Source organism: Hibiscus syriacus, unplaced genomic scaffold, assembly GCF_006381635.1.
Source record: "Hibiscus syriacus cultivar Baekdansim isolate YM2019G1 unplaced genomic scaffold, ASM638163v2 tig00111276_pilon, whole genome shotgun sequence".
Lineage (NCBI taxonomy): Eukaryota > Viridiplantae > Streptophyta > Magnoliopsida > Malvales > Malvaceae > Hibiscus > Hibiscus syriacus.
Genome location: NW_024063043.1, coordinates 1,317,658 through 1,389,746, shown reverse-complemented (window position 1 = coordinate 1,389,746; position 72,089 = coordinate 1,317,658). Strand labels below are relative to the sequence as shown.

The following is a 72,089-nucleotide window of genomic DNA, read 5'->3' as shown; positions in this document are numbered from 1 at the left end:
AATACATCTGATCTGCACTGGGTTGGTCTGGACCTTGGTCTATCTATTGCTTCCCAACTGCTTGATCTATTAACCTGCCCACGGAAACATCCGAAGGATGAGCTAACTAGCTCAACGTCACACTAACGGCTAAAACATACTACTTGTAATTCACTGAAAGACTTAAACATTCAAGTCTATTGCTTTTCTATATGTTCTACTGATCTATTTTGTATTGCTTTAGTGAGTATATTTGTATACTCACTCTCTACTCTATAGTAGACATCATGGTGCAACTAAGGGTTTTGCATCTCAGAGCTCACACAACCCTATAGTTTATCGAGAATGTGGCCCTCAGAATCTCTACATTGAACGCCACACTCTCGACTAGCCACTCCTTGAGTGTCGGACCTTATGCCCAAACTAGTCAGCTTTAAGTGCCTTGCACACTACCTAAGCATATTCGGATTGATTCTATACTTATTCTCTATTATCTTTTCTAAAGAAACTCAAGTGTCCTGGTCATTTCCCGAGCATTCAAACAAGGCTATTATTATTTGATCTTACTCTATACTTGTTTTTACATTTGAATTAAATTTTATTATCGTTCTCACTTGTAGTCTTATTTGATGATATAATGAAGTGTTGGGGTACCTCGAGTCTAATTCCCTAAAAAACTGACATTTTTACCTAAAACAGACTGAAAGTATCGATACTAGCCCAAGAGTATCGATACTCCTGCAAAACTTTCGATACTTTATATAAGTACCAATACTTTTAAACATTATGTTCAAAGAGTCGATACGTTTTCCCAGAAACTCACGAATTTTCCCAAAACGAAGAATAAGTATCGATACTCTACCTACAGAAGTCATAAAACAAGTACGAAATAGCTCTATTTCTCAATCCCAAAGACCTTAGTGAAGTCCTTAAACATGCTTAAAGTTTTATTTGATCAAAATGGGTCATAATAGAGGCTTATTAGCATGCTTATAACATCAAACGAACAATCTACCATGGAAATTGCTAAACATGCTTTAAACTTAACTTTCTGTGATCTATACTTGGTATAAGAAAGCTATAAGTGTGTTACCTGGCCTCCTTGGTCGCTAAAACTCCTCTCAACTCAACTAAGAGCCACCATACCTTCAACAAAAAACCCATTTTGAAAACTAATTCTAAAGCTCACAAAATGGAGCTTAAAACAAAGCTTAAAGGATGGAGGGGAACATTATCACCTTATCTTAGCAACCCCACACTTAGAACTCTTAATATCTCAACTTGGAAAGAATGAAAAATAAATGAATTAGGGAAGAAATAAGAGAAGTATTTGGTGAGGAGGGGTGGTTCACATATAAGATATAATAAGGAATAGTTTTCACCTTTTAGTGTTAAACTATGGACAAACTACATTATTAGTCCCCAACTTCTAAATCATAAAACTCCTATCACTTATCCACAATTCCCTTGGGCCTCAACACAAGCCCACTAACACTAAACTTGGTCCAACTAATTTATAAAGTCTTTTGGGCTCAACTTTGGGTCTTGGGATAACCCGAACTACTGACCCAGGATTTGGGGTGTTAAATGATTAATATGTATGTAACAAGTTAAACATGACTAATATCTATAATCCAATTGTGATGAACCAATCAACTTCGGTGGTAAATGAATTGTTGTTATTCTTTGAGGACTCAAATTTGAGCACTAAGAATGACAAGAGTGTGAGCGTTCAATGTCAAATGGTTAAGAGTTATCTTTAAACATATAATGCCTTGTACTTACCACAACTTAATAAAAAAAATAAATATTTACATTCCAACTAAGAGTATCACATTTGTAGATTAGATCTTAAGATTAATATATATATATATATATATATATATATTGTATTTAATATAGGATATTACACAATTAATGTGGGATGTTATTTTTTTAAAGAGGAAATTCATTAAATTCCAATAGCGTCAAGGAGAATAATAGGCTTAATACAATCAGGTTCGTCATAATAAAACCAGAACAAATTGGGTATCGACAAAGTCCATTGAGCATGAGTGTACGCCACATGGTTTGCCTCGCGGTTGACATAGAAGACTTTGAGATTAAATTTCTTAACTAGCAACGTACGAGCTTCGTTGAGCAGCAATTCGATGGTTGAAACATATTCTGTTTGATTAGAAAACATGTTAATAATGGATATCAAATCTCCTTCAATAACCGCGTTTGACCATCCGTTTTCAATGGCGAACTTTATCCCTTGGGTGAAGGCCACTACTTCTAGATTCTACCGAGAATGTAGGGTCAATCTGACGGTACATACCCCCCAGAACCATCACATTGTAATCTCTAGCAACTACTACAATTGCAATAGTGTTTTCTGAAAGCTTATAGGCCCCATCTACATTGATATTGACATAGTCAGGATTTGGACGACTTCATTTGTGACACTTAAAAGATCTTTGTTGGGGAAAAAACAGTCCAAGCGGTTGGCTTCGAAAATTCAGCACATAACCCTCAAGCGGCCAACACCTCTTCTCTATCCTCTTGCATCTCCTCATCATGCACCCATTTGTTCCTTCGAATTCATACATTCCACAATAGCATGATGAGTCTAGAAAGCCCTTCTAGGTCCAACAAAAAGGAAATCCATTCAAGCCACTTCTTAAATGAACTTCCTTGTCAACCAATGATGGATGAGTCAAAGCCCATAGATTTGTGGGATTGAACGAGTTTTGGGGCAGTCCTTAAATACGTGCAATTGAGTCTCAATTTCATTACCACATATAGGGTAGATCCTCTCAACTAGTCTAGCTTTCCTCATTTTCCCCTGTCGGGATTGCCTCATGACACAATCTTCATATGAAGATTCTAATTTTTTGGTAAGGTTGAACATTTGCTGAGAGCTTTCCAGATTTTCCCTATTAAGCTAGGGTGCCTTTCTTTAAGAGAAACCAGTTATACCCTGACTTTGCTAAGTAACATCTAGTGTTATGGTGGCTCCAAATTAGTTTGTTCTCTTGTGTGGGGGTGATAAGTGTTTAGAGGACTTTATTATCATCTTCGTGTGTGAGAACCTGTTGTATCTTATTTTCATCCAATTTCGTAGAATTAGGGAGCATAAAGTTAACATATTTGAAGGGGGTCCATGTTAACTTGGTAAGGGCAAGACCATTCAATTGGTGAAACATCTCCCCATTTATCAATGAACATTCTTGTTTCTCCTTCATAGCCAATTCTCTAGAAGAAACCATCTTTTAGTGTCTCCTCTGCTTTGTAGATACTAGTACATGCATACGAAGCCCTATCTCCTATTTTGGCATAAAAAAAGAAAGAGGATGAGAGCTACTTCACTTTAAAAACCTTGAAAGCCAAAGAATTCTGATCCTGAAGAAATCTCCAGATTTGTTTCTCGATCAGTGTAATATTAAAAATCTTGAGATCTCAGAACTCAAGACCTTTGAGCCGCTTTGATCTGCAGACCTTCTCCCTGGTAACCATTGCCCAACTCCTCGCGTTGTGATTTATTTACCACTAAAAGTACCTAATATGGGAGGTGATATCATTGATGATGTCCTATGGGAGGAGGTAACAAGATATTGCATAAGTGGGGAGGGCTTGAGCCACCGATTTCAGTAAGATCTCTCTACCCCAAAAGATAGAAGGATCTTAGTCCAACCTTGGATTCTTTTGGCTGTTTTGTCCTTGAAAATGCTAAATATGGGGATTTTTCCTTTTCCAACAATGAGTGGGAGACCGAAAGAGGAAAGTGAGAAAAGAAAAGCTAAAAAGTTATAGCTGAAGAGTAAAACCTAGAAAGCTCTAGACTCGATGAAGAATAAATGGGAATAAATAGGAGAAGGTGGCAACAATAACTAGGATTCTTTAAGGTTTCTTTTAGGTGCTGGAATCATGGCAACAAGATTAGAAAGAGATCAAAAAAGACAAAGAAAATGAAAATAAAGTAAGATAGTAAAGAAATCAAAAGATATCCCTTATGAAGGTGAACAGTAAAGATGATTGATGGTGCGAATGGATTTGTGGAAAATAGATAAATAAGTATCCTATCGAACTCTCCTAGTCGCAATGAAAAGGCAAACTCAATAATATGACTCTAACCAACCCTCCTAGTTGTGATGAAAAGGAAAATTGGAGTGTGAAGATTAATCTCTCTCACAAGAACTTGAAAGAACTCCAGGAGAAAAAGTTTCGAAGACACAAGACATTCAACACTTGCAAAAACGAACTCTCGTTGTATTATTAATCAAATAAATTTATTTTACAAAGTTGAATGATGCCTCTTTTATATAGGGGATGAGCTCTAAAGGTTCTAAATAACTAATGAATAAAATAATAACAAACTAAACATGTCTTAACTTTAATTATTAATAAAATAATAATAAACTAAGAATAATTTTTAACCCAACATTAATTCCTAATTAAATAATAAATCTAATCCTAAAAAATAATGCATAATTATATATTATATTATATTACAAATAATCAATAAAAATATTGAAAATTCATAATATTTACAAAATCCTGTATTAATCCCGTTTAAGATTTTCTGCATGTACTGTCTTCTCTAAAATGGTCATATCTTAAGTTCCTGATATCAGATTGATACAATTCAAGAACCGTTGGAAAGATTAAAGACAACTCATTGTATATCCAGAACACATGTTGACCAAATAAGATCAGGATATCATTCAAAAAGTTATCGCAAGTCTATTGCTTTTCTGGTATTCTTTTCCAAGGCTTGGACGAGTGAGTCATTTGGAAGAGTTATTATTTATTCCTTTGATGTGATCCTTATGATGCATGTATCAATTGTTAAATGATCTAGAATCTTTAGAACAAATAATAATTTATAATCATATCAATTTAATAAAAAGATTAAACTAGTTGTGATGCTACTGATAAAGAAATGTCACATGTCAACAATGATGCATATGCAACAAAATTCGAGTTTGATTGTACTGTATATAGTATCCTTTTTTCAAGTTGAGGATAGGTGAAGCAATATATGGTGAAAATTAAATTTATAAATGCTAATGACACAATGATATCAACTGTTATGATTTGGACAGTGTTAATGATGACGAGTCGAAAGAGTTTACTATTTTTCGATTAGTTCAGAGACAATGATATTACATCGATAAATGATTTTATCTATATCGATGAATAGGATTGACTCGTTGTTCATCGAAAGCAGCCATATAATGACTTTAAAAATTTGGTGGTCAAGGATACAATCATGAGAATTTCCCCAAAAATACCCTTTCTCACTTTATTTCCTGATCTAACACCCTTTGCAGGAAGGTACGACACATTCACCGCGTCTTATGCCACGTGTTAAAAGGCACGACTCATGCATCGCGCCTTGCTAAACGTGTAAAAATCGAGTATTAATTCGTAAATATTTTTAAATCGGTGTCAAATATGTAATTAATTTCTATTATGGTGATATTTGTGTAAAAAACGTCAAATTTATTCATTTATTTTTTGTTTGTGCATAAAAAAACTTTCTGCATTAAAATCTTTAAATATTCTTTTATAAATTATTTTATAACTCGACAAATTTTTATTTTTGTATGAAATTACACAATACATATAATCTAATGTAGGAAAACTTTGAGTGTAACTAATTTAAAATATGAATAATTTTATAAAAATTTTATAACTAGTATTTCTTTTACAAAATGATGATGATGATAAGAAATATTTTATAATTTAAAAAATTATAAATTTCATATATTTTTGAAAAAATTATTTACTTTTAAAAATTAATTGTTTAAAAATAAAAAATATTAAAATAAACTTTTAATTATAATTGAGGGATCAAATGAATTATTATTCATTAATTATTATTTTCTAACAATAATTAATAATATTTATTCATTTTTAATTATAATTGAGGAAGCAAAGAAGCTTGAAAATAAAATCATGTATATAGAAAATATAAATTACTACCACAGATCGCTACGAGTTGGTAAATGAGCAATAACGTATGAGGTTTGTGTAACCTGTTGAACTTAGTAAATTTTAGTGGAATTTAATTTGAACAACTTATTCTTTAACATTTGTTTTCTTATCTTCATCATTGCATCTTAATCATTTTGTGTATTTTAATATATCAGTTATAAAAATTTTATGAAATTATTTATATTTTAAATTACTTACATTAAAAGTTTCGAGTTATATGTATTGTGTATTTTCATGCAAAAATATAAAAAATTCGAGTTATAAAATAATTTGAAAAAGAATTTTTAAAGATTTTAATGTATAAAATTTTTTTCACACACAAAAATAAATAAATAAAGTTAACGTTTTTATACAAATATCACCCTAATAAAAATTAATTACATATTTAAACCAATTTAAAAATATTTACGAAAATAACACTCAATTTTTTACACGTTTAACAAAAAGCAGTGTATGATCTCGTCTTCCTATAAATGGTGTTAGATGAGAAAATAAAAATGAAAAGATATCTGACAGGAAAATAAAGTGAGAAAGGGTGATTTTTGAGGAAATTGCCTACAACCATAGCATTGACTCTACATCCCTAAGCACTTGACTTCCTTCCTTCCTTGATCAACATTTGTCATTTTTCGTCCGTCAATTTTAGACAGTTTGCCCAAGTCAATAGTTGATCTAAAAATAAAATTTGAAATATACAACAGCATTGTAATCACCAAATTATATATATATATATATATATATATATATATATATTAATTAACTAAATTACTTCATTTAAAATCGTTGATAACTTTTGTAATTTTCTTTTCAAGTTTTAATATGTTAAAAGTTTCTGTATTATTTAAAAAATTTAAAATTTTATCTTTGTACTTTAATTTAGTCCTTTTGTTTTATTTTTAGTCGTTTGAATATGTTAGATGTAGAAGATTAAAAGGTTATTTTGTCTTTTTTAATAAAATATATGTCAATAATTAACTGTAAAATCGATTAAAAGTTAGATGATAAATCAAACTTTTCAAATAAAAACAATACAGGGACCCAATGTCGCACAAATGAAGTATAAGATTAATATTTTAATTTTGAAATAATTCAAGGACTCATGACATATTTAATTATAATTTATAATAAAATAAAAGGTAAACTACAAAAATAGTCCCCAAACTTTTAGGATTCTTACATTTTGGTCACCTAACTTTTGAAACTTGTAATACAATCATCAAACTTTTAATTCGTTTTCATTTTGATCCGTACCGTTACCTCCCGTTAATTTTTTCTGATGTGGCACTTAACACCGTTAAATTTTCTGACGTGGCAGCTTCTTCTTCCTCGCCCTCTTATGCTTTTTCTTCTTCTTCTCCTTCCTTCTTTCTTCTTTTCTTCAAAGCAATCATCCTCGAGACCGTCGTGTTCGTCTCTGGCATTGGGTCCATCAACTGCATCGTGGCTTCTGCCCCGGGGCTTGTCGAAGAGCTTCTCAAAACTCACGAGCTCACCTTCTCCGCCCGCAAGCACAACGCTGCTATCCACCACCTTACTTACGAGTTACGACTCCTCCTTTGCTTTCGCACCCTACGGACCTTACGGGAAATTCATCAAAAAGTTCAGCACTACTGAGCTGCTAGGGCATCGAACCTTGGGCCAGTTCCACCCTGTTCGAACCAAGGAACTGTATCATTTCATAAGCTTCCTCCTCGACAAGTCTAAAGCATGTGAAACAGGAGAACAGGTTGATGCTGTTGAAACTAACCAACAACGTTATATCTCAAATGATGCTCGGCATTAGGTGCTCGGAAACAGGAGAACATGTTGATGGGGTTCGAACCCTAGTTCGACAAGTGTCTCAGATCATCAGGGAATTGAATGTCTCGGATATTATATGGTTCTGCAAACACTTGGATTGAGGATATTCATACAAGGTATGAAAAATTGTTGGAAAAGATAATAAGTGACAGAGAGCACGTAAGAAAAAGCAAAAAGCGAAATGATGGTGATGAAGTCAAGGATTTTCTGGATATGTTGCTTGACATCTTTGATGATGCTTATTCAGAGGTTCAATTAACCAGAAATCATATCAAAGCCTTAATCTTGGTTAGTAAATGTTATTTCAGTATTTTAATTTTGTCCACATTGACAAATGCAAGAGATTTATGTAGGATTTTCTAACAGCCGGTACAGATACAAGTGCGAGTGCGATTGAATGGGCATTAGCGAAACTCATCAACAGCCCAGAGGTGCTAAGGAAAGCACAGAAAGGGATTGATGTTGTGAGTGGTTGGTTCAAGAATCCGTCACTTGTCTCTCATACCTTGAAGCCATAATTAAAGAATCATTTCGGCTTCACCCTCCAATCCCAATGATCAGCAGAAAAGCCATTGAGGAATGCAATATCAAAGGATATACAATCCCAGCTCAGTCCTTGATGTTTGTAAGCATGTGGAGTATAGCCAGGGATCCTAAGCTCTGGGAGGATCCGTTAAAGTTTCAGCCCGAGAGGTTGTTGAAATCTAACGACGCTGATAATAATTCAAGGACTGTAGATGTTAAAGGCCACCATTATCAGCTGTTGCCTTTTGGTACAGGGAGGAGGAGCTGTGTTGGTATGTCTTTAGCCATGCAGGAGCTGCCTGTTAATCTGGCAGCCATGATTCAGTGCTTTGACTGGAAGTAACGGAGACGCCGAATACTGGTGGTGTCGACGGCCCGGACTTGTAGTACCGAGGGCTAAAGATCTCAAGTGTTTCTGGGTTCCAAGGAGGTAGTTCAGCAAGCTCGTCGATGGCGGACTTGTAGTGCCCTGTTGGGTCCATTTTGGAATTGGATTTTGAAGCTGAAGATGACTGTTTTGAAGAAGAAGAAGAAGAAAGAAGGGAGAAGAAGAAAAAGCAGAAGAGGAGGAGAAGAAGAAGCTGCCATGTCAGAGAAGTCAACGGCGTTAAGTGCAGCAAAACTAACTGGATTTAACGGTAGGTACGAAAATGAAACGAACTAAAAATTTGATGACTATATTACAAGTTTTAAAAGTTAAATGACAAAATATAGACTATTTTTATAGTTTACCCTAAAATAAAAACTCCAAACCCCCCCCCCAAAACCCTAAATGTGATCGAGCAGGGCGACCCCAGTTGAAAGTGAGTGTCGAAGGACTACGTTTCGAAACAGATATTTTTGTTTATAGAAAAGTAAATACGAGGAGAAGGAAAGAACAAAAAGGAAGAAGTCAGACAACGACCCTTCGTTTGTCTTAAAAAAGGTTTTAAGCCAGCAGTCAGCGTCACCTTCGTTATAGTTTTTTAAAGTTTCTTTTTTTTTTCAAGGTAGCCTTCCCAAACGCTCCTTAACTTCAGTTTCGTCCATCTTTCATCTGATTTCTTTAAGCACTGATTATCTCGTAAGCTTCACTGGTCGATTTGCTTCCTTTTCTAAATTGACTTTGCTTGCATTTGTTGCTTATTTATATATAATTTTTAATAATTTTTTGTTCGTTTCTATCCGGATGAATATGCTACAACCAGTCCAATAGATTTTGAATTGATTTGATCTGTTTGAACTGGAAGCGAGGAAAATCTAAATCAAATATGCATTTGGATTTAATTCTTATTTTTGTAAGCTTTACATTTTACAAGATGTTTCGATTTTTCCTGAGAACTTTGTGCACCCTTTGACATTATTGCTTCAATTTTAAAAAGTATCGAATTTACTTATTTTTTATTGGCGTGTTTGCATTCAGACATTGATTTTGATCATTTGTATTCATCTGGGCTAACTTTATTTGGTTTGATGATTTTTATGTGTTTTCTTGCATTTGAACTATCAGAATTCTAGCTTTGATGAGATCTGGATTAAGAATATTAGAGAAAATAAATGCTTACATTGTACAATTTTATTCATTTGGGCTATCGGTGTATAAAAAACTCAACATTTAGATATATTGTTTAATATTCTGTACTTTTTTAAGTAGGTTTCGTAGTAGATAAAGAAAACTTGGAGGCTCATTACATTTTTTAGAATCGGTTTGACTCTGGTATTGTTGATTGTAGATATGGGGTGGTTTAGAGCTGGTTCAAGGGTGGCTAAGCTTGCGATTAGGAGGACTTTGTCTCAGGGTGGATCGTATGCTACAAGATCACGTGTTGTTCCTTCACGGAGTCTATTTTCATACCACCGTCTTTAAGTATAAGGCACAGGCTGCACTGGTTCCTCGGCCTGTGCCGCATTCTAAGCTAACTGACAGTTTCTTAGATGGAACTAGCAGTGTGTACTTAGAGGAGCTTCAGAGGGCTTGGGAAGCTGACCCTGACAGTGTTGATGAATCATGGAACAATTTCTTCAGGAATTTTGTGGGTCAGGCTGCCACATCCCCTGGAATTTCGGGTCAGACCATCCAGGAGAGTATGCAGTTGTTATTGCTTGTGAGGGCTTACCAGGTTAATGGTCACATGAAAGCAAAGTTGGATCCCTTGGGTTTAGAGGAAAGAGAATCCCTGATGATTTGGATCCAGCTCTTTATGGTTTTACTGAAGCTGATCTTGACAGAGAATTCTTTTTAGGTGTGTGGAGGATGTCTGGGTTTTTATCAGAAAACCGACCAGTGCAAACACTTAGATCAATTTTGACTCGGCTTGAACGGGCTTACTGTGGAAGCATTGGGTTCGAGTACATGCACATTGCTGACCGGGAGAAGTGCAATTGGTTGAGGGAAAAGATCGAAACCCCGACACCTATGCAGTACAATCGACAGCGACGTGAAGTCATTCTTGATAGGCTTATATGGAGTACACAGTTTGAAAATTTCTTGGCCACTAAGTGGACAACTACTAAGAGGTTTGGTCTAGAGGGTGGTGAGACTTTAATTCCTGGAATGAAAGAAATGTTTGACAGGGCTGCTGACCTTGGAGTTGAGAGCATAGTTATTGGAATGCCTCATAGAGGAAGACTCAATGTACTAGGTAATGTTGTCCGAAAGCCACTTCGTCAGATATTTAGTGAGTTCAGTGGTGGTACAAAGCCTGTGGATGAGGTTGGGCTTTACACTGGAACTGGTGATGTCAAATATCACTTGGGAACTTCTTATGATCGGCCAACGAGAGGTGGAAAGAGAATCCATTGTCTTTAGTTGCAAACCCAAGTCACTTGGAAGCTGTGGACCCGCTTGTTGTTGGGAAAACTAGAGCGAAGCAGTATTACTCCAATGATGTGGATAGGACCAAGAACATGGCTGTTTTGATTCATGGGGATGGTAGCTTTGCTGGACAGGGTGTAGTCTATGAAACTCTTCATCTTAGTGCACTTCCAAACTACGCTACTGGTGGCACTATACATATTGTTGTCAACAACCAAGTGGCATTTACAACTGATCCAAGGGAAGGCAGATCTTCACAATATTGTACTGATGTTGCTAAAGCCTTGAGTGCTCCAATTTTCCATGTAAATGGAGATGATGTTGAGGCAGTTGTCCATGCATGTGAACTTGCAGCAGAGTGGCGTCAAACCTTCCATTCAGATGTGGTGGTTGATTTGGTATGCTATCGTAGATTTGGGCATAATGAGATTGATGAACCATCATTCACACAGCCAAAAATGTATAAGGTCTGCTGCTAGTCTTTTTGGCTTTGTTTTATTCCCCCTTGTACAGTTGTTCCTGCCCCCTTTTTTGTGGTTCTATTTGCTCTTGAGGAATGTTTCAACTCTACATATTTATGTTCTTTTTTCTTCTAACAGATCATTCGGAATCATCCCTCAGCTCTTCAGATATACCAGAACAAATTGTTAGAGACCGGGCAGGTGACAGAGGAAGACATTGGTAGCATAAGTCTGAAGGTTGGTTCAATTCTTAATGAAGAATTTTTGGCCAGCAAAGATTACCTTCCCAAAAGAAGGGACTGGCTTTCAGCTTATTGGACAGGATTCAAGTCACCTGAACAGCTTTCTCGTGTCCGAAACACCGGGTTTGTTGGTTTTTTATTGAATTTCAACTTTTTTTTGGGTAACCCTTATCTGTACTCACTGATGAAACTTTCATGTTTTGCAGGGTTAAACCTGAGATATTGAAGAATGTTGGCAAAGCAATCACAACCCTTCCAGATAACTTTAAGCCTCATAGAGCAGTAGAGAAGGTTTACGAACAACGTGCACAGATGATTGAGAAAGGGGAGGGCCTTGACTGGGCTATGGGTGAAGCACTTGCTTTCGCTACCTTGGTGGTGGAGGGTAACCATGTTAGACTGAGTGGTCAGGATGTTGAAAGGGGTACATTTAGTCATCGGCATTCTGTCATTCATGACCAGGAAACCGGGGAACAGTACTGTCCACTGGATCATGTTATCATCAACCAAAATGAGGAGATGTTTACTGTCAGCAATAGGTAACCTATTTGTGCTTCTTGTGTAATAGCTAAAGTTTTAGCCCAATACTGTACATTCTTGTGCTGAAGTTTTCTTTCATCCATGTTAACAATATGGTTAAATTTTAATCAGGTTCTGTATCAAGGCATAACTTGTATGACTAGAGCGGTTCCACTTGATTGAATTGTAGTTGGAACATGCTTTCCATGCCATACATGACATGGAATAACTTGTACAATTTTACCCCATCATTTCACTTGTGAATTCATGCATTTTTTCCATTAGGTGAAATATCCTTGCTTCCTGTTTGTTATGTTCCCACTTGAGAATTGTTAGATTGTGCATGATAATTTTGTGCATTTTTTGCCCTTCTATTATTTTTGTTAATATTTAGATTCTATTTTGTGCAACATGTGATCTTGAGCGCAGTTCACTTTCTGAGTTTGGTGTGCTTGGATTTGAATTGGGTTACTCGATGGAAAACCCAAATTCCTTAGTTATGTGGGAAGCTCAGTTTGGTGACTTTTCTAATGGTGCTCAAGTGATCTTTGATCAATTTGTGAGTAGTGGAGAGGCAAAGTGGCTGCGTCAATCCGGTCTGGTTGTGCTGCTTCCTCATGGTTATGACGGACAGGGTCCTGAACATTCGAGTGCACGTCTAGAGCGTTTTCTACAGGTATTCCCCATGAAACAACATGCATTATTGTAGCTGAGTGAAACCTGTATTCACATTCATGTTACACTTCCAAGCATGTCGTAAATGTATACATGAAAAGCAAGGGAGAAAAAGACTATTTTGCATTGATAACTAGATTGTTATAATATTTTTGTAGATGAGTGTTGACCATCCTTTTGTGATACCTGAGATGGATGCAACTCTTCGTAAGCAAATTCAGGAGTGCAACTGGCAGGTGGTTAATGTTACAACCCCTGCTAATTACTTCCATGTTTTGCGGCGACAGGTGAGGGCAACTAATATTTCTTAACGATGATTCAACATTGAAGAAAGTCTTGCCATTTTCCTTTTCTTAGCGTTTCTTCTCTTCTCTCTCTCTCTCTCACAGATACACAGGGAATTCCGTAAACCACTTATTGTCATGTCCCCCAAAAACTTGCTTCGTCACAAGGACTGCAAATCAAATCTTTCTGAATTTGATGATGTTCAAGGCCATCCTGGTTTTGATAAGCAAGGGACCCGATTTAAGCGCCTCATTAAGGATCAGAATATGCACTCTGACCTTGAGGAGGGCATCAGACGCTTGGTACTGTGTTCTGGAAAGGTTTGTTATGCCCTTGGTTTCTTCTTGTTTTCCTCTTCTATGAGCAGTTTACTTCTGGAATTTTCTCTGGTAGAGTGGATCAGACATCAAGTAGTTTGTGAACTTTGTTATCTTGTTGGGCCTCTAACTTAGTTTTTCGACCCGACCAATGATAATATGTGCTGCATCTTCCATGTAGGTTTTGATTATTTCTGCGTTGTTTTTTTTATACAGTAATCAGTTCTATTTGCTTTCAGGTTTACTATGAGCTTGACGATGAACGGAAGAGGAACAATGCTTCAGACGTTGCTATATGCCGTGTGGAGCAGCTTTGCCCTTTCCCTTATAACCTCGTCCAGCGAGAGCTTAAAAGATATCCAAGTATGTACTCGGAACTTAAACTCGGACTTGATCTGTAGTACTTATATTTGTTTTCAAACCCCCATTTGTCAAACTGGATGCACTAGCTAGGGCGAGTTTTGTGCCGTTAGGTTTGGTAATTCATTGTGTATTATAAGCCTCTATTCCTTTTTGATATCGAGACATCTTTTTGGATTTTTACCTTCTGGGATTCCCTCAGACGCAGAGATTGTATGGTGCCAAGAAGAACCAATGAACATGGGTGCATTTAGTTACATCGCACCTAGGCTTGCAACTGCAATGACATCTCTGGGTAGAGGAACTTTTGAGGATATCAGTTATGTCGGTCGTGCTCCGTCTGCTTCAACTGCTACTGGTTTCTATTCTGTTCACGTGAAGGAACAAACCAAGCTTGTGCAAAAGGCAATTCAACCTGAACCGATCAAGTGCAATGCCATTATCTGAAGTGTCCTTTTCCCCTGAAGAACCAAACTTGCAATAGTATTATCCAATTTTCTCAAATGAAATCTTGTGTGGAGCTTCGAACACTTTCGTTAAGAGTTTTTGTTGTTACTCTGATGCTCTTTTTTCTTTCACCCGCCTTTCGGCCAACGCCATATGTTAACATACTAAAGGTTAACTCTTCATCAAATATTTGATTTGATGCATAATTTAATTGTAATATCACATGTTTTGTTTATTGGAAATAAGAGAAAATGAGCGGAAAATTATTGAATATAATTTTATTGTAATATTATATGTTTTGTTCATCAAACATTTGATTTGATGCATAACTTATAGTTTCACAGTGCAAACCTGGGATCATAAGAGTTCCATCAGAAACAATGTCTAAAGCTGGGAATATTAAAGTGCTGGGCAAGTTATAGCATTTAGGATCAATCTGCAAGTTTAACAAGGAAATACTTACTAAGATATTTCAAGTGTAATTGAGCATTAATCATTGTGTTAGGATCTTCCTACAAAACAAGTATCCGACACTTATTCAATTCTGCTATTTATACCAATAAATATGCGTAGTAACATCGAGAAAACGGAACGACTTACCGTCACAAAGAGTCTTTCCAAGCAAGGACCACTCTTCAGAAAGCAAAGTCGCGCATTGATATACTCTCTTTCCGTTCAACGATCAATTCACCAAAGCTCTCTTAGAATGCCCAAACAATATTTGAGGGTTTCTACTTGAAAAGGGTAACGTTTTGCACATCCATATCTGAACAATTCAGAACAAAATGGATCAAAGATTGAGTTGTGAAAGGTCAGTAGATGAACTAATGAACATATAGAAAACGTATCCGATTCTTGTACACTAGTTCAAACATTACTGAGAGTCGGTATATGAACTGACGAACTTACCTCGTAAAACCATCTGCATATTGTTAGACATTTAACGACTTTAATGCTTCTAAAAAAATGAGCTGAAGCATTTATACTTGTTGCAGCTGCAATGTTGGTCAACCTTAATGTTGCATGTCCATTGTGTTAGAGGACCTCGTCACACGAGAATCAAAGCATTAAATTCTCAGGAGAATCTAAACCAAAAGGAAACTAATTTGCCTCTATATCTTAAAGATATTTGACTGTAACCTTTGAAACAGGGAGATTATATATTGGGGCAATCGAGGATGACTCTAAAGATTGCAAGCCATTGCATTTGGCGATCGTCAAGCTTTTGAGAAATGGCAAATTTGGCACCAAAGAAGCAACTGCCATATTAGAAAGGTGGCTCACTGATATGAGATTCAAAGATTTTGCTTTCATCGTGTTTAAAGGTGGTTGTCGGGTTTGCAAGTAATCCCTCAAGCCACCACTAATCAAAATCATTTCGATACGATGTATAAACTAGCTGATGCAAGATTTAGCCCCAAAAACAAATCAAATGGCCTTGGGAATTCTTGTTGACCAGCTGAGAAATCAAGTTGAAGTGCACCATTGTAGGAAATGCTAGCAAGTAAGATGGCTCTTCCATGGCTGAAACATGAAACCCCAGTTATTTCTTGGTCAATGGCGGGCATCAAAACCATCAAGAAAGCTTTGTGTGGCTTTAATGGCAGCTTCCAAGGTTACATCATGGACTGAATCCAACAAAGTCTCCAGAGTTGTTTCCAGTGAGTTGAAAGAAAACAAGTTCAGAATGCAGATTCAAAGGGGAGTACTGAAATGATGTGGCGAAGTACATCGTCCAGTAAACTACTGATGAAATCATTAGGGGCCATATTATAACTTTTCCAAATAAAAACAAAAAAATTATCAAAACTTGTTTGATCATAACAATAACAAAACCCCAAAGTAAAAATGTAAACAAATTCTTAGCTTAGTCTTCTTACCTGAGTCTTTCTTCTCTTGATCATGCTTCTTCCATTTGTAGATGAATGAGGGAACAATTTGGGGTAAATTTAAACTACCGATATCCAAATGCCTGAGATCAAATACAAACAAGATTGATATCTAACATACTGAAAGAATATTACAAGAAACATAGTAATTACGGTTGTTACCTTAAACATGAAGTGTTTGTAGGGTTATAGTCATCAACTGGATCATGGCTCTAATTCTCTTCCTTTTTTTTATAGGAATATTAGGCCTCATTAAAAAACCCCTTCATGATTAATGGAACTCTGAAAAAATTCCTTAATCAGCGGAAGGAGGAAAAGAGTGCCTTGGATTTTATTAATAATAAAACTTAATACAATAGATTACAAAAACCTAGAACTCCTTGAAGGAGATCGACAACCGAAATAGTTACAACCTTAAAAAAACATAAATATCAACCAATTCCAGCCTTAGCTAGAACGTCTGCCTCTAGATTAGCTACCCTATTAACCCATCTAATAACACCTTCACACAGTCTAAGTTTTCAATAATATCTTTAATAATGTAAGCATAAACAACAGGACATGAAACGAAATCCCTAACCAGTTAACTGCCACCTGCACTCACTCTCAATGATCAACCGATCCTTGAATCTATGTCGTATAGTGTGAAAGAAAGATAAACCCTTAAGGATAGATTTTAATTCCATCAAAGTAGGAGGACCAGGTCCTGCGGATTCCTTGTAAGTGTCTATGATTGTCCCGTTATCATCTCTCAAAACACCACTATCCCACTTCTCTTCCAATCAGTAGTAGTAGCAGCATCGACATTAATTTGATGAAGCCCTTTGGGAGGGGACCAATTAATCACAGTTGCAATCAGTTTGGAGTTAGGAGAACAAGAATCTCCTAAGGAAGGATCTAAAATAAGCAAATCCTTAGAGATCGAAACATGTTTGTACTTAGCTAAGTACCATGAAGCTAGCCTGAACCTAGCTAAAAAGAAGAGTTCTTCTTGATCTACCTTCCCTCCTTCAAATACAATATAATTTCTGAATTTCCAAATTGTCCATAGGACAACCCCTGGAATAAATGACCATATGGTCGAATTAATCCTCAAATCAGCCCATGCTAGGAGAAATATTTTTGCATCAACATGAAAGACAAATTGAATGTTCCAGAACCTAATAAATTTATTCCAAATGCTCCAAACCACCGAACAAGTAAAAAATAAATGGGAGGGTGTCTCATCAAACTGCTTGCAAAAGGACACAAGTCATCTATACCCAGCATACCTCTTTTAACAAGAGCTGACTTCACTGCTAGCTTCTGTAGAATGACTTGCCATACAAATGTCTCCACTCTTGGAGGCAGTAATCCACTCCAAACAACATTTTTCCAGAAATTAATCTCTGATGAACTTGAGGTCCCTGAATAGCACTGACTAACACAAGATTTCACAGTAAATACCCCATCCAGTGCCTTTCCAGACCAGTACATCAGATGAATCAACTGAAATAATTGTCATCAAATTAGACCACTACTCATATTCCCAATCATTCAATTCCCTTCTTAAATGTATATCCCAAAATCAGCTGCCTGAGTTAAAATCACCAAACTCAGATAATTTTCCAGTTTTGTTTAAGGAAATGGAAAACAATCTCGGAAAATGATCTTAATGGTTGATCCATTGCCCAAACATCTTGCCAAAATCGAATGCTACGCCCATCGCCAACTTGAAAAGAATAGTTGCTTCTAATTTTACAGCCAGTAGGGTCTATTTTGTAATGATGTTCACCACGGATCTCCAAATCCATGAAAATTTGGGTATAACCTTATTGTCAAATAGCAGTAAAGACGAGTCTAAATTGTATTTAGAACAAATCAATTTCCTCCATTCCGCATTTCTTTCATTAGCAAACCTCCAAGACCATTTTTCTAATAAAGCTCTGTTTACCTTGTCGATGTTTGGAACCCCCAATCCACCTTTGAATTTCGGTTTGCACACATTGGGCCAACCCACCCAATGAATCTTGTTTTGACCATTTTCTCCGCCCCATAAGAAGTTGGACATGATAGAATTGATTGACTTGTACACCGAAGCCGGAACTTTAAACAATGACAAATAGTATGTAGGAAGCGAGCATAAACTGAATTAATTAAAACTAACCTCCCTGCAATAGAAAGAGATGATGCCTTCCAGCCTGCCAACTTCTTGTTGAAACTATGAACCACTGGATCCCATAGGGTAGAAGAATTTCTTTGTGCTCCCATAGGTAGTCCTATGTATTCTGAAGGAAAGCTACAACAGTACAACCCACAAACTATGCCCAATCTCTATTTCCTCTTCATTCATATTCACCCCAAATAGTTTGACTTCTTTAAGTTCAACTGGAGGCCAGATATAACTTCGAAGACTCGAAGTACTCTCTTTACGTTCATAACTGCTTCTTAGATGCACCACAGAATATTATTAGGTCATCAGCAAATTGAAGGTGGGATAATTTGAAAGTTCCCTTCTCCTGCTAATAACCATACCGAAAATAACCCTTCTGAAACAGTCCTACGCATCATAAGATTAAGGAGTTCCCCTACTATGTTAAATAACATAGGAGATAAAGAGCAACCTGAAGAATTCCCTTGCCATTGGGAATTCCTCTGAAGGAACCCCATTAACCAAAACTGATATAGAAGCTGTTGTGACGTATTTCGAGGTCCAGCTAATCCATATAGAACCAAAGCCCATTTTTCTCATTACTCTGAAACGAAAAGGCCAGTCAATTGTCATTTGCCTTTTTAAAATCCACTTTAAAAACACAACCCTTTAAACCTTTCTTCCTCCAAAAATCAATTCCTTCATTAGCAATTAAAGAGCAGTCCAAAATTTGTCGACCTGGGATGAAAGCAAATTGAGAAGGACTGATAATGTCTGAAATGCAGCTCCTTAACCTCCTTGATAGGCACTTAGACAAAATCTTATATAGCCCACCTACTAAACTTATAGGTCTATAATCATCAAGGCCACTTGCATTCGAAATCTTTGGAATAAGAGTAATAAATGTATGGTTTACACCATGTTCCCAATGTAACACCCTCAACCCGTACCCGACCCGGATACAAGTCCGAGGTGTCACATTGAATTTTCAAACTTTAACTCATGACAAAAACTCGAGAAAATTTAAAACTTTCATTAAAGTCACATTGGTTTGTTTAACTCAATCAATTAGTACATGCCAACTATATTCAATATACAAAATACATCTAATTCAAGACATCTTTTCTGATCTGATCTTCGGTAAGAAGTAATTGACCGGTCTTACTCCTCTTCACTTTTCTTCTAGCTTTCCGGAGCCTACGGTGAAACACTCACACGCTAAGTCGATGACTTAGTGAGGCATAAAAACATATAACCACTACTAATGCATTCATAATCTATACTTATTATATCATACAAAATCATACATTCTGTCATGCAACCACTATCCTGCAACCACTATCCACTTGTACACACACATCATTCACATATTCTTATAACAGGTTTCATAGCACAAAACATGTAAATCATATGTAAGGTATTTTATTATCTCTTTATTAGTCTTATTTTCGTTCTTATCTTTTTGTCATATGTTCTTGCATCAATTCCTCTTAACCAAGCTATACATCATCATATCACATATATCACTTCACACCATAAAGATTACAAACCAATCACATACTATCATGCAAGGTTCTTTTATATATTTCCTTTATTAGCCCATGTACACATGTGAGAACCATAGATATGTTAGTCTATAGAGGTTGTGCACTAATGCTGTCACCACAGCTCGTATAATTGCACAAAATGCCACGTAGATTGCACCGGAGTACCGCGTAGAATTGCACCGTAGTGCCATAATAATGTCCATAAGGACCACATATCATTCCTTAAGAATCATATACATTACTAGGGATCAAGTATGTGTCTCACAAGACTTCACATGTTCCAAAGAAATATATATATCCCGAAAGACCTCGTAGACCCTCGACTCTTGGCATGCCAACTATACCACAAAGCTCTTAAGACACATAACATGGGCATTATATTTATGTTAACATACATTCACATATAACATAGTCATAGTTCTTTCACATATCTCATTGTCATATAAATCACATATCACATATACATGATTCATAGACACATGATTCACTTACGCGTAGAATTTTTCATATGATTCACATATCACAAAGCTATCACATATAAGTATTCTTTTCATATAATCACATAATCATATAATATTTCATATGACATATACTTTCTCTTTCATTTATCTCATGTCAAGTATCATATCTTGTAATCATGTACTATAATCAATAACTTCTACTCATACGGTTCAACATCATTAAACTTAGTTCACTTTTTCATATTAATTTGCATAGAAATGCTCTATAATTGTATCATATAATGAGTTTACCTAAGTTCCTTTATAAAGTTTATACTACAAGTTCAAATATCCATTCTATCCTATACATAGTTTCTACTTATCAATCTCACTTCCCCTTTCACTCACATAAATCATCTATATACTAGTTATCTATTTATTTAATTCAATTCCCATGACTTCTATAATACTCTTTCATAAAGTTTTTTAATTTTTCACTTTAATTCATAAACTGTAGTTTCCTTTAAGTATATAAATCTTCCCTATAAAACTTATGTATCATTACTTATGTTTATGCCCTGAAATTTATACTATCCTCGTAGAGTCTCTTAATCTTTCCTCATATAATCACTTATACCATAATATGAAATATATATAAAGCATATCAATATCTTTAGTCATGCATACATACAATTAATGTAATACATATAATCACATAATCATAACAAACACATAATCATGTCATGACTTCATGCATATTACTCTAGGAAATGGACTCATCGCAAGTCTTATTTCCATTAAACACTACCTGTTACTAGTATGCACTCACCTGGCCTCACTAGTCAATACAAATCTCTTATCTTTCCCTTTTATCGATCTTACTTGACAATGATTCCGGAACTCGTTCAGGCTCTGAATCTACATAATTATACATTTTTCAAGACAATTATTAGATACCTATATCTTGTAATTTGATACTAACAACTTAAACGAACTTAATAAACCAATAATCTTTTCTTCCTTTAGGGGGGAATCGATTCCCTCCTGTGGGGGTATCGGTTCCCCCATGACATCTATAAATTCTGGTTCATTTGAGGGGGTAGCGGTTCCCCTTTAATGGGTACCGATTCCCCTAGCCCAGAAATCACATGTTGAGCTCGAAAATCACTTCATTGAGCTCGAAAATCACTTCATTTTCAGCTCAACACTTCATATTTCACTACCTTTAATATTCCTAACTTTCATATACGTACTTAAACTAATTAATTTTCATTCATACCTCTTTAACTTAAAAATTCACTCCTCCACATAGCATTCAAGAATCATACCAAATTTTCTATATGTTCTAATTCAATTCTATCACTCCAAATCTCTAATTTAACAATTAACAAGTCAAATTCAACTTCACAATATATTAACTCCCTCTATTTCAATAATCACTAAAACTCACATTTAATCCTTCATAACTCATTCATTTTGGAGTTTCAACATGCTTTAATCTCTAAATAATCTTCTTATCACCCCAAGAATCAAAACTAAGTTTAAAAATCAAGAATTAACCAGTTGAAATTAAACTTACTTTTGCCATGGAGCTTACGGAAAGAAGAAGAGAAGGTTGAACCAACGTCTCCAGACTTTCTATTTTTTTCATCCCTTCCACGTGCCATCTCTTTATAAGGAGAAATAAATCTTTCTTATAGAATTACCATTATACCCTTCAAACTTTCCAAAATATACCATTTAATCTAACACTGAAATTTTTCTATTTAAATCCTTGAACTTTTAACTTGTTTCGAAACCGAGCATATAGTTTTCAAAATTTGCAATTTAGTCACTGACCCTGATTTGGAATGTTACAAATCTCCCCTCCTTTAAAGAAAATTCATCCTCGAATTTTCACTGCATGCCTTTATAATATCATGTCTTCTAATATTTTCATGTTCTTTCCCTTAATATTTCTTGCTACCGCTAGCAACTTACCATTTTCCCATACTCAATTCTTCTATAATCCACATCTTTAAAGTCCATATATATTATTCATTATATAGACAGCAACCCTAAATCCTTAATCCTCACTATTATGGATCAATTGATCTTTTCCATCATTCTCTATGTACTTTGCACATAAATCAAGCTTTTGTTCATTTCTTAATCCTTGTATGTATTACTATACACACAATCTTTTCATATAACCCTTACGTATTTGTTCAAAGAATAATCACTCATTCTCGTTCTTCTAATAATTGAAAATTGTATCATTTCAATATCAAACTTATAACTTATATCTCAATATACCTCGTCATACTGGATCTTTTAAACTCCATCTTTGTCTTTTCCTATCCCTTTTATTCTTTCATTCCATCTAAATCAAAATCTCCTTATAACATAGATCACATCTTTTCTTCAGGCTCTCATACTCTTTTCATATCGTTTATACTTATCTCTGATTACTGATCTTCATCGCATCTTCATAACTTTGATAATCTGCTTTACTTATACAGAACCTCATTCTTTACCATCTCTTGTACTTGTATTTTCTTCCTCAAAGCTCCTTTTTAAACATACAAATACTTATTTCCTTACCTACATCATATCTATATGATCAAAACCATATCCAAATCCACATCATACTTGATTAACTTAACTTTATCTTTTCTTCGAATCTTATAACTTTATTATCCATACTATTACAATTAATCAGTCACAACTTTTCCAATTTAGGGCATAAGCCCTAATCAGACTAATCATATTCGTATTCACAGTTGAAATCCAATCAGTGCAATTTACTCACTTATCCAACCCACACTCTTATTCGTATACAATATTATTCTCTTGTTTTTTTTCTATTACCTTACATTTCCGTGATCAAAATACATAATCGTGTCTCAATTCACACCATACTTAGTTAATTTACCCTAGCATCATCTTCTAATCCTTTACCTTTGATACACTTACCATCACATAATTCTGTTAGTCATCACCAGTTCTTCCAATCCAAAACATAAATATTCATCGAACCATTCATATACATTCTTTCCAGTCAGAATTATCTCAACAATAGTTTACTTATCAAATTCACATTTATTCTCCCACACCATGCAATTTCTGTTGTTCCAACCCAACCTTCTAATTCCTTTATCTTATAAACTGATCACGGATGTTCCCATTCTTAAACTCTTCTTATCAATCCTTAGCTTTATTCAAACATCAAACATACAAATCGTCACCTTCTTCACTATATCACATTATTATGATCAAAATATACAACTGTATCCAAATCCACCTCATCTTTGATTGTCTTATCCCGACAACATCTCAAAATATTAAATTTCTATGCATTTTCCATCACATAATCTGGTTAGCCAACGTTAACTCTTTCCATCTAAAATGCAAACCCTTGTCATATCCATATTCTTGCTTAAACATAGTACTATCCTTTTGTCTTAAATTCATAAACTCTATCTCCATATCTCTTATACATTTGTCACTGATGCATCTATTCTTGAATTCTTATACAAATACTCACCACATCCTTTGAACTTTTTAACAATCTTATGGTGACACTTGTTCACCATATTCTATCTTATCCACGTAATAACAAAACTACTTCATATCGTGTTTCCGATTCAAAACAATGAAAATTTTCTATCATTATTCAGATATGATTTCAGCTTTCTGAAATCAACTTTTGATTACTAGGCATTTCCTGAGGTATCCGCTTCATCCTGCCTGGCCAGGGCAGATGAATAATATAACATCAGGAATATCACCTTTCTTTATTTCAGAATTATCACGATCATATTTCTACTATATTAAACTAATCTTATTTTATTAGCAAGACAACACACTCCTTACACTATCAGATCAAAAATTTTCACTCTATGTTGGCATGTGCACATCTTTAAAACTCCTTTGACTTCGGTTTAAGCCTAGAATCGGCTAAACCTTAGCTCTGATACCATTAAATGTAACACCCCCAACCCGTACCCAACCCGGATACGAGTCTGAGGTGTCACATTGACTTTTCAAACTTTGACTCATGACAAAAACTCGAGAAAATTTAAAACTTTCATTAAAGTCACAGCGGTTTGTTTAACTAAATCAATTAGTACTGCCAACTATATTCATATATAATACATCTAATTCAAGACATCTTTCTGATCTGATCTTCGGTAAAAGTAACTGACGGTCTTGCCTCTTCACTTTTTTCTAGCTTTCCGGAACCTACGTGAAACACTCACACGCTAAGTCGATGACTTAGTGAGGCATAAAACATATAACCACTACTATGCATTCATCTATACTTATTATATCATACAAAATCATACATTCTGTCATGCAACCACTATCCACTTATACACAACATCATTCACATATCTTATAACAGGTTCATAGCACAAAACATGTAAATCATATGTAAGGTATTTATTATTATCTCTTTATTAGTCTTATTTTCATTCTTTATCTTTTTGTCATATGTTCTTGCATCAATTCTTCTTAACCAAGCTATATACACATCATCATATCATATATATCACTTCACACCATAAAGATTACAAACCAATCACATACTATCATACAAGGATCTTTTATATTATTTCTTTTATTAGCCCATGTACACATGTGAGAACCATAGATATGTGAGTCTATAGAGGTTGTGCACTAATGCTGTCACCACAGCTCGTATAATTGCACTGAAGTGCCACGTAGAATTGCACCGGAGTGCCATATAATAATGTCCATAAGGACCACATATCATTCCTTAAGAATCATATACATATACTAGGGATCAAGTATGTGTCTCATAAGACTTCACACATGTTCCAAAGAATATATATATATCCTAAAGGACCGCGTAGACCCTCGACTCTTGGCATGCCAACTATACCCCAAAGCTCTCAAGACACATAACATAGGCATTAATATTTATGTTAACATACATTCACCTATACACATAGTCTCATAGTTCTTTCACATAGCTCATTGTCATATAAATCACATATCACATATACATATAGACACATGATTCACTTACGCGTAGAACATTTTCATATGATTCACATATCACAAAGCTTATCACATATAATTGTATTCTTTTCCATATAATATTTCATATGATATATACTTTCTCTTTCATATATCTCATGTCAAGTATCATATCTTGTAATCATGTTACTTATAATCACATAACTTCTACTCATACGGTTCAACATCATTAAACTTAGTTCACTTTTTCATATTATCATACATTTATATAACCTTATATGTCCTATCAATAACCTATAAACTTACTCATACTCATATATACTCTTTAATATAATTTGCATAGCAATGCTCTATAATTGTATCATATAATGAGTTTACCTAAGTCTTCCTTTATAAGTTTATACTACAAGTTCAAATAGTCTCATTCTATCCTATACATAGTTTCTACTTATCATATCTCACTTCCCCTTTCACTCACATAAATCACCTATATACTAGTTTTATCTATTATTTAATTCAATTCCCATGACTTCTATAATACTCTTTCATAAAGTTTTTTAATTTTTCACTTTATAATTCATAAACTGTAGTTTCCTTTAAGTATATAAATTCCCTATAAAACTTATGTATCATTACTTATGTTTATGCCCTGAAATTTATACTATCCTCGTAGAGTCTCTTAATCTTTCTCATATAATCACTTATACCATATAATATGACTTATACTTGGTTATCTTATATTCATATATATATATATATATATATATATATATATTTATGTCAATGATTCATAACTTGTAGCTTATTTCACATGTTCATTTCAGTCCTTATGTCTTTATCATACAACTTATTTCATGTTATTCTATTATTACATAATAGTGTTTTACACAAATCATAAATATAAGCATATCAATATCTTTAGTCATGCATACATACAATTAATGTAATACATATAATCACATATAATCATAACAAACACATAATCATGTTCATGACTTCATGCATATTACTCTAGGAAATGGACTCATCGCAAGTCTTATTTCCATTAAACACTACATGTTACTAGTATGCACTCACCTGGCCTCACTAGTCAATACAAATCTCTTATCTTTCCCTTTTATCGATCTTACTTGACAATGATTCCGGAACTCGTTCAGGCTCTGAATCTACATAATTATACATTTTCAAGACAATTATTAGATACCTATATCTTGTAATTTGATACTAACAACTTAAACGAACTTAATAAACCAATAATCTTTTCTTCCTTTAGGGGGGAATCGGTTCTCTCCTGTGGGGGTATCGGTTCCCCCATGACATTCTATAAATTCTGGTTCATTTGAGGGGGTATCGGTTCCCATTTAATGGGTACAGATTCCCCTAGCCCAGAAATCACATGTTGAGCTCGAAAATCACTTCATTTTCAGCTCAACACTTCATATTTCACTACCTTTAATATTCCTAACTTTCATATACGTACTTAAACTAATTAATTTTCATTCAATACCTCTTTAACTTAAAAATTCACTCCTCCACATAGCATTCAAGAATCATACCAAATTTTCTATATGTTCTAAATTCAATTCTATCACTCCAAATCTCTTAATTTAACAATTAACAAGTCAAATTCAACTTCACAATATTAACTCCCTCTATTTCAATAATTCACTTAAAACTCTTCACATTTAATCCTTCATAACTCATTCATTTTGGAGTTTCAACATGCTTTAATCTCTAAAATCTTTCTTATCACCCCAAGAATCAAACTAAGTTTAAAACTCAAGAATTAACCAGTTGAAATTAAACTTACCTTTGCCATGGAGCTTACGGGAAGAGAAGAAGAAGGTTGAACCAAAGTCTCCAGACTTTTCTATTTTTTTCATCCATTTCCACGTGTCATCTCCTATATAAAGGAGAAATAAAATCTTTCTTATGGAATTACCATTATACCCTTCAAACTTTCCAAAAAATTACCATTTAATCTAACACTGAAATTTTTCTATTTAAATCCTTGAAATTTTAACTTGTTTCGAAACTGAGCATAATTTTCAAATTTGCAATTTAGTCACTGACCCTGATTTGGAATGTTACACCCAATCTTTTCCCAAATAGAAATTACGAAAGAATATCATAATATATTCCTTTAAACAGGACAGAACCTCTTGAAAAATCCCAAATTTAAACCATCCGACCCTGGGGCTTTGTTACTGTCACAAGACTTCAAGGTTTCCCAAATCTCATCTTCAGAAAATTCTCTCTGTAACAACTGACTCTGATCGAGTGTAATTTTGTTAAAATCCAGCTTTATGTCATCAATTTCCAGAGTTGAACGCTCATTGTAAATTTGAAGAAGTAATCCCTAACTGCTACCTTTATTGCAATCGGATCCTGAATCGTAATTCCCCCAAAATTCAGTGCATTCAATGCGTTTTGCTTCTTTCTAACTGTAGCACAAGTATGAAAGTATCTTGTATTGCGGTCCCCATCTTTAATCCATTTTGATCTAGAATACTGGAAACCGATCTGCTCCTGAATTTTAAGTAGTTTCCACAATTCTGCTCTGTGAGAGTTCAAATCTGCTATTAATTCTCTGTCTGAAACACCATGCTGCTGCTTTTGGACCGCCTCTAACTTTTGAATTTTCTCTTCTAAATCAGAAATCAAAGCTTTTGGATACTGATCTCTTCTTCCAACCCAGTTCTTGATTGCACCTTTGGCATTCTTCAAAATATTAAAAACACCCGCTTTCATTTGTTTTTTCTTACTGTTTTGAACAGATGACTTAATCAAGTCCTCAAAACCTTCCTCATCCATCAAGTAATTGAATAATTTGAAAGGTTTTTTACCCCAATCTACACCCCTATTCTCAAGAGTTATAGCATTGTGATCTGACACAGACCTTGGAAGAATGGACTGAACTATATCCGGGAATGCTGCCAAATACTGACTATCAACAAGAAAACGATCCAGTCTTACAAAGGTTGGATTATCTTGTTTATTAGTCCAAGAAAATCTGCCTCCAATCATAGGTAAATCAATAAGACCAGATTGTAGGATAAACTGACTGAAAAGATTCATAGAATTTATGTTCTGCCCTCTGCCAATCTTCTCTTCTTCATACAAGTAAGCATTGAAGTCCCCTCCTACACAAACCGGACAATTCTGAACTCTTAAATAAAGACTTAGTTCTTCAAAAAAAACTTGTCTTCTCCTCCTTCACTGAAGGACCATAAACATTGATGAAGCCACAACTGAAATTATTGGCTCAAAATTTACCCGTTATGGCTATAAATCTCCTCCTTACATGTTGATTTTCCAATTCGAAAAAATTATCATCCCAACAACACAATAAACCCCCTGAGGATCCGATCGAACTAGATTCAATAACACCTCTGAGTTTGTTTAACCCACTCCTAAAAAATGACGTTTTAATCTTCTCTGTCTTTGTTTCTTGTAGCCATAGAAAAGAAGGATAAATCGTAGAACATAAATTCTGAACAGCCTTCTGTTTTTATTTTTTACCCAAACCCCTAACATTCCATGAGCAAATGATTAATTTTGTATTCATCATTGAAAATAAATGTTGATCTCTTCCTTGGTTTTCGTTTAATATTTTTATTCAAATTCTTCCAAGTATCAAACATTACAATTAAGTTAGAGCATATAATCCAAGCATAGACATGTCGACCAACAGTTACAAGTAGTATTTCAGACCGGCGACCTACACTATGTTGTATGTCTAGAAAGTGCAATTTGTAAGCAATTGCAATTTTGGTATTGTAAAGTTTTAGAGAAAGGACATATATATATAGAGAGAGAGAGAGAATTGAAGCCATTGAATTTGATAACATTTGATAATATCTAAATTGATTAGCATATCCTCCAAATATATGACATCATTTAAGAAATTACCTCGCGGAAGAGGTATCCTGGCGTTATATTTTCCCAGAAAAAAGCTTAAATAATAAATATATATAAATGGAACCTAATTGAATCAGAACTAAATCAAAGATTCATATGAAGATGATTTGGAAATCTATCATCAAGATTTTCAACCATTTTGAACTTGTACGGACACTTCCCTTTCTTCTCCAACTTGGCTACTTATACCAAATGCTTCAAACATTTCCTGCGATTCCGATATGATATCGGACTATTTTTCTCGGAATAGAGGTATCAATCATTCAGATTATTTTTCTCTTGCAACTTCTCTACTCTTTACTCTTCCTATAGTATATGTATTGGACTCCAAATCATATGCATACCCATGTTCGGATAACATAAACTGCTTAGTACTATAAAAGAACAAAAGTTGCAAAGCTATATGATCAAGGAAATGGGAAGACTTACAGTGACAAAGTCTTTCCAAGTTGGGACAAAGCCTGAGAAAGCAAAGTAAGGCATTGATATTGTGTCTGGCCATTGAACAATCAACACCACAGCTCTTTCAGTAGGTTGAAATAAAAATTAGGGCCTCCACTTGAACTGTATAAATGCTCGCACATTGTTTGCTAAAGGAAAACGAAAGCACAATTTAGCAGAGGGAGAGTAAAAAAACCTCTTTAAAAACAAAATGAACATTTCTTTTACTCTACATACCTCGAAAAACCATCTGCATATTGTTAAAGACTTAAACACCATTTATGCTTCTCAAAATCGATTTGAAGCATTTATCCTCAGTGGCACAGCCACAACTGTAGCTTCCGTAGGAAGCCTGATGAGGACGAATGGTTGTTTCAAAGTCCCAAGTCCATTGTGTTAGAGGACCTTGTCTGAGATCAACCATGGTGTCTTCTAGGTATAATCCGCAACCCACATGGAATATACGTCAGCATAATAGCATCTGCAGCATGCTTTTAAATGAAAGGACACTAAGTTGCCTCTGTATCGGAAACACTGTAAACGGGGACCCTGAAAACTGAGAGATTGTAATGGGGGGCAATCCAAGACAATTAGCTTTTGAAGAACACCAGCATCTTCTACAACTAAAGGTTGAACTCCATTACTCCTTTCGACGATCAAGCTCTCAAGAAATGGGAGATTGGACGCCAAACAAGTAAGTGCTTTGCTAGAGAGTTGGCTTACTGATATTAGATAAAGGGTTTTTATTCTGAACTGTTGGGAAAAAGGCAATGGAGAATTCAACTCCATTATCTTCTTGTTTATAGGGCGATGGCCACTCACAACGCCACGGAAGACACAATGGCAGACACCAATCAAATGAAGCTGAGGATTATTGTTCACCGGCGGTGAAATCAAGATGGAGCGTTCTATTAGGTGTAATGGAAACAAAGAGGAGTGTACCTTGGCCAAGGTTGAATTGTAATCCCCATTTGTTTGTTGGTCGATTGGGATCAGCGAAATCATAAAGAAGATTGAATATAGTAACAACAGCGTCTTTCATGGCTCTTTCAAGCATCAAAGTTCGTCTCCAAGACCATTCCATCGTCTCGAAAAGAAAGTGGTGCGGACAGCAGATTCAAAGGTAGGAAGCTAACGATTTGGAAAAGTATTTCATCAGGGAAACAACTGATGCATCTTTAGCTTCAATGTTCCTATTAGAAAGGGGAAAACCAGATTTATTAAACAACTGATGACATCTTAGTCTCAATGTTCTTGTTAATATACCATTCTCGGTTCGTGCATTTTCTTTAACAGTTAGTACCCAGCAGCAGACTAAAACTTAGAACCCCAATATCTACATTCGTTGTATCACGAACTGAAAGGGAATCATTGATTCGAAAAAATTAAAATTGGTTTGATCATATATATAAACAAAATTTATTAAAATTAAAGAGAAAATACTAACTGTTGTTCCATTGCAGCACGACTGTGATTGTCGTCTTGGTCCTGTTGTGGGTTTTGATTCTTCTTCTTCATCATCTTGTTTTTCTTCCCCATCTTTTCTTCCAAATTGTAGAGGTTACTAAAATTAAAGCATTTTGAACGTACATATTAGGGGTTTACCGTAACCGTTACATTTAACCGTAACAGTTAACGGTAATCGTTTATTGGTTTAACCGTTTCATATAACCGGTTAATAATACTAAATGTTTTTGGTTAATCAGACTGCTAAAAATAATAGTTATCGATTAAGATTACAGTTACAAGTTTTTATTAACTGTTAACAGTTAATTTATAATTATATTTTTAATTAATTACATTTTTATATAAATAACTTAATATAGTTTTCTATATTATAATTATATATATATTTAATAAAATTTGTAAAATAATTTAATATATATATATATATCATTTTTAATTTTTATTTCTTTGAAAATATAGAAATGTTCTTATTCCAATATAATTATGGGTTTATTGTTAGGTACTAAGAACAAAGGGTATTTGTTAAGAAACCTTTCCAAACACTGATTTTTAATGTCTCTAATGAGACATCTCCCAAGTAATTTTGAATCAAATAAGGAACAATATGAACAAATTCAGAAACATTGAAAGAAAGCTTGAAACAACTTGTACAAGTGCTGACTGACGAAAAGCACCATTATAAGTAGTAACAGGTGCAAATTTTACAAACAAAGCAAATTATTGTTGTAAATTTAACTATTTATATGAAATTTATTAAATAATTTCATTGATTTATTTTATATTTAAATATTTAATTTTATGTTTATATTAAAATTAATTAAAATTTTACATGTAATTTTTTACTCTAAAAAATGTAATCGATTTATTTAGTTCAGATCTTCAAAAGTTAAACCAAATCTCATCTTTTAATTTTTTTTTATAAAATATATGTGAAAAATTAGATGAAATGGCATGTTCATATCATTAAAATTTTAATTAGAATTCAAAGATTGAGACTAAAGTGAAAAACTGAGCAAATAGTAGGAATGGAAATATTATTATGACAATTTAGAACAATAGTGTACTTTGATTTAAAGCCACAAATTTCCACCACCCAAAATCAGCATTTGAGGCCAGGAGTTATGTTTGTTTAATTTATATATGTAACTAAACTTGAATTGAAATTCCATCGGCTAAAAGTCTATAAATCCATTGGAAATAGGTCAAAATCAAGATTAAGTTATTACCTAACTTGTTAAATTCTCACTACACACATCAGTGGAGCATTGACTTCCCGTTGTTCTCAGAATGCCAAAATGGAGCTGTGAATGTAATCTGATTAGGATGCCAATCTTGTAGGCAGGGATGGGGCGAGGGTTCTCACCTCTAGTATAATTTCCCAAGTCTGTCCCTGATTGTAAGAATAGTTCCTCAAAATATTAAAAATTAACAAATACAATGTTTTCGTCAAGTAATTTAGAAGTTGTTGTCAATTCCTTGATTGTTTAGGATTTAGAGTTAAATGGATGGCTTACATTAAATTAGAATTAAATTCATTCTAGATATTACGTAGAAAAAGACTGCTGGTTTTCATGATGTTTTTTTAGTGACGATAAGAGTTTCGTTTCCCTTTGTCTTAAAAAAAAGCCTTTGGAATAATGGTAGTTTCAGTTCATTTTAATGGAATCCCCAGACTTGAATACAAAGACGTGTGGAGGATTGCAAATATTTTACACCAAAAACACTCAGTATATAAGAACCTACACATTGTTCTTCATTCTTCGCCATTAATGATAAAAGAGACATCCTGCATAAAGAAAAACAAAAATATTATGAATACTTTTGGTGCAATGCTGGATCAATCGAAGTCATTTCTGGCTGCAATATTTTTGCAGTTTGGGTTTTCAGGGATGTCCTTAATTAGCAAGTTTGCTTTGGACCAAGGCATGAATCAGCATGTTCTGGTCGTCTACAGGCATGCCATTGACACTCTTGTCATTGCTCCATTTTCCATTGTTTTGGATAGGTCTAAATTTCTTTCTTTTATTTATTTATTTATTTATTTATTCTCTTAATATCTGTAGTTGTTCCTTAAGCTCACCCATTTGAGTGATTATTACTTTACAGGAAGATTAGGCCAAAAATGAGCCTGTCCATATTCATTAAGATACTGATTCTAGGTTTATTGGAGTAAGTAAAAATGTATTTTATTTTCAATAATTTTACTACTTACTTTGGTCAATTTATTAATCGGGAAATATTAATCATGTTGTGCGGGCCAACAATTGACCAAAACTTATACTACACTGGCATGAAGTATACCACAGCAACCTTCACATCTGCCATGTCCAATGTTCTTCCTGCATTTGTATTTTTGCTTGCCTTGATCTTCAAGTAATTAAATTCTAATATACATATAACAGCTGGTTTCGAATGTTTTGAATTATGTATATATATATCTATATATATATTTGTTTTGTTAAAGTGAAGTTGGGTAATGGATTGATTCTACGAGGGAAATTTGTTGCAGGCTTGAGAAGGTTAATATAAGAAGATTCCATAGCCAGGCAAAGATATTAGGCACGATTGTGACAGTTGGGGGTGCAATGTTGATGACATTGATTAAAGGACGCCGTGGACCAAATCAAATTGCTTACTTGAGCATTCAACTGCGTCTGAACCAGAGCAAGATCCGGTTAAAGGTGCTCTCATGATCACTGTCGGCTGTTTTTGCTGGCCTGGTTTCGTCATTTTACAGGTAAGTTGTTGTTAGGAAATAAACCGAGTAACAAGTAATTTCCCTATAACCAGATTAGTGAGAATGCGAAATAAAAGCGGAAAAATAATATCCGAAATTTGATAACGGAGTTCAGCCAATTTGTGCTTACGTCTCCAGACTGCAGATCTTTTACTAAGAGAAAATTTACAGGGTTTACACAACACTTGAGAGTGAACTAGAAGATTTTGGGATGATTTTGAAGCTAAATGAGCTAGGGTATTTATAGTTGAAACTTATGGACTAATCTTTGTAAATACCCTAAAGTTCAATGATTCAATTTTGTAATTAACCCTATTACAAAATAATAAAAAAATAAGCAGCCCCCCCAATTCAAGCAGCCGGCTGCTGCTTTGAATTTCAACAATCTCCCACTTGAAGACTGATTTTAATCTGTCTTCACACCTCGATCAATGCAGCAGCTTTTCTAGTCTTGTTACTCTAGCATGCCAACTGAAGTTGAACACAACTTCAGTTTTTCTGTGGTCACCATCTTTGTCAACATGTCTGCCGGATTTTGAGCTCCACTAATCTTTTCAAGTTTCAAAATCCCATCTTCCAAAGACCGGATAAAATGATATCGCAATTGTATGTGCTTCGTCCTGTAATGAAAAGACGGATTCTTCGCTAGATGGATAGCACTTTGACTGTCGCAATACAAGACATTGTTTTCTTGTTTCTTGCCTAACTCTTCCAAGAAACTTTGGAGCCAAACCATCTCCTTGTTGGCTTCCGTAACAGCGACATATTCTGCTTCAGTTGTGGAGAGAGCAACTATCTTCTATAGTTGAGAAACCCAACTCACTGCAGTTCCTCCTAGAGTATAGACATACCCTGTAGTGCTTCTTCTGATGTCAACATTTCCGGCTAAGTCAGCATCTACATAGCCTGTCAGTATCGTATCTCCCATACCCTGTAGTGCTTCTTCTGATGTCAACATTTCCGGCTAAGTCATCTACATAGCCTGTCAGTATCGTATCTCCACCTTTGAAAGTAGTGCTTCTTCTGATGTCAACATTTCCGGCTAAGTCGCATCTACATAGCCTGTCAGTATCGTATCTCCACCTTTGAAACAAAGTGCTTTGTTGTAGTACCCCCGCAGATATCTGAGGATCCATTTGACAGCTTCCCAGTGTACCTTGCCTGGATTATTCATGTACCTGCTAACAGCTCCCACTGCTTGAGCAATATCTGGTCTAGTACAAACCATGGCATACATCAGAGGCATACGGCACCTTCATCATGTGTGCACGTTTTTTCTCCGTCTTTGGTGACTGTTCTTTGGAGAGTCTGAAATGAACACCTAAAGGTGTACTTACTGGTTTAGCATATTGCATGTTGAACCTGGAGAGTACTTTGTTGATGTACTCAGCCTGTGATAACATCAAAGTCCCCGACTTTGTGTCCCTCTTGATCCTCATCCCAAGAATCTGCTTTGCAGCGCCCAGATCCTTCATAGCAAACTGCTTCGACAATTTTTTCTTCAAGTTGATAATCTCTTGCATATCTGAGCCTGCAACGAGCATGTCATCAACGTACAATATAAAATAATGAAGTTGTTGTCGAACCTCTTGATGTAGCAACAATGATCTGCTTGACATCTGGTAAAACCACTGCTACCCATGAAGTTATCGAACTTCTTGTACCACTGTCTAGGAGCTTGTTTTAAACCATACAAGCTCTTCTTCAACATGCATACTAGGTTTTTCTTGCCTGCCTCTATGAAGCATGCCTCTATGAAGATTTCTGGCTGCCTCATATAGATTTCTTCCTCTAAATCACCATGAAGGAAAGTTGTCTTTACATCTAACTGCTCAAGATGTAAATTCTCTGCAGCTACAATTTTCAATACCAGTCTGATTGTAGACAGCTTCACGACTGGAGAGAAAATTTCATTGTAGTCAATACCTTCTTTTTTGCTGAAAGCCTTTGACAACCAATCTTGCTTTGTAGCGTTTGCCCATCGTGCTCTTCTTTGATCCTGTAAATCACTTGTTATGGAGCGCTCTCTTGCCTGGTGGTAATTCAGCTAATCCCCACGTCTGATTTGACATAAGCGAGTCCATCTCATCTTTCATGGAAGACTCCCACTTGATTGAATCATCCACCTGCATCGCTTCATCATAGCACTCTGGTTCACCATTGTCAGTCAGCAACAATTAGTGCAAAGAAGGCGAATACCGTTGGGTTGGTTTAGGAATTCTGGAGGAGCGTCTCAGTTCTGGTGTGCCTGGTTCTTCCTCTTGAACTGCTTCAGGACTGATCTGAACATCATTTCCAGAAATCTCATCGAACTCAGCAAATTCCTTTATTTCAGCTTCGGTATTACTTGATTATGCGGTTGACCTGTCTTTGTACATCACATTTTCATTGAAAATAACGTCTCTGCTTCTGATGATCTTTCGATTTTCGTAGTCCCAAAACCGTAACCGAACTCATCACCACCGTAACAACAAAGATGCATTTATTGGACTTGGCATCAAGTTTACTTCTTTCAGCAGATTTTATGTGTACATAAGAATACAACCAAACACTCTTAAGTGTGAAAGGTTTATTTCTTTCTTGCTCCAAACTTCCTCTGGTGTTCTGCCATCCAAAGGAACTGAGGGCCCACGGTTGATCAAGTAAGCTGCAGTGTTGATTGTTTCAGCCCATAGAAATTTGGGCAAGCCGGCATGTATCCTCATACTTCTGGCACGTTCATTCAGAGTTCTGTTCATGCGCTCTGATACACCATTATGTTACGGTGTCTTGGGAACTGTTGTCTCCATCTTGATCCCATTGTTTGTGCAGAAATCTCTGAATTACTGTCCTGTACTCTCCTCATTGTCAGACCTCAACCGCTTAACTTTCAACCAGTCTCATTTTCCACCATGGCCTTCCATTTTCTGAAGATATCGAAGACTTCTGATTTCTTCTTCAGAAATAACCCACACCTTCCTTGTTGAATCATCGATGAAGGTGACATAATATAGTGAGCCTGCAAGAGATGGAACTGGGGATGGTCCTCATACATCAGTATGAACCAATTCTAACCTTTCTGCCTTGGGTGTCTTGCCAATCTTTGCAAAACTGACTTTCTTTTGTTTGCCAAAGATGTAATCCTCGCATAGTCCGACATCTACATTCTTTAGATCTGGCAGCTTCCCTTTTGACAGAAGTATCTTCATTCATGTCTCGCTCATATGACCAAGCCTTTGGTGCCATAGGTTTGATTTTCCATCAACATCTGCTACTGCAATGATATTCTCTAAATTTGAGGTTACAAGAGGTACCAGTCTTCTTACCACGAGCATGACAGTGCTCCTTGGTAATCTTCCATTCACAGCCTGAAAAGGTTGTACTATAACCTTCTCCATCAAGCTGTCCTACAGAAATCAGATTTCTTTTGAGGCCAGGAATATGTCTCACTCCTGTCAACTTTCAGGTGGTCTGGTTTGACAGCTTTAGTCGGATGTCTTATTTTCCGACGATCTTCAAAGTTTCATCATCAGCTAGATGAACCTTCCCAAAATCACCACTGACATAGTTCTCCATTATTTCTAGGCATGGGGTGTAGTGGAAAGATGCCCCTAAATCCAAGATCCATGATTCAATCGGACTGTTGATGCTTAGAATCATGGCATCACCTGTCTCCTCTGTCATGTTTGTAGATTCCTGTGCGCCGGTATTTTCTTCGTGCTCGGCAATCTCTTTTGAAGTGACCCTTCTTGCCGCAATTATAACAGGTAAAATCTTTATTTCCTGTTCTTGATTTTCCCCTTCTGGATTTTGATCTGCCACGATTTGAATTTCTTTCTGAAGTTCTCCCTCTAGACTCCGTGTGCAAGGCTGGGGAGGCTGATGCTTCACCCGATTCTCTCCGTCGAATTTCTTCGCTCAGTACCAGATCCAGAACATCGTCGAATTTTAATTTGCTGTTTCCCGATGAACTGCTGACTGCTGTAATAGTAGCATTCCACTGTCTGGTAGAGATGATAAGAATTAAAGCTCGAACTTCTCATCGAATTCATTTCCACTGAACTCAAATGGTTGTGATTGTGTTGAGTTCATTTAGGTGTGTGCCACCGATGCCCCTTCCGTCATCCGCAAATTGATAATTGTCTCATCAATGAACTTTGTTTGAGGCCGATGGCTTCTCATACATACTGGAGAGAGCTGCCATAAGACCCGCCGTGTCTTTTCCTTTGCTATGTTGAAAGCAACATTTCGGACAACGTCAGTCGGATAACTCCGAGGGCTTGTCTGTCGAGAAGAGCCAGTCTTCATTCTTCATGCCCTCTGGTTGCTTTCCTGAAAGGGTTGATATAGATTTTTCTGGTACAGAAAATCTTCAATCTGCATCTTCCAAAAGCCAAAGTCCGCACCATCGAACTTTTCAATTTTCACCTTCCCTTCGTCTGCAGCCATCGCTCCCCTCGAATCTGGCTTCGTTTGGATCGTTTCTGACAATTTCTGCGAACCGCCGTGTATTAGAACACCTCCGTCGACAAACTCGTATCGCCGACCGAATTTTACTATTCACGAAATTCACTATTCATGTGAATGGTAATGAATAGTAACCTCACAGAAAATTGACAAATTCACAACCAAAAGCTCTGATTACCAGTTGTTAGGAATAAACCGAGTAACAGTAATTTCCCTATAACCAATTATGAGAATGCGAATAAGCGGAAAAATAATATCCGAAATTTGATAACGAGTTCAGCCAATTTGTGCTTACGTCTCCGGACTGCTGCAGATCTTTTACTAAGAGAAAATTACAGTGTTTACACAACACACTTGAGAGTGAACTAGAAGATTTTGGGATGATTTTGAAGCTAATGAGCTAGGGTATTTATAGTTGAAACTTATGGACTAATCTTTGTAAATACCCTAAAGTTCAATGATTCAATTTTATAATTAATCCTATTACAAAATAATAAAAAAATAAGCAGCCCCCAATTCAAGCAGCCGGCTGCTGCTTTGAATTTCAACAGTTGTCTCGTTATCTTCTCTATTAACCAACCAACTGTTGGGTTGATTCTAGTTTGACAAACGTGTAATGATTTGTATTATAGGCGATACCCTAAAAGCATACCCTGCCGAGCTCTCCTTGACAGCATTAATCTGCTGGCGGGCACCATTGAAGGAAGCATTGTAGCAGTGGCAATGGAAGCAAGCGATGCTGCAGTCTGGTCTGTTCATTTGGATGTTAAACTCTTAGCTGCAGTTTACGCTGTAAGACAATTCTCAATTCATTTAAAATAGCACCATAAAAATCCCCGAATATAATAACTATTGCGTTTGGTTGCAGGGAGTAGTCGGTTCCGGAGTAGGTTACTATGTTCAAGGAGTAATAATGAAAACCAAGGACCTGTTTTGTCACTGCATTTAATCCTCTAAGCATGGTTATTGTTGCAATTTTGAGCTCCTTTATCTTGTCCGAAGTGCTCTACTTGGGAAGGTATTATATCAAAATACCTCTTCTCCGCTATATTAATTTTAATATTGCTATACAAAATTTTCTAATTAAATTACAATTATGTTATGGTTGTGGATGTAATGAATGTTATCTTTATTGTTGCAACCTTTTTTATAGGGTACTTGGAGCGGTTGTAATTGTTGCTGGTCTCTATCTAGTTTTGGGGTAAGAGCAAGGATAAACAATCATCAATGGATGCAGCAAATGATGTGAAAATGGTTGTCATAAATGACCATATCACAACTATGGTTTCAGATCAAGATTTTGTCGTCCTAGATTTAAACCACAGCAAGGCGACAACCACCATTGAACTGTTTGAAAACACAACCAATACCTACTAATTAAGGATCATAGTTTTGTTTTCCCCCCCCTACATGGATTGAGCTGATGTGCACAAATACCGCTTGATTATATCATCATTCGGATTCTTCGTTCTGTATCCAATGTGTTTGACCTATATTCATGTCTAAAATATGCATGCATGCCTAACAACTTTATCTCCAATACCCATATTTGATACATACTCGAATATACAATACCCATATTCAACATGAACACGACACGATATAGGAGTACCTATATCCGGGGCAAAAGAACTAAGCTTACCTATTAAACTAGGTACAGGACTAGTACCTGTATCATGAATAACAGAGATGCACAGAATAATTAAAATTCTATAACTCAACAAATATGGTAATCAAATATCAAATCTCATTTAGAAATTTTTGGAAAGCCAAGATCCCTAGCATTTATCTGCGTATATTATTGAAATCCCAAAACCAGTCTATGTTTAGTACAAAGATACAAGCTGCTGTGTACAGATCTGACCCTCCTCACAAGATTTGAAAGGCTGAGTCTTCATCTCAAAGATGACACAACAGCATCATCGTTTCCATAGATACGCTGAAGCTCACGGGTGGCAGCCTGATATGATGCTGCAAAAAGTAAACAAAGAATTTCAGTCGACAAAACTTATGAGAGAAAAAGGACATGGGCACACTTACTCTAACTCGGATGTGAATGCTAAACATGAGTTTTTTGTTTGATACAATACAAATATGCTCAATATTTTAAATCTTTCCACGAAAGTGAAAAGTCCTTAGACAACCAAATCCATATCCACAGGTACGTAAAAAAGATTAAGAGTAGAAGCAAGGTCGGCCAACTAAACAGCTACTTAACCTTTCCAGATGCGAAAGTTCTTCTGGTTGATCTGAGAACCTGTCACGGTTTGAATTGCATCAAAAAGCAACTCTTGTGGAGTGTTCTTGAGCTCTTGAACCACTGCATAGATGGTCTTTCCATTATCAAAGTAAATGTGATTGTTGGGGTGTTTGGTCTTGCAACTAGCATGGCGCTCAAACTCATACGCATTCAGAGCCTGCACATAGATGATGAATCATACAGTAATGATACTCAGAATAGTATCTAGTTCTCTTCCTATAACTTCGCAATGAACACAGTCGGTTGGCATCTTAAAACAAGGCTGAAAAGTAGTGACCAAACAAGTTGCCTTTTTTCGAATTGTATTAGAGTCCTAACTATATTATTTTACTGCTTGATTAAGTACCTACTGTTTTAGGAGTCTTTAAGATTATGAGTCCTTATTATGTTTATCTCCGGATAAACTATATCTTCCGGTAAAATATTTTATCAGGAATTAATTACCAAGTTAAATAAGGGACACATACATATACTATTACGGCAGATTAGAAATTAAGAAATTCAGTTTTTATTTTTCTTCCTGTTTTTTCAGTTTCTATTATGTTTTCAGTCACTTACTTTTTCAAACTTGCAGTCGTTGCAACCGCACATATACCCTGTCCCTTGTATATATCCTTTAAGGTTTTTCTGCCAATGAAAAGGTCACGTTACATAAGTAAAATCACACCGATGAAAAGTTTAGGAAATGACTCACCTCCCGTGACCAAGAAACATACTTCACACCACCCCATCAAGCATACCAGTTGAAACAACTCTTGACATTGGAAGGAAATTGTTGGGAGAAACTTTTTCGATGTCACAGTTTCTTTATGCTTCAGTTTGATATCAATTGTAGACTACTTTTTGGTGCACTATTTACATTTGAATCAGTGTTTGCCTCGACCAACAGTTGCTGGCAAGGAACTTCTGAAGCTTGTGCTGAATTCTGAATATTCATCCATAAGTCATAACAACTAATAATACTACCAGAGATTAGCCTCGGGTTTATCATGGAAACCCCCAAAAGATATGGAATTACTTTCGCCCTTGTTGTAGTTTTGATGCGTAGATAGAATATTAGACTCTCCTTTGTCTTGTATGGGAGCCATGTGATGTTACAATCTGACTTATGATATAACGGACCCATCGGTAAGATATTATCGCCTTCCTTATCAAAAGAGGAAGCCATCGAAACCATACTCTCATTGGTTTACTATACTCAGAGGCCATCGAAATGAAATTTTCCTGCCCCTTACCATAAAATGAGCTCAATGAAATCAAGTTGGCATCTCCCTTCTCATATGAGACCAATCGGAATAAAATTGCCATCTTTCTTGTCAAAAGGCTGACCCATTGATAAAATACTCTCATTTCCCTTGTAATTGTGGCCCACAGGTATGAAGTCACCAGCTCTCTTGTTAAAGGTGTTACCAGTTGAAATAAAATTGTCATCTGCCTTGCTAAATGCAGGGCCCATTGAGATGGTATTTTCATCCTCACTACCATAAGTTGGGCCCAAAGATATAGCACTATCATTTTACTGAAAACATTAGACACTGAAAATGTGCTATTAACTCCTCTATAAGGGTGCCCCATTAACACTGGCATGCCACTATCGGAATCCCTAACTTGATTGACCTTAACTTTCCTTATTCCACCAAAACTAAGAAATGAAGAGGCATCTCCAGTGGTATGGGACATAGACAAACCAGAAGATGAACTAATATTGTACCGATCCTCAAAATCCTTTCTTCCCATATTCATATTCCCAGCATCAATAGAATAAATGTTCCTATCAACCGTGTAGGCCGTTCGAATGGGCTCAGATCTAAATAAATGGTCGCCAAATGGGCCAGAAACTGACTGGAAACAGGAAGCATTGGTCCAAGGAAAACATTGGCGTCTGCAATTCTTGAAACGAGGCAGCTGTTAAGGGATTCTATAGCTTGCTTCTTGTTGCTGAACAACTCTGGTGCAGCAGCATCCGTAAACCATTGATGACCCCTTTGCTTCAGATTTTGAAGAATTGTCAGAACCTATCTCTCCATTAGTTAGGCAAGCACCATCTCTCTCCATCCATAAACTTTTTTGCTGGAAAGACTGCCCAAAATCAATAATACAATAATCAAAGTGGGAGTATTTGTTATCGCATAACAAGAGGAACTAACAAGTGAAACAAGACCCCTATGACAACACAAATTAAAACCCAAAGAAATCATGTAATAAGAAAATTATGACATAAATCAATCATAAAATGTTACTTGCTAAAATCAGTAAGAGTATTTTGTGTGTGTGTGTGTGTAAAAGGCTAAAGTCAGATAGATCCATCATAAGGTTATTCAAGTCAATCTAAAAAAGTGTACCATAGAAATATAACTTTCAGGGTATGAATAAGCTGGTAACAAACATATGTCTTCAAGGAAACAATCATCAAAAGTTACAGCCAAAAGGTTCACCATCATTCTTACATGCACAAAATTGAATTCCAATTGACGCGCTCGTCCAATCAGGAATAAAAAATTTCCAGTTCCTTTCAGTTCCTAATGAAGCTCAGAAAAAGAATCCTTTGAAACATTTCCCTCTTAGATATTACCAATAAGACTTATCAAGATAGGTCGTTGTACAGGTATGCTCATAATGAGATTTCTAAAATCATATCATGGCATTTAAAATCTTAAAAGAGTTACCTAATTGACATGTGCAAACTTGCAAGGGACAACAAATAAACCTGCCTTTAATGGCTATAGCCAATTCAACTTTTTTAATGTTAAAAAATTTCCTTTTATTTCTAACTAGAAGGGCCTAATATCGTAAGATATCTGCAATTTGTTAAAAATCTCAATACTTTTGGGATAAGCGTCAACACTTAAGATCTGGACCAAAACGAGCAGTTTATATGGCATTAAAGTTACAACACGCACAACATAAATTTCCTTACAATAATTTGAAGAGGCTATCTATACATTAATTTTATTGGGAACTTTTATTGACATAGAGACAACTTTATTTATTCATATAGTTTCTTGCGGGATCAAGTTTTTTTCTGTCTTCGGATCAGAATTATGAAATCCAATGAGTACGATAGAGTAAGACTAGTAATAGAAAACTAAATAATATAAATAAACAATCAGTAATCCTGAAACATTCAATAGTTACTTCTTTTTTTATTTCATCTTAAATGTAACCCAAATAAGGCAGCAAGGGGATGCAAGTACAAGAATAATCCAGATTAGACTAGGAGCCCAGAGGTAAGCAGCTTCGCTCATTCAAGGGAGTCATTAACCGTACAGATTTTGCTGTTTCCTGATAGAAGCTTGCATACAAGGATGATTATGAAGCAATGAAAAGCATCTAAAGAAGGTGTTGATGCCATGATGGTTTGGATTCTACACATTATGAATATAACCCACTTCATAGAATTGAAATGAGAACCATCTGAACTGAAAAGGATGTGCAAACCCACTAAATGTCCACTCATTTATATGATTGTATATGTACATTGCTATTAAGATAAATAAAAGCTACAGTTGTTTGGTCAAGTAAAACAGAGAAGGAAATCTTATTTTATAAGTTGCCTTTTAGATTTTCTATGAAATTCTACTAAGATGTATGCACGCATACCTTGCAATAGAATATGGACACTGTTAGGTCAAGCTTACAAGCCCAAAACTTTAAGAAAAGGGCAACTCAACCAATTAGATAATATGCATGATGGACAAACATACAGCAGCACAATTAGATAATGTATCTTTTCATGGAGTCAAATGAAAAACAAAGTTCTTTTCACAATGAAATTTTAGAAAGAGCGAGCCAAAAGATTCAGTCGACATAACAAAGAAATTAATCATTAATATGAATCTCCTTTGTTAGGTTATTAGAGTACTTATTTAGTGTTAAATCGTTATATATTAGATCTTGTTCTCATCATCTGTATTTGATAATGTTAAAATTTACAGTAACCACAAAATCTTTTACATAAAATATTCTCAAAGGAAACATATCCTTTCTCTTTTAGAGGGATACTACCCACCTGATATGGTGGACTGACTCTCAAATCCATCAACTAGTGCATAACAAAGGGAAAATACAGAAAAACCAACAACTGGTAAATGCAAATGGTTTAGATCAGTAATGTAAGTCCCATAAATTGCTAATGTTAAAGCTCTAAATTGATTAAATCTAAATATAAATCACAATGTCTGCATATCGGAGGCAAGTAATCAGCATTGCTCTCATTGAGAATTTAAATTCCTTTTTTGATAAGAGAGAATTTAAATTCCTCATGTTCCAACACAATGAAACCTAAATTCTAGCATCTGATTATGGGAGGACAATTAATCGATCATCACCATACCAAGGCATGATCTTGAAATTTTCATTTGCTTTCATCAGGACATTCAAATTCCTCAAACTTCTAACATAAAGAAGCTAGCATAATTCAAAATATTTATACATAAGACATGATTGTCACCATTACTTTTATCAAAACCTTTAAATTTGTAATCAAACTTCACACAATATGCCTTATCTTCACAACTAAGAAAATAACTGTCGCGGTCACTTTTGCTAATACATTTAAGCATACGGAAATAACGTAAATCATATATCAGCATATTTGGGCTACACGTGCAGCACAGCAGCGTTTTACAACACAAAAATTCCTCAAGGCTACTAAATAATGGAACCTAACATTAATCAACATATCTGTATGTCTAATACATGCAATCAACTTATTAGTACTGACTATTCTTCTTAAGACATTTAAATTCCTTAAAGCTGTGAATTAAGGAACCTAATATTATCATCATAACAGCAATTCTAAAGCATATAATAATGATTGCTTTTACTAATACATTTAAATTCCTTAAAATTCCGACCTAATGGAGCCAAATATAAATCACCAACCATATATCTATAGCAAACAATTATCAGGATTTCAGTTAAACATAAACAATGAAAATTCTCAATCCTGCAAGGCTGCAACATGATAAGACTTATCATGAATCATCATAAATGCATATCTAAAAGAGCAAACTATCTTCATTAGGTTTATTTATGCTATCTTCATTAGTCGTTATGCATTTAAATTTATTGCGCACCAAAGTACCATTCAACTAACAACAATTAGACTCGGTGGATTACAATATTCTCCATGTAGGCACTTTAATTCATTAAAACAATATTCAAATCAAACAAGAAACAGTATTGACCGAAGTACACCAAACAAACAAGGAAACCAAACAAAACTCGAAATGAATGAGGGGGAAAGGGAAAAATCAAAATCAGTAACAAGAGAGCACCAAAACTTGAACAAAACATTTGCATGCAATAAAAAAAATCATCGACAAGAGTTGAGATCATACCATTTCTCGCCGAAGTTTTCAACTCATGAGCAACTAAGTCGCTTACTTGCAATCGGACTCTTCTCCGATCAATCAAAAACCAAGCTTCTTTCAACCTCCAAAACACCTTCAGAAGTTGAAAGGGCAATTAATCAAATCACTATAACTTTAATCACAAATTTCACATGCATTAATCGATTTTAAAAAGAAAATATGCATTTTTCTATTTACAAAATAAAGTTAAAACCCAAGATTTCTTTCGTTTCTCTGAATTTTGCATGTAACTTAAAGAGGCTTTTTGCAAGCAATGGTGCCAAAAAAGCGTAGAAATTACGACAAACGAGAGATTCTATAACCTAATACCTTTCTTTTCCGGAGAGATCGCCGGTGAGACTTCCCGGCTACAACTGACCGGATGATCAACCAAAAACTTTTTTCCAAGTTTTTGAAGTGAAAATTGCAGTAGCACATGATGCATTGAGAAAGCAACTAAGAGCTTTCAAACCATTAAATAGGAAGGAGAGCAATTCTACGCTGTTGCGCGGTAATAGTTTTCATTAATAAAATTCTTAATGCACATACACGTGGCTATAAATACTGAATTGGGTCCCTGCTGTGAATTAGGTGTAAATCGTGACCGTTACATTTGACTACCGAAATTCAGATTTATATTTTTCAGATTTGAACCATTTTACTTTTTCTGTATATATTAACATTTATAAAGATTTATAATATGGAGTCATAAATAAATTCGGATGCCAACTATTGTCGGAGATTCAGAAATTTGAGTTTAAGTTTAAATTGAATTATATCGTCATTCTTTGTGATTAATAAGTAATATTTTATGTAAATCTCAATTAAATGAAATACTCTGGTTATAGACTGAAGAGTCGCCCTTAACCTAAACTTTTATTATATCAAAAAAATAAAAATAAAAAATCGGATATCTAATTTGGATACCCATTTTCATTTAGTTCATTTTATTTTATTTACATTCAAGAACTTAATATATTAGAGTAAGTATATTTAATTGGTTGATAAAATTGTCATTTGTCTATCTTTGTTTTTTTTTTCATATTTTTTAAGTTATAGATTTTACATCTATTAAGAATATTCTTCTTCTTAAAATCTTTTTTTCTCGTTTCTTTATACATAAGATTAAAATTAAATTCAAAATTTATTAAGACTAATCGATTCATATGTTTAATATGTGAATTTTCAATTACCATTACATAGTTCTTAAAAATTTTATACTTTTCAATTAGGTATGTATCGTAGTAGCACGAACCAATTTACCTCAATGATTAAAAAAACTATTATTGTTCATATAAGTCACGAGTTTGACCACCTGCTTTAGCTTAATGGAAAAAAAGTATTGAGGTAATGGTGCTTAATTAAAAGTAATTTTTATTTAAATTTAATTTCTAAAACTGAAATACTCAAAACTTTGGAATAATGTATTCAGATAGACTCATAATTAATTTTTTTTAAATATATACTCCTAGTTTAATTGTTATATTGACTTGGATAAATTTTGGGAAAATTTAAGTTCTTTTTTAGCCTACCGCAATTTTATTTATTTATTTACGGCGAGATTAGTTTTGTTATTAGTTGACAATCATCGGTGTTAATTTTTATTATTGTTTTTTTATATCTCATTTTAATTTGTTATTTTTATTCAGTTTTTATTCTAATTTTAAATTAAAAAAACATTGTTTGACTTTTTTTTTATATATTTTGTGCATCGTTTATATTTTTATACGTTTAACTGCTCTTGTAGCACGTTTTCTATATTCATGGTACTTGTTATCTACCTTATGACACGTTATTTGCTTATCTCTATGGTAGATATGCGATCGTGTAGATTTTCACATCTATGTAAATGATTTATGATTGTTTGTGGTTTTACGGTGGTTAGATTATCTTTTATTTTGTTTACCGACGTATTATGATCTATTTTGTGAAACAACCTATAAGTTTACTCTAGTTAGTTCGTTATTTTTTCATCATCTCTAAAACGTCTAGATAGATAGAGACAAAGTTTTATTGACAATTTGGATTACTATATGGGCGTCAAATTTAAAAGAATACTTTGATTATTATTGCGTCTTTGAATTTTTTTTATTTTATGTTATTTTTATGGATATCATCTCTAAAATTCTTTCTTTGATCGGTTTGCATATCAAAATTGAATATTTTTATTTTAATAAAATTTAGTATCGTTTTAAGATTAAAAAATTAATATAATTTAATACTTTCAGTTTATCCAACTAAAATATTAAAGTTACTTTGATTTGATTTTGGTTCAGTCTGAATATTTTAAAATAAATAAATAAATTAATACATATATCACATGTTCTACCTTGGACAACTTATAACATGACATGTTGACGCTAATGTTTTTTTTCTTCTTGAAATGACTACATGATTGGAAAAGGTTTGTAATCATTTATGAATGGAAATAATTTGTATAATGGGGGGGGGACGACTTTTATCAGGCAAAATTTAATCCTGCCTAAGGTTGATTAAGAAAATATTATAAACATAATTAATACGCTATTGTTTTCAAAATTAATAAAATAAGATATTGTTTTTAAAAGAGAAAAATTAATCCAGCATATACAACTATTAACTCAATAAATTTCATGAAATCCTTGCAGACTTGTGCACATAGACGATGACTTGTTTTGACGAATTAAATCATCTGGCCACTTAAACCGGCATTTTTACCGAAATATCACCTTACAAACAATAATTACCCTTCATGCACCATTTTCTCAAATATTATCGATCTAGCACCCTTTCTGACATGGTGGTAAAAGTGTGGATCATCATCCGCGCCTTCACAGAATTCTACACGTAATTCGCGCCTTCCATTATGTTGAATTATTGGTACTCCATTATTATCCGAGCCTGAAAACTCGGCTTTTAAAAACCCCTCCCCTAAATAACAGTCCTCTGAATTCAAATATCACCACACCAAAATTACTTGTTTATTCTCACTTCTATCAATTACTTCTATCAAGCTAAGTAGATTTTATTTTTTTTTTTATAAGGTAAAATTATTTTTGATTATATTGTATTTATTTTATATTTTATTTGAACAACAAATTTTATTGTACTAATTATTTTATATTATTTTTGTAGTTGTAAAATTAGAAAGAGAGATCATACCTCGAGACATTTTACCGATACGGTAATAATATGAAATTGTTTTATTTAAATTATTGTGAAATTTTTTTGGATTAGTTTATATTTTAATTCATATACTATTTATTTAATTAGATGTATTTCAGATATAAGACTCTCGATCTTTCAAAGTCTCAAAATGTCATGTATTTCAGCTATTGTTTACTATGATGGAGCAATTCAGGAAGATGAAACCGGCGGCGTCTTCGTATAAAATCATTCTGTCAGAATATCCTTCAAAAGAAACATCACTCTTGAGATCTGATCACTAATTTCAAGGAAGGTTCATATTGGAAGTACTAGAAGATTGTCCTCACTTCAGTATAGATTTCCAACCGTAATATTTCCGTTAACTTATACATTCAAACTCTCCAACGATGACGATGCTGCTATGATGGTTGATTATCAGAATCAATATTCAGACGCTGATACACAGATGTATGCGACATTTGTTGAAGTGCATGCGGTTCGTGGTATGTCATTATGCTCCCACTATAGGCTGGCTCAACAAGCTGATCAAGTTTACAGCCCAACTCAAGTAATGTGTAATGATTTTAACTCGTTAATGGGAAATCCACATAATGGTGCCATCCCATCAAGTTCAATGGGGAGACGTTCATCAACAACTTCTTACAATATGTACCGAGGTGTCTCCACAAACAATATATATGGCAACATCGCTTCCAGTTCAAGGGGAAGACATTCACCTTCCAATTTCTTTGACCTGAATATGGAGATGCCCTCAATGCAACAATCTGTGCAGTACCCATTTGACACGATGCCTTCAAGTTCTAGGGGAGACATTCGACTGCGAGCTTCTTCAACCTTAATGTTGAGATGCATTCATGTTCAAGGGGAAGGCATTCAACTATCACCTTGTTTGACCTAAATGTTGGCATCATAAAGGAACTCGTATCTCCACCAGAAGAACCTCTTCGTGAGTCAGGTGCGGATGGTGTTGAGACTGGATTATTCGTTCAAGAATCACCGCAGTTTAACATGGACTCCGATGATGATGATGTAGATGAAGTTCCCACAAATACGACACACTGAACCTCTAGCACACATGTATGTAACACCTACAGACCGATACGGTGACCCGATCTAATCTGAGGTGTCATATTAGGGTCACCGAAGTGACCCACCATAAAAAATCCCAGAAAAGTTCAAAATTTTTGTTACAGCACGTAAAATCGTAAAACAATTTATATTTTAAAAATATAATTTAACAATATCCAGAAATAAAACAGGTTTCAGACGCGGATGTAAAAACAAAATACAACCTACACCCCCCTAATCACATGCACCGTACTCCACAAGCAATGCTGGTGGAACTCCTATACTAATGTCAATATCTGCATTGGTTCAATTCTTTTAACATGAAATGATGAGTAAAAGAGTGAGCTTTGATAAGCTTAGTAATACAGAACTACCAAGTGATGCTGAAGTACATGTAGATAAATGAAAAGAAATAAATTTTCCTTGTTAATTCAGGCGTCTATCAGTTTTCGGGATGAACTGAGGTTCTACTGTTATTTCTTCGAATAAAAGATATGAGGATTTCAGTTTAGAGGAAACATTCAGAGACCAAGTTCAGGAGATCCAATAGGGTGTCTAGTGTGTTCCCATAAAACTAGTGACAATATACAATCTTTTTAAAACAATAACATTTGAAACATATTTTTAAAACCATAATAAAACCCTCCAACCGAACATTAATATGCAGTTCCCCAGAATTACATCCAAGGACTTACCCTAAGCACACAGCAAAGGAGCCACCCCAAGGGAATATCTTGGGATCTATGGGCCTACCCAAGGGTCTCTTTAGGTCCGTAAGGATTTACCCAACTTGATCATAGTTGAACCTTCATACTCCAGAATCCTACCCATATAGTATCTAGTAGAAATCAGGTTTAACAGTAAATCAGGATCGTGATCCAGTAATCAGGTTCCGAGAAGGAAGATTGGTAAAAGTTATGCAAGATAGGTTAGTTTCTCCTTTCCAAAGATCATCAAAAAGAAATGCATAGTATGTATTTGTAATAATGATAGTGGTTGGCATGTGAATAAAGGATTAAATCTATGTTCTAAAAGGTTTTGAAAAGTCAATGTGACATCTCGGACTCATATTCGGGTCGGATACGGGCTGGGGTGTTACATTTAATGGTATCAGACAGTTTAGCCGATTCTAGGCTAAAAACGAAGTCAAAAGTGTTTTAAAAAGTATACATGCCAACATAAAGTGAAAATATTTTCTGATCTGATCGTGTTAGGAGTACTGTCTTGCTAATAGGATTAAAATGTTATGTTATATTAGAGGGTGTTACATTTAATGGTATCAGAGATACAATTTAGCCGATTCTAGGCTAAAAACGAAGTCAAAAGTGTTTTAAAAGTATACATGCCAACATAAAGTGAAAAATTTTCTGATCTGATCGTGTAGGAGTGTACTGTCTTGCTAATAGAATTAAAATGCTATGTTATATTAGATGTGATCATAGAGTTTCCAAAGTGAAGCATAAGGCAATAGACTGAAGGTAATATCATTCATCTGCCCCTGGCCAGGCAGGGAGAATAGCGAAAAACCTCAGAGAGTGCCTGTACAAGATTAAAGAATGTTTCATGATGCTGAATGATATTATGATGTGTTTTTAATTTTATACTTCTATAATTCATAGAATGAATGTATTGAATAGAGTTGAGAACATCCGAGTTCAAGGGTGAATTTGAGAATGTTCTATTGATATGGACATTTGATTAAATGATTGGAAGATAATGTTAGAAGGTTTTCATTTCTCCAAATTAGAAGTTAAATTGAGTAGTTTCGTTACTACTGGGCAAGCTAAAAGTATGGTGGACAAATGTCACTATAAGAATGTTAAAGGATCAAGTGACATGGTTATATTTGTAGAAGAATTCAAGAATAAGTAAATCGATGACCAATTCATAAGACAAATGAAACTCGAATATATGAGCTTGAAAAAAGGGAATTACATGCATGCGTATGAGTATAAGTTTAATAAGTTAAACAGATTTATTGTTTGAGTTTGATTTTGATTAAGAATGATAAGAAAGAATGTGATTGGTTGTTTAGGGCTTGCGCCTTAAATTAAAGAGTGTTATTGGTTTTGAAATTGTTCTCATTTCAAGAAATGATTAATTGCGTTAAAGCTCTAGAGAGAGCTAAGAAAAGGTGATAATTCCTTGAACAAGTACGTGAGACTATATGAAAAGATTTTGTGTATTGTAATATAGAGAAGAATTAAGTAATGAGTAAAGATTTGGTTTATGGTGTAAAGCAATTAAAGAATGATGAAGGAAATCATTGATTCATAATATTGAATAGTAAGGATTGGATGTTACTGTTTAAGTGATGAGTGATATCATATGGAATTTAGAAAGGGAAAAGGAAAATGCAGAATCGAAGAAAGAAAAGACATGAATGGATGAGGTTACGGTTACTATTTATATGATAAACGACATTAGATGAATAAGGGAAAAGTTAGTTGAAGAACTAAAGGAATGTAAGACTAAATAAAGGAAACAACATGAGAGTATTAAAATATGTTATTGTCAAAGTGTGCAATGAAAATTCGAGGACAATTTTCTTAAAAGAATGGGAGATTTGTAACATCATACCGGTTAGTGACCAAATTGAAATATTTCAGAATTTGTTGTTAAAGTAAAATAGTTGAATAGTTCAATGATTTATTTGGGGATTTTTCCTGAAAGGTTTTAGCAATTATTCAAGGAATTAAAGGGCAAAATGGGTCAATTGACATTAAAGATATTTTTATCCCCTTTAATAGGAGATTAAAACGGGAAGATGAAATATTTCTTCTTCTTCTTCCTCCTCCTGTAAGAGCTCAAAGGCAAAGGTAAGTTTCTTCATTAGTTGATTATTTGTTCAATTAAAGGTTCGGTTTTGATCATTAGATGATAATTAAGCTTAATTTGTTCTAAAACAATAAGATGAATGGTATATGAGAGATTAAAGATTTTGAGTTCTTGAATGAAATATTGAAATAGAGTTGATAAGTTGAATTTGACTTGTCATCGATGAGAATAGATAGAAGTGATAGAATTGAAATTAGAACATGTTGAAAATTTGGTATGATTATTGATTTCTATATGGTGAATAATTTTGAGGTTTAAGATGAAATAAATGATATAAATTAGTTTAAGTATGTATATTTGAGTTAAGAATAGAAAAGTGAATGAAACATTAAGAATTTAAGTTGTTATAGTGAATTTTCCTGCATAAACAGTGATTTTCTAGGCTTGAACGAAAATTTCAGATTATGCAGGGGGTACAGATTCCCCCCTGAGGGGGTATCGATTCCCCCTAAATGAAAAATGGAATTTTGGTTCATTAAATCGGCTTAAGTTATCAACATCAAGTTTAAGGTTTAGGCTTCTGATAGTTGTTTTGAAATGTTATATTTATGTAGATATTGAGCCTAAACAAGTTCCGGAATAATCAAAGATTAGGATTGAATCAAAGCAAGGCTAAAGTGAGTGCAATTTAATTGTACTTATGTGATGAAAAACATTTGCTTGCAATGAGCCAATAACGGAGTTACTATGGTAAGAAGTGACTCCTAAATTGTTATATGATTGATATGGTTCTTATGAGTGCATTTTAGTTTATAGTATTATAAGGAATTGGACTTGTGATAAGTCTATTTCCAATAGTTATAATGTAGGAGTATTGATTATAGGATGTGATTGACATGAAATGTATGTATACTTGATTATATGAACTGATATGTGCTTATATGTGCTATGCGATTTATGGGATATGCCATAATGTGAAAATAAATATGAACTATAGAAGGATTATATGATGTATATATGAACATATGTAAACAAAATATAATATGCATGTTTACATGAACACATGAGATATAATATAAGTTATATGATACGATTTATATGATTACATGCACATGTGATATATGTTATATGATATGGATCTATGTGACTACATGAGAAAGAATGTCTATGAGAAGACATAAGAATAAGGTATAGCTATGTGACATGTGAATATGAATCATATGAAAATGTTCTACGTGTAAGTGAACTATGTGCTGATATGAATATGTAATAAATATGAAAGATAATGTCCATGTTATGTGTCATGAGATCTAGAGGTATAGTTGGCATGCCAAGAGTAGAGGGTCTACGCGGTCCTTCGGACAAATTCTACGTGGTCTTTCGAGATATATGTATTCTTTGGAACATGTATGAGGTCTTTTGAGACACCTACTTGATCCTTGGTATATGTATATGATTCTTAAGGAATTTATATGGTCCTTATGGACAATCTTATATGTCACTACGTGCATTTCTACATGGCACTTCGGTGCAAATTCTACGTGGCACTTCGTGCAAATTCTACGTGGCACTACGGTGCAATTTATACGAGCTATGGTGACAGCATAGTGCACAACCTCATAGTACTCACATACCTTGAGTTCTCAGTAATGTACATGGGCCTATAAAAGACATCAAAAGTATTTACAAGATTCATATGTGATATTGTGTGTATTCCTAAGTGAAATGTATTGTTATATGAGATTTGGTAATTATTTATGCAATGGTGTGATTTAGAGTTTACATTATATGCTGATGGTATATAAAGAAATTAGTGATGATAAAATGAGAAATGATAAGCATGTTAATGATGTTATGTTACATGATTGCATATGTATATATTACGAAAAGAATATATGCTTTGGTATGATAAGGTAATATCAAATGTTCATGCATTGTAGAAGTTACAATTAGCATATAATTATGTTTTATACGCCTCACTAAGTCAAGACTTAGCGTGTGATTGTTTCACGTGTAGGTTCCGAGAAGAGGAAGATTGGTAAAAGTTATGCAAGACAGGTCAGTTTCTCCTTTCCAAAGATCATATCAGAAAGAATGTCTAGTATTATTTTGTAATAAGGATAGTGGCATGTAAATAAATGATTAAATCCGATATGTTCTAAAAGGTTTTAAAAAGTCAATGTGACATCTCAGACTCGTATTCGGGTCGGATATGGGTTGGGGTGTTACAAAAGTATTATAGTTCCTTTAGAGTTCATGGTATTTTGGTCATTTGAACGTTAAAGGTTATTTTAGTTATTTCGTAGCTGAAGACATTTCGATGATTCAGATCAATCCAAACATATGTATCTTTTTTGGTTTTGGTCAGATATATCTGTTCAGCGTTATTTTTCACTCTTAAGGGTAAAGTCTTTTTGCAATGCAAGGTCATTTTGTTCAATTTACAATTCAGGGTTATTCCAGTCATTTCCATTTAATTCAATTTTTTCTGAATTATTCAAACAAGAATAGTACTTTCGCTCTAAGGTCAGTCCAAGTCATTTTTACCCTATAGGGACAATTTTAAAATTTTATACTCAGGTGAATCCAGTATTAAACCTTTTAATGAAAAATAGTTAGAATTTAATAATTCTGAGGTTATTTGCTCTTCATACTAATCACTGCACTTTAATTATTTCTTATCAATCTTCCAATTCCTTTATGTAATTCAATCGAGTCTTAATCAATTTATCATTTAAATCGTATTCGGTTCGAGTCCATCCATAATCAAACATGCATAATAGACCAATCATATACATCCATGCATTTATCCATTATAAACATGTTCCATAAAACATGCAAGGATGTAGTAAAGTATTACATCTATTTTTGTGCTCATATGATTGATCATTTAGACTCCATTCGATCACGCTCGAACTTGAATTCAACGTCTAATAATTCCTCGGATACATAGCAACCAAATTTACGTTAGAAACTAAACTTAATCGAGAACCTAAATTAAATATGAAAATAAACCCTAAAAAATAGCTTACCAAGTGTGAATTTGGCAAAACGAACTTCAGATTCAGACTCCGAATGTCGAAAAACATAAAATAGGAATTTATTTTGAAAAGTTAACTTTTTGGTCAAAGTCAACGGTTAACGAGTTGACTCGGTCAACTTGGTCTGAGTTAACTCGGTCAACTTAGTCTAAGTTGACTCAGCTTCTGGAAGAATCAGCTAGACGACAAGCCCCACGAACAACAGTGGCATGTACGACGGGCAATGGGGATGAGAACGATGGTCTATCACTCTTTTAGCCTTCAATCACCAAAACAAACTAATTCCAAGCCAATCATCCAACTACAATGACGTGAATCAAACGAAGAAGAAAATCGTAAAGCTTACCCGTAATCGCCGGAGATAGAATGACGGTGAGGTGATACTATTGGTTGGGTTTCGTTCGGGCATGGATGGGGAGTCCAGTTGTAAGGGATCACTTTTAATCATTGATAAATAGTGGCGAGGCTTGAGGTTTTCCGTCGAACCTTCATTGGTTTCTCTACGACGAACAACGGAGCCAATCGAAATAAAGGTGATTGGGTTTTGATCGGTACTGGACGAGTAGTCCAATGGTGGTGGCGGTGAGGTCACCGAACGCCTATAATGGCCGAAATCGGAGGGAAAAGCTTCAGTGGGTTAGGTCCTCCGACGAAATTTCGAATGTCGATTTGTATCGAATGATGATATATTATAGTATGGGGTTAGAGAGGTTCTGGTCGCCAGCCGATAGGGAATCAAATGGGGTAGTAGCGCACTCTACTGTAGCCGGACGGCGAGGATTCAATGAGGGTCGACCGGTAAATTAGGGATAGGGATTTTTTTATTCTCCCCCGTTTTGCTCAGTTTCAGATTGAGAAAAAAATTTCTTTAACAATAGAAAATGGACAAATTCAGGGCTGGGTCCCTAAATTTCCTATAACTTCTAAAATAACCTATAAGTTTCAAAAACTTATAATTTGATCCCCTAAATTAGGGTGTGACATATAAAGTTGACTATGATGCAATGTACGGGCTAGAATTTACGGATATGCTTAATGTTGGTGACTACAAATTTAACTCATCAGTAAATGATGGTGAATTATATAAATGAATGAAGTTTCAATCCAAAGAAAAAGAGATAATGACAATTAAGAATTACAACATTCGTAATTTTGTTTAGTCCAGAGTCGACCGTTCCACCACCGAAAAGTATGTCTGCCACTGTGTCCAACGTGATAACGGATACAACTAGATGGTTCATGTATCGAAGAGGAATATGAAAAATAATACATGAGAACTAACAATATACAATGGTCCTCACACATGTTGTGCTTGAGGGATCAACCATGATCATCCCAACTTGGACTCCGACTTTATCTGTCAAGCCATCATGCCCATGGTCAAAGTAAGCTCCCATATAGCTATTGCGGTGCTGATTTTAGCTATACAGTCGCAATATGGTTACATCGTCTCATACAGGAAAGAATGGAAGGAAAAGGATAATGCCATTAAAAAACTTCACGATGAGTGGGATACATCTTACAACGAACTACTAAGTTGGTTTAGGGTAGTGCACAAATTGAATTTTGGGATAATTGTCGACTTCAAAACTTGCCATGCATACCATAATGATCGAGTGCTTCGCGATCGATGCCAATTCTACTGGCTTTTTTGGACTTACCCACAGTGCATTAATACTGTGAAATACTACAAGCCCGTGGTCCAAATTGATGGGACATTCTTGTATGGAACATACAAGCCAGTTTTACTATTGACAGTTGTCCAAGATGGTAATCACAATATTATACCAGTTGCTTTTGCCCTTGTTGAAGGAGAAGATAATACAGATTCTTAGATTTTTTTCCTCAGAAACTTACGCTTAAATGTTGTCACGAGGGAAAAATCTGAGGAAAAAATCTATGCCATTTCATATCGCGGAGCTAGGATCAAAGCAACAATGGAGTCTTTGGGTCCAATGTGGTAACCACCCTATGTCCAACATCGGTAATGTATCCAACACATTGCTGCTAACTATCATGAAAAGTTCAAGAAGAATGATGAGCGTCAATTACGTGCACATGAGTATGTAAAAATGTCATCAATCATTTTCATTTTTATGGAAACTTAACAGTAAATTTTACATTTTACACTCGGGTTACGAACTATTACTTGAAACATTTGAGTCCATGCTTCAAGATTTGCGAGGAAAGAACAAGGAATGATTCAATTACATCAGCCTCATCAAAAGAAATGTGGACAAATGTATATGATCGTGGATATCGACATGGACACATGAAGAATAACTTGGATGAGGCTATCAATTCGACCATAAAGGGGGCATGCCATTTACCAGTAATGACTTTGGTTAAAATGACATATTTTTGTTTGGAAGCGCTTTTTGCCAAGCTCGGGGGACAAGCTCAAACTTGGATGCAAAACAGTTATGTCTATCACCCAAGATTAGTTGCAGATCTACAAAAAAGAATTGATGCATCAAATGAAATGTTTGTAACAATCTTCTTTAGAATCCATGAATTACTTCGTGTCACAGAGATGCCACGACCTCTTCAAGGGATTCAACATAACTCGTTTAGAGTTAATCTACGAGATAGGTGGTGTGAGTGTGGGTTTTTTCAAGCTCTGAAGTATTCATGCTCCCTTGTCATAGTAATTTGCTCTCATACCCATCAAGGCTTTAACCGTTTTGTGGATCCTGTATACCGACTTTCAGAAGTATTTAAGGTATATGAATTTGAGTTCCCCTATAGGTAATCAGAATGTCCCTGATGAGGTTCAAAATTGGCTTCTAATTGAACCAGATTCGTTCTTATTAAGGGAGCATGATCGTCCAAAATTCACTCGAATTCATTGTGATATAGATATTCGAGAGACGTCCAGAGAAAAAAAAGATGTGGACATTGTACACAATAGGAAAAATGTCCATCTTTTTTGTCATCAAGTAACTGTTGATGTTGTGATCATATAATAGTTGTTTATGAAATCTACGTTTGTGTTATTTAATTTCATTTACTTTCAATTAATGTCATTTGAGCATCACCTAGTAATGAGCTATTCAAGTGAAAATTAAAAGTCCATAATTAAAGAAAAATATTAACAAACAAAATTAAATAAATAAAAAGTCCATAATTAAATAAAAACTTTACAATTGCTGGTAAAAACAAAAAATTAAATAAAAACATTACAAACTAAACAACTCTATCGATGCCTACGTCTTGAATGAGTTATATAGGCTTGTGGCTATCTATGTCGATGAGGATTTCTTCGTATAACTTATTCTTCCTCCTCACTCTCATCACCATCATCATCATCATCATCAGGATCAGGAGTAGCTATATTTTGTTGATGAGGGATAGATGATGATGTAACACCTCCATAGAATAAGGACCCTGGAGGTGTATGACTGATTATCCCACCACTCATAGAAAATTGTAAAAACTGTGAAAACACTGACATCGATGAGTACGAAAACTACGTCGGAGGTGTCTGTGTATGTGGTCTACCTTTACCCACTAAATAAGCAATATATGAACCCCACGCTGAATCTACAAGCATGAAAGTATAACAACCGCTAGGAGGGGTCATAAAACCCTACGACGGTGGCACCTGACCCAGCTATGGTGGCATCTGATATTGTTGTAGTACCATCTGATATGGAAGCAGTGGCGTCTGACTCGACTATAGTGGCATATGAAATAGATGTGGTACCATCTGATACGACTGCATAGCCATATGAAATAGCTGCAAAATGTACACCGATGTAGACGGTGGCTACTGTGATGGTTCTGGTGTTGTAGCTGAGGACGAGTCGGAAGCGCCTACTCTCTGTCCACGAGTCGGGGAATGTTGATGTTGTGGCGGTAAACGTCTTTGTCGGCGCTGATGAATACTTTCGCCTCATGCTTCCTCGAAAAGTAAGAACGATTTCCATAATTAATAAATACTTTACAATTGTTGGTAAGCACACAAAATTAAATAAAAACATTACAAACTAAACAACTCTATCGATGTCTATGTCTTGACTGTGTTCCATAGGGCGGTGGCTATCTGTTTCGATGAGGATTTCTTCGTATAACTTGTTTTTCCTCCCACTCTCATCATCATCATCATCAGGAGTAGCTATATTTTGTTGATGAAGGATAGATGATGATGTAACACCTCCATAGAATAAGGACCCTGGAGGTGTATGACTGATTATCCCACCGCTCATAAAAAATTATGAAAACTGTGAAAACACCGACATCGATGAGTACGAAAACTACGTCGGAGGTGTCTGTGTATGTGGTCTACCTTTACCCACCAAATAACCAACATATGAACTCCATGCTGAATCTATAAGCATGGAAGTATAACATCCGCTAGGAGGGGTCATAAAACCCTACGGCGGTGGCACCTGATATTGTTGCAGTGCCATCTGATATGGAAGCGGTGGCATCTGACTCGACTAAAATGGCTGCGGTGCCATCTGATACGACTGTGGTGCTATCTGAAATGGCTGCGAAATGTACACCGATATAGACGATGGTTGTTTTGATGGTTCTGGTGCTGTAGCTGAGGACAAGCCAGAAGCACCTGTTCTCTGTCCACAAGTCGGGAAATGTTGATGTTGTGGCGGTAGACGTCTTTGTCGGCGCTGATGAATGCTTCCACTTCATGGTTCCTCAGAAAGTAAGAACGGTTTCACGTTTGTGTTGAACCACTCATAATAATCATTCGCAACAGAATAATGATCCACATAAATGGGTTTCGTACGGTAAATATGTCCACGTTGATCATCCCATATCATTATCCACCCGATGTGCTTTAACAGCCAGTCGATCTCTTTTTTGCCCCGTCTATGGATGATATGCATATCGTCGAGATTCTTAGGTGCTTTCAGAATAGATTGTATGAAACCAAATTGACAGAGCATGCGATTAGTAGGATGTTACTCGACAATATCATAACATATCAGAGGGACCACCGCCATCTAGACATCTGATGAACCTCTCAAGTGATGTGGGATGCAAATTCTCATTTTTTTCAGTAGAATAAGGAGTCAATTGAAACTAAAACAAATATATATAATTTTTATCAAAATAATATTTTAATTATATAACGATAATTAAAAGTGAATAATAAAATTTAAATACATACCTCTGTATCAGCCTTCTGATCAATGAGTAGCCAAATTTCTTCCAATTCATCCGGTAAATCTCAATGATCCTTTTTTACACTTGACCACTTATTCAATGAAAAAAAATTCATTATATACTCAACAGAATTATTTATATATGAATTCAGTATTGAAATTACCTCAACAATAGAGGGAAGACCAATGGGGTTTTCACGACTAGACATAAAAAGGGCATGCGATACCACACCCAAGACTGGAGAAGAATGAGACATCCGCCGATAGCATTTTTCGATAATCAATTGCTCGACACATTTTCGTATACAAAAATGCCAAAACTGCAGAGCCCCAACTGAGTGTTCCGACAACTTGAAAATTTGCGAGGTGACGCAACCGCATACAATGAACTTTGTTGCTCGATTTTCTGGGCATCAGGATCCCTCCTATGAGCTGTAATATGCAAGCTCATGCATATATTTTAAACTGTTCCTCAGAGGCATTACGACTCAAATGTTTAAAAGTTGTATCCAATAAATTTAACGGTATTCAACCATCGTTGAAATTAAGCGGGACACCTCGAAGATACTCCTCGCATAATGAATGCCAGTCATTATCCGCCACCCTAGAAATCACATCCCCATATATCGGAAGCCCCAAATATATGTAAACATCCTCCAGCCTAATCGTGCACTCTCCACATGGAAGATGGAATGCGTGTGTCTATGGTCTCCACCTCTCAATCAGTGCAGAAATAAGGTTGAATTCAAGGTTACAGTGCCTTTCATATTTCGCTACGTAACCCAATCCAGCCTCGACTAAATACAACCAGACACGAATAGGTAACTCTAACTTAACGTTACCAATGAATGGATCTAATATACGATCTCTCTCATAATTTAATAAATAGTTTACAAATTAAAATACAAACTAATAATAAAAATTAAATAAATAAAACATTCACAATAATTAAAATAACAACATAATTTAAAATTGTTATCGTATTAGTAAAATGCCTCGAGATATGATTCCCATCTAAATTTAGCAACCCACCTTCCATTTTAAAACTGCAAAAAGTAATAATAAAATTAGTATAATAAAATTTAATAAAATAATAAAATATTAATTATTTCTAATATAATAGAAAATATTTCACCTTCTTAATATAAAGATTGATAATAGGAAAAATGAGAGAATTTAAGATTTGAGTGTGGTTTAAAGGTTGTGTTGGGTGTGATATTTATAGGAAGAGGAGAGGGGGGAAACGAGTGGTAATTAATGTGAGAGATCGAAGGTTGGGGAAATAAAGGAAAGGCACAAATCATGATCCGCGCCTTTCGTACGTGTCAGTATCCCGCAAAGGTACGCCTTCCCCTTACGTGGCGTCAGCTCTGATAGAACCCTGTGAAGGCACGGATGACGATCCGTGCTTTATTGTCACCGTGTCAGAAAAGGTGCTAGATTCTTAATATTTGAAGAAATAGTGCCTAAATGGTAATTATTACTTGTAAGGGTGATATTTTGGTAAAAAAAGCAACTTAAACCAGAAATGACGTGAATATTAAAAGAAAATGGGTTCATCCATAGCCCATATACATCTTCACAATGGTCAAACTTTGTAGACTCATGATGGGCAAAAATATTTAATTACTTTCCAACGAAAAACTTCCCCAATTAAGAGTGTACGGGCTAAGAATTTAAATTTAAAATAATGCATCAGGAGATTTTTTTTAATAAAAGATTAGTATTTTACAATGTTATCAAAATGGATTGGACTGGCCGGTTCGATCGATTGAATTGGGAATCGATTGCTCGTCCGATTCGATCAACTCCAAAATCAATTTTGTAATGAATCATTAAAGAATCGGTAGAACTGGTTGTGAACCGGAAAAAGCAGTGTGAACCAACGGTTCTGTTTTTTTAATTAAACCAAACGACGTCATATATTATGATTATTTTCAGCCCCAAATTTATTTTAGTTATATAATTATCATAAAAAAATAATGAAAGTTAATCTTTGCTTGTTTATTTTAGTTTTATAATTATATTTATTATTTAATATGTTTTACACTTTTACTTTTAATTGTTAAGTATTGTTTGAGAATTTAAATTTAACTTTGTATTTATTTATAATATTGCTAGGTGATGAAGATCTTGATGCTCTGAACTTTTAAGTTTAAAATGATGCTATGGAGTTTCAAGTTTAAAGTGGTGATGGTGGTGGTAGTTCAACTATTGAAGAAGTTTTTCCCAATATTTTGGAATTTGAGTGAATCAATTTCAATGAATATTATGATGATTGGCACTTGTATCAATTATATACTTTTTTTATTTAGTTGTTGATGAATTTCATTAGGTATTGACATTAAATATTATGTTGTAGTTGATTTGAATCATTTTGTTTCACTTAATATTATGATATTTAACTTATATATGTTATGACTTATGATAATTTTATACTTTTTAATATTGTGAACTTAAAAAGAGTATTATATATATATATATATATATATATATATTAATATTGTTTTGAATATTATGTAAAATATTTTAAAAAATATTATTTTATATAAATCGGTTCAACTGTGGTTTAATCCGATTGAACCAGTGAACCAGTACCTTTTAATTGTTTAAGGTCCGGTCCGATTTTAAAAACATTGGTATTTTTTGTTCAAATCTGAATTTTAGTTCAAGTGTAGCTAATAGCTTTACTAGGGGTGTGCATTATCGGATATCGGATATCCAAAAATTTCAGATACCTAAAGTAATGATCCGTATCTGATAAAAAAAACAGATATCCAAAAATTCGGATATCTGAATATCCAGATCTGAATCTGATTTTTTTTTGCAAAAAATTCAAAAAAAAAACATCAACATAATAAAAACATTAATCAAATAAGAAACACTTATAGCTCTTATGATTTCCAAGTTTAGCAAAGATATGGTGAAACTAGAGGATGATATCCACTATAACTATGGATTTTTCCACATCATATTCTCCTTGGGTGCCATGTATCTAACGCAGTTGATTTTCTTGCAGAAATATGAATATGATAAAAAGTGATGTGATGAGCATTTAGAGATGTAGTTTGAGATTTTGAGATGTTCGATAATGACTGATTTGTGAACAACATTTTATTGACATTCAACAAACTGTTGTTAGTCGTCAGTTGGTAAAACCTAGCAAAATTTGAAACTTTCTTTTTGACTTGTTTCACTTATATGAAGTCAACAGAATGGAAAAACTTGATCTGGAAATGAAACTAACAGAAAATCATCAAATACAAATCTAATTAAGTCATAAAAAGTGACAATATTTTCCATCCACTAGTCACTCTTTTACAACATTTGTGAAAAAATATCTATATTTACATTAATTGGCTTAGAATATACAAATATTTTTCAAAAACAATACAGGGCCAAACTATGAAAGACTCTGGAGGCAAGGGTATGTTTCAAGAGTAGAGTTTTGGTAAGAATCTAGCATTATTACCTACGTTGGATAATCTTGTTCTAGGAAATATTTTCTATTTGAGCATGCATTATTCCACAAATCTTTTCCAGTTCTGTTACCCTGCATTGCATTCCTTGTAACAGTGCATCAAGTTGCGCGGTTTTCCCCCAAACGCCGGCTTGTTTTGCTTACACAACGATTTGATCGTTGTTCTCTATCTCTTTGACACTTTCTTTGGTAGAGATGGAACCGCTAAATGTGTCGATACATTTTTGGCCTTCAAGTAAGTTTTTTAGCTTCGACTCCTGATTTTCAACCTTTTTCGACTTGTGTTTCAAGCCATGTAAAATACAAGCTAGAATTCAGAAATGAGAAATCTATACGTGCTGCATATTAAAATACAAGCTAGAATCCAGAAATCTATACATACAGAAATCTAATATAGCCCAAACAGCCCTGGGATAATAATATAGCCCAAATTTTTTGGGTTTTCGGATAATCCGAAACTGAATTTTGATCGATCCGTATCCGATCCGAAAATTCTAAAAAAAATTCAGATACCCAATCCAAACTATCTGAAAATTAAAAAATGAATCAGATATCTAAATTTTTGGATCGAATCAACAGATCTAATCGGGTTTTTTTCACACCTCTAAGCTTTACCATATTAAAGAAATGATTGCAACAATAAATTGAACATGTCGAGACATGCTTTAGTAGAAATATTCATGATGATGATGGGATATGGACATGTCATCTAGCACCTAATCCTCTGGAAGAATTATCCGACAAACAATAAATATTACACGGTTATTTTTAAACATATACAATTCTATACTTACTCTATATTAATTAAAAAAAATTGATTTTGATCTCGTTTTAAGTTTTAATAATATCATATAATTTAATAATAAATTTAATTCTAAAAATTTATATAATTAAATAATTTAATCATAATTGAAAATAATTTAATAAATTTAGCTCTTTATCTTTAAAAATTTAAATTATTTATTTTTTGTAAAAATTAATTTGATAAATTTTTTAAATATGAATGGTTAAATTTATTGACTTATTTTTAATTAAGACAAAATAATAAAATGTATAAAATTTAAAGATTGAAAATATTATTATATCAGATCATATTAAATATTTACTTTAGTTTTAATAACTTAGTGTGTGTATACATATACATAAAACTATATATTTAAAACTTTTTTAACAAAAAATAAACTATTTATTATCAAACACATGACCTAAAATATAACTTATCTTAAAAATTCCGTAAAAGATATATCAATCAAACTAATCTATTAATAAACCGATCGTTATGTTGTGGGATGGGAAAATATAAGAATAATTTATAACATGTAAAATTGATCGAGTAGAATTGAATTGAACGTAAAAAAAAAGTTAAAGTGCCTCTCTTTTCTCTCCACCTAGTTTCTTTTAATATTTTTGTGTCGTATTCTTTTTTTCTTTGATCTTTGTTTAGTCGATAACAACATTAATCTTAGGGTATGTTTGTGAAGACATCAAATTTTGACCCTTTCCATTCACATTATGTTACTTTATTTACAAGCTTAAAACACGTGGCCCAACATCTCAGCAGCCCGTTTGGCAGTCCCAAATCCACGTGTGCGAACTAGCAGCAGCTTCCAAGTTAAACCCGTGTAGACTTAGGGTTTCTAGAAAACCCTAGTGCGCCGCTCTCCTTCCATCACCTCACCCCAGCGCCGTTTTGAGACTTCAACAGCCCACACCCGTATTTCACGGAAACACGTCCCCACGTCCGATTTTCACGGCGCCAACGTCCATCACCAACAACCAACAACAAATAAAAGAATTAGAGTTGGAATAGGACTCTAAAAATAGGATTTTACTCCTATAAAATGCTATGTAATTAGACCTATAGGAAAAAAGGATATACGATATTAGGCAAAAAAAAAGAACTACGAAATACACAAGGATTCGAAACACTTGTACTCTCGAAACGATGAAATTTTAAATTTGACCAAAGGGGTGGTTGTCGAGATCATTTTGCTAGATCTACACCCTCACGAGGCATATTTTGAAAAACAAATTTGATATTTGAGTTGGGGAGGTGAAGGGATTTAAAAAAAAAATCATATTTTGCCACCGATGAACGGCGTCGAGACGGCACAGGGTGTCCATGGTGGCCGGATTCTAGAAATAGTGGCGGTGTTCATGTGTTCATGAAGAACACATAAACCAATTCAGAGGATTTATTTCTTTAAGTTTGATTCGGTTTGGGGGGGAATGGAAATGAGAATTGTTTGTGGTGTTTGGGTTATATACAACCCATTAAGCTGGCCCGAACCGACCCGTGCGACCCGATCCATTACCAGGTAACCCGTGTGTTTTGCTTTAAAGAAAGGTTAACTGTGTTTTTGTCCCCTTGGATTTAAAAACTCCCATTTTGGTCCCAAAATTGAATTTGAACTCCAATTTTCTTTTGATTTGGCCATTTAATTTGTTTTGCTATTCAATTCAGCCCCCTGTTAAAGTCAATTCGTGTTTCATTATTTTATTTTAATTTCATTTATTTATTTTATTATTTAGTATATTATGATTTATTATTTATTTTATTATTATTATGGTATATTATTCTATTCTTATTATTATTGTTTTTTTCTTTTCATTTCTCGTTTATTTATTATTATTTTTTCGCATTTCATTCCATTATACATATATTTTTATATTTGTATATATTCTTTATTTTATTATTTTATTTATACTATTTATTTATTTTCATTGTGTTTTTAGTTTCTTTGCTCTTATTATTATTTTTCATTTTTTTTAAAACACTTTACCTTTTTTTATTTTTTGTATATATTTTCTCTTCATTTATTTTAATTTATTCAATTTAGTTTTTTTCTGTGTTTTTTTCACCCATCTATTTTCTGTTTAGTCTTATTGACTTCATTTATTTCTTTGGTTTACTCTTTAGTTTCGTTACTTTCTTCTATTATTATTATTTTCTTTTAACATCTTATTATAATTTTTTAAGGATATTTTATAAACACATTAAAGGTAAGTAATTTGGGGCGATATTTTACCTTTTAATTTAAAGTTACAATTTTGTTAATTTAAGACAACTGGAAATTACGTAGTACGGAAAGGGCAGTTCAAGGGTGCTAACCCTTCCTTGACTGTAACCGACTCCTGAACCCGACACATCACTGGTAAGACGCAGATCAGGTATGAACTAAGGTATCCGATCTACCCATTTGTTTTGAAATAAAAGATCGGTGGCGAATCTAACCCATTTAATCCAAATCGAAGCCCAAATCTGGGGTCCAACCGAAAGACGATTCCGACAGCTTGGCGACTCCACTGGGGACACAGGTAAGTGAGTCATGCTAATGTAATTTCCAGTTGTCTTTTTAATGAAAGGGTATGTTTAAATTTTAAGGTAATATTTCGATCATTATTGCTTACTTTTGATTATATTTTTTGAGTAAATAGTTGTACTAACCGTTTCTAATGATTTCAGCCCCTAAAGATTTTTCATCTAAGGCTCTAAACCCGAGCTCCAAACCCATTTTAAAAGGGGGTGAAAGCGACATCTTCGTGTGAATTTATTCACCGTATGGGCCTAGCAAGTAGCCTTCGGGATTCATATACCGTATGGGCATAAGGGAATGTGTCCTCTCGAGTTTAACTTAGTCCACACAAGCCTGTGATGGGTTTAGGACTAAGGGTCTGGTAAGCCCAAGGGGGCGCCAGCAAGAAGAACTCAGGTACCATTTTTTAGAACCAAATCTGGGAGGCTATGGAGAAATAGAGCCTACCCCGAAACCCCATTTCAAACCCTAGGACATTTTTACCCTAACCATGTTGTTTTTTCCTTACTTTTCTTTCTTTCTTTCGTCATTTTTATATCTATTTATTTTACTAACTTTCTACCTCTGTGTTTTTTAGCATTTGCATCATAACAAGAGGCCATTGATCCCTAAAAAAGTGTTTGTTACGCACAAAATAATCTGAATTAATGGACAAAGGGGTTGTAATATAATAGACGAAAATGTAGAGGACAATCTATAAGACGACTATTTGTCGCATTCAATCCAGAAGATGCGATTCTCGCAATTGAAGATTATATCACTCTGCTGCATTATAAAGGACTCAGAATGAACCGAGTCTACATCAAGCACAATGAAAGTCTATCTTTGCAGGGGCAAGATGAAGGTTATTGATCTTGGGAGTCCCTTCGAAGACAACAATGGCAAAATGTTAGCTGAAATTGGAGACCATTGCTGACGTATTCAAGAAATAGACAAATGATCTTCACATAGTTCCTATCAGTTAGGGTCTCCAATGACATATTCATGCTCAACAAAAGATAAATGCCTGAGATACAGTCATTCGAGACTTCTTGGGCCCGTACAAAAAGTAACTCAACATTTGCATGATTCATCTAGAGAAGCCAGAGCGGGTCGACAGGTTATTCAACCGGAAACAGACGAAGGCAGAAGACTAGTCAACTGTCAGAAGATGTCATGATATTTTTTGTCTCTTAAAAGATAAAACACTTTTGTCCCCAATAAGAATTATTTATAGTAACAGGCACATTTGTTGGATCAATGCCTCGAACATTTCATGCATCATGCATTCTTGCATATTATGCATTATTTTTTATTTTCTTTCTCATTTTTTTATTTCTAACACGAGATGTCTCATAAAGGGAATAAACAAGCTTTGAACGCAAATTGAAGATTACCTGAAGTGTGTTTGAAGATCCACAATGATGAATGAGATACTAGCACGTGTTAGTAAGATCGAGAAAATTCAAGAGCAACTCATGAAAACCCAACGAGAGATGATTGACCAAACAAGAAGATATCAGGATGAATCCAGGGAACAGATGACCAAGTTAATGGATATGATAAATGTTGTGATGCATGGAGAGAAGCCACTAGTGGATCCTATGAATGCTGGTGCTGAAGCTGAAACAATAATGACCAGAGGACCTGTTAAAGAGCTAGATTTTTCAGGTCTGCCCCAAAAACCAAATGTGGTTATAAAAGGTTTCCCTAGGCCAATCATGGAAAATGAGCTTTCCCTTGTGAGAGATACGTTTCACTCAAAGAAGAGGGTCATAGAATATTATCGAATGTTGACCAAGAAAGCCAAGAAGGATCAGTATCTCATAATTAGAGGTTCTACCCCTTTTCAATAATCAAGACAAGACACTCAAGTTCTAGCTATGAAGTCATTACCCAGTAGTCTCTCTTCATGGGGACTAAATGAGAAGAAAAACAAAGTGCAGGGTTTTCAATTCCCTCCCTTCCACTTTTCACTTGAAAAATTATGTTCAGAAATGCTCTCAGCCGGATTAATTACACTGGGATATATCCAGCCACAGTGGTCCCCGAATGAGAAATGAACCTACAAGGAGATTCCTTGGGTAAACCAAGATGGAACCCCAGCTTGTTCAGCTAAGGTTCCTAGAAATTTTGAGGATCCTTTAGAACAAGCAATCCAAAAGTGTAAAGTAGAAGACTCGGATGTTGTCAATTCAACAGAGAATGCCTGCGAAGAACATCCGAACATGAGGGCTTCCATGAATGTAATCCGGGACTAGCCTGTGGGTTTGAGAATGGATGGGGCAGTTGTAGCTAGGAATATACCTCAAACTGCTTCAACAGAGGATTCATACGAAAAAACTAAGGCGCAGGAGGATCGAAAAAGAAATCCAAGTAAAGGAGCTCCCATGAATGTTGTCCGAGATTGGGCCGTGGGTTTAAGAATCAGTGGAACAAACGTAGCTTCAACACCTATATCAGATTTCCTGAAAGCAAGAGGGATTCTAGGCAGCTCAAGAGGCTTGATGAATATTATGCCAATCACAGCTACGATATGTGTTCGGGATCCAACCAAAACTATCACCACCGAGGAAAGTCATTTTGGTTCTAAATTTGGGCCTAATTTCCAGCAACCAGGAAAGAAAATACTGATAAATCACGAAGAAGTGGGATTTTCCCTGGAAAATGACCCGGAGGAGGCAGAAATTGATGTGTCTGAGGGTACATCAAAAAGATCCCCGACCAGTGAGGAATAGGGAGCCAATAGAGATGAAAACCCTAATCCAACTAGTAAAGAACCCAAATGAGGCCTTATTCCATTTCGTGGCATCCTGTTTGAAATTGTTTTTTGAATTTCTCGTATTTGGAACTTATTTTTGAACTCTTTTTTAGATATTTAAATGAATTTATGTTGAATGTTGAACCAAATTTACAACTTGAAATTCCTTGAGTATCACCTGAATTAAAAGCATTTTAATAATTGAGGTTGTAAATCTTTGACAAATGACAAGATTGAACCCTGCAAAACAAAGACCCCTTGGTCCTAATTTAACAGATATATCAGACTACATGTTCTTCTCTTACAGGGACCGAACTAGTTTTCCCTTCTCATGAAGAGTCCATCAAAGGTTTGGTATTCAGGTATGTGTTAGGAGCGAACAGAATGGGGCAACTAGTACATGAGATTGTAAAACTAATTGGTTTATACTTTTGTTTAAGACGTTCAATGATGATCATGATCTTCTCAGATGGAATGGTCAAGTAAGTGAATCTAGTTTAGGTCAGTTGCTTGGGAATTGAACTCTAACGATGATATTTTCTTACCTTCATAAACACCTAGACTATAACAGGTTCTTCTTAACAAACTTAAGAAATTGGACCCGTATACCCACATTATAATATTATTTATATACAATAAAGCTTGAGTTATCCCTCTAAAGCAATTGGTTAAACACCACCGCTTTATGGATAATATTTAGCTAGCCTGATAAAGGTGATTATACTATACAATAAAGCTTGAGCTGTCCCTATAAGGCAATTGGTTAAACGCCCGGCTTTATGGATAAGATTCAGCTAACCTTATAAAGGTATTTACATATTGAGCTGTCCCTCTAGAGCAATTGGTAAAACTCCCAGACTTTATGGATCCAGCTAGCCATTTAATGACAAATTTAAATAAGTAGTTTTGGTAAAAATGGACTAAGGGAGTTAAGGAACACCTGTTATAGTTAAATACACACGAGCACTCAAGAATCTCATTTTTAGACCGATATTTCTGCACTATCTTTGTTAGAGGAACTTACCAAACTTGAACAAATGGAATATTTCAGAGAACTGAAACAAAAGTATTCTGAAAGACCTTGATTTTTTCCTCTTTTGAGGACAAATTCAATAAAACAGCAAATAAATTTCATCTTGACATACATCAAATATCCATTATCATGATAGTTGCATCCAGATATATTTTACAGATCTTTCAGGAGAAGATATGATTAGAAGACAACAAGGCATCCTCATCAAGAGGGAATAATCATCTTCAGATTCAACATTTCCGATATAAATTATGTCTCCCTTGATACAGTCTCATTTAATACAGATGATTTGTCTCACTTGAGACTATTTTACTTGAAAGAAGATTTATTTCCCTTGAGATTGTCATTCT

At 34.7% G+C, this 72,089-nt stretch overlaps 5 pseudogenes; 3 read left to right on the top strand and 2 right to left on the bottom strand.

Annotated features, from left to right (window-relative positions):
• Positions 1-2,171: 2,171 nt before the first annotated feature.
• LOC120157759 lies at positions 2,172-8,629 on the top strand (annotated as a pseudogene).
• Positions 8,630-9,315: 686 nt separating this feature from the next.
• Positions 9,316-14,603, top strand: LOC120157830 (annotated as a pseudogene).
• A 698-nt stretch (positions 14,604-15,301) lies between these two features.
• Positions 15,302-16,155, bottom strand: LOC120157758 (annotated as a pseudogene).
• A 16,864-nt stretch (positions 16,156-33,019) lies between these two features.
• Positions 33,020-39,814, top strand: LOC120157757 (annotated as a pseudogene).
• A 348-nt stretch (positions 39,815-40,162) lies between these two features.
• On the bottom strand, positions 40,163-46,374 carry LOC120157806 (annotated as a pseudogene).
• Between the last annotated feature and the right edge of the window lie 25,715 nt (positions 46,375-72,089).